Genomic DNA, 72,089 nt, shown 5'->3' on the forward strand with positions numbered 1-72,089 from the left:
CAGACAAACCCATCTAGAAATTGAAGAATGACACTGAATCAAGAAGAATGATGACAGGTGACAAAACAGCCAAACCCATGTAGAAAATGGAGAATGACACTGAATCAAGAAGAATGATGACAAGTGACACAACAGCCAAACCTATCTAAAAATGGAGAATGACACTGAATCAAGAAGTATGGTGACTGGTGACACAACAGCCAACCCATGTAGAAAATGGAGAATGACACTGAATCAAGAAGAATGATGACAGGTGACACAACAACCAAACCATCTAGAAAATGGAGAATGACACTGAATCAAGAAGAATGATGACAGGAATCACAACAGACAATCCCATCTAGAAAATGGAGAATGACCCTGAATCAAGAAGAATGATGACAGGTGACACATCAGCCAAACCCATCTAGAAAAAGGAGAATGACACTGAAACAAGAAGAATGATGACAGGTGACACAACAGCCAAACACATCTAGAAAATGGAGAAGGACACTGAATCAAGAAAAATGATGAAAGCTGACACAACAGCCAAACCCATCTAGAAAATGGAGAATGACACTGAATCAAGTAGAATGATGACAGGTGACACAACAGCCAAACCCATCTAGAAAATGGAGAATGACACTGAATCAAGAAGAAAGATGACAGGTGATTCAACAGCCAAACCCATGTAGAAAATGGAGAATGACACTGAATCAAGAAGAATGATGACAGGTGACACAACAGCCAAACCCATGTAGAAAATAGAGAATTACACTAAATCAAGAAGAATGACGACATGTGACACAACAGCCAAACCCATGTAGAAAATGGAGAATGACACTGAATAAAGAAGAATGATGACAGGTGACACAACAGCCAGACACATCTTGAAAGTGGAGAATGACACTGAATCAAGAAGAATGATGACAGAAGACACAACAGCCAAACCCATCTAGAAAATGGAGAATGACACTGAATCAAGTAGAATGACGACAGGTGACACAACAGCCAAACCCATCTAGAAAATGGAGAATGACACTGAATCAAGAAGAAAGATGACAGGTGATTCAACAGCCAAACCCATGTAGAAAATGGAGAATGACACAGAATCAAGAAGAATGATGACAGGTGACACAACAGCCAAACCCATGTAGAAAATGGAGAATTACACTAAATCAAGAAGAATGAAGACAGGTGACACAACAGCCAAACCCATGTAGAAAATGGAGAATGACACTGAATCAAGAAGAATGATGACAGGTGACACAACAGGCAAACCCATCTAGAAAATGGAGAATGACACTAAATCAACAAGAATGATGACAGGTGACACAACAGCCAAACCCATGTAGAAAATGGAGAATGACACTGAATCAAGAAGAATGATGACAGGTGACACAACAGCCAAACCCATCTAGAAAATGGAGAATGACACTGAATCAAGAAGAATGATGACAGGTGACACAACAGCCAAACCCATCTAGAAAATGGAGAATGACACTGAATCAAGAAGAATGATGACAGGTGACACAACAGCCAAACCCATCTAGAAAATGGAGAATGACACTGAATCAAGAAGAATGATGACAGGAGACACAACAGCCAAACCCATCTAAAAAATGGAGAATGACACTGAATCAAGAAGAATGATGACAGGAATCACAACAGACAATCCCATCTAGAAAATGGAGAATGATACTGAAACAAGAAGAATGATGACAGGTGACACAACAGCCAAACACATCTAGAAAATGGAGAAGGACACTGAATCAAGAAAAATGATGAAAGCTGACACAACAGCCAAACCCATCTAGAAAATGGAGAATGACACTGAGTCAAGATGAATGATGACAGGAGACACAACAGCCAAAACCATCTAGAAAATGGAGAATGACACTGAATCAAAAAGAATGGTGACAGATGACAAAACAGCCAAACCCATCTAAAAAATGGAGAATGACACTGAATCAAGAAGAATGATGACAGGTGACACAACAGCAAAAGCCATGTATAAAATGGAGAATGACACTGAAACAAGAAAAATTATGACAGGTGACACAAATGCCAAACCAATCTAGAAAAAGGAGAGTGACACTGAATAAAGAAGAATGATGACAGGTGACACAACAGCCAACCCCATCTAGAAAATGGAGAATGACACTAAATCAAGAAGAATGATGACAGGTGACACAACAGCCATACCCATCTAGAAAATGGAGAATGACACTGAATCAAGAAGAATGATTACAGGTGACACAACAGCCAAACCCATCTAGAAAATGGAAAATAACACTGAATCAAGAAGAATGGTGACAGGTGACATGACAGCCAAACCCATATAGAAAATGGAGAATGACAATGAATCAAGAAGAATGATGACAGGTGACACGACAGCCAAACCCATCTAGAAAATGGTGAATGGCACTGAATCAAGAAGAATGATGACAGGTGACACAACAGTCAAACCCATCTAGAAAATGGAGAATGACACTGAATCAAGAAGACTGATGGCAGGTGACACAACAACAAACCCATCTAGAAAATGGAGAATGACACTGAAACAAGAAGAGTGATGATAGGTGACACAACAGACAAACCCATCTAGAAAATGGATAATGACACTTAATCAAGAAGAATGATGACAGGTGACACAACAGCCAAAGCCATCTAGAAAATGGAGAATGACACTGAATCAAGAAGAATGATGACAGGTGACACAACACACAAACACATCTAGAAAATGGAGAATGACACTGAATCAAGAAGAATGATGACAGGTGACACAACAGCCAAACCCTTGTAGAAAATGGAGAATGACACTGTATCAAAAGGAATGATGACAGGTGACACAACAGCCAAACCCATCTAGAAAATGAAGAATGACACTGAATCAAGAAGAATGATGACAGGTGACACAACAGCCAAACCCATCTAGAACAAGGAGAATGACACTGAATCAAGAAGAATGACGACAGGTGACACAACAGCCAAACCCATGTAGAAAATGGAGAATGACACTGAATCAAGAAGAATGATGACAGGTGACACAACAGCCAAACACATCTAGAAAGTGGAAAAGGACACTGAATCAAGAAGAATGATGACAGGAGACACAACAGCCAAACCCATCTAGAAAATGGAGAATGACACTGAATCAAGTAGAAAGACGACAGGTGACACAACAGCCAAACCCATCTAAAAAATGGAGAATGACACTGAATCAAGAAGAATGATGACAGGTGACACAAGAGCCAACCCCATCTAGAAAAAGGAGAATGACACTGAATCAATAGATTGATGACAGACACAACAGACAAACCCGTCTAGAAATTGAAGAATGACACTGAATCAAGAAGGATGATGACAGGTGACAAAACAGCCAAACCTATGTAGAAAATGGAGAATGACACTGAATCAAGAAGAATGATGACAAGTGACACAACAGCCAAACCTATCTAAAAATGGAGAATGACACTGAATCAAGAAGTATGGTGACAGGTGACACAACAGCCAACCCATGTAGAAAATGGAGAATGACACTGAATCAAGAAGAATGATGACAGGTGACACAACAACCAAACCATCTAGAAAATGGAGAATGACACTGAATCAAGAAGAATGATGACAGGAATCACAACAGACAATCCCATCTAGAAAATGGAGAATGACCCTGAATCAAGAAGAATGATGACAGGTGACACATCAGCCAAACCCATCTAGAAAAAGGAGAATGACACTGAAACAAGAAGAATGATGACAGGTGACACAACAGCCAAACACATCTAGAAAATGGAGAAGGACACTGAATCAAGAAAAATGATGAAAGCTGACACAACAGCCAAACCCATCTAGAAAATGGAGAATGACACTGAATCAAGATGAATGATGACAGGAGACACAACAGCCAAAACCATCTAGAAAATGGAGAATGACACTGAATCAAAAAGAATGGTGACAGATGACAAAACAGCCAAATCCATCTAAAAAATGGAGAATGACACTGAATCAAGAAGAATGATGACAGGTGACACAACAGCAAAAGCCATGTATAAAATGGAGAATGACACTGAAACAAGAAAAATTATGACAGGTGACACAAATGCCAAACCAATCTAGAAAAAGGAGAGTGACACTGAATAAAGAAGAATGATGACAGGTGACACAACAGCAAACCCCATCTAGAAAATGGAGAATGACACTAAATCAAGAAGAATGATGACAGGTGACACAACAGCCATACCCATCTAGAAAATGGAGAATGACACTGAATCAAGAAGAATGATGACAGGTGACAAAACAGCCAAACCCATCTAGAAAATGGAGAATAACACTGAATCAAGAAGAATGGTGACAGGTGACATGACAGCCAAACCCATATAGAAAATGGAGAATGACAATGAATCAAGAAGAATGATGACAGGTGACACGACAGCCAAACCCATCTAGAAAATGGTGAATGGCACTGAATCAAGAAGAATGATGACAGGTGACACAACAGTCAAACCCATCTAGAAAATGGAGAATGACACTGAATCAAGAAGAATGATGACAGGTGACACAACAACAAACCCATCTAGAAAATGGAGAATGACACTGAAACAAGAAGAGTGATGATAGGTGACACAACAGACAAACCCATCTAGAAAATGGAGAATGACACTTAATCAAGAAGAATGATGACAGGTGACACAACAGCCAAACCCATCTAGAAAATGGAGAATGACACTGAATCAAGAAGAATGATGACAGGTGACACAACAGCCAAACCCATGTAGAAAAGGAAGAATGACACTGAATCAAGAAGAATGATGACAGGTGACACAACAGCCAAACCCATGTAGAAAATGGATAATGACACTGAATCAAGAGGAATGATGACAGGTGACACAACAGCCAAACCCATCTAGAAAATGAAGAATGACACTGAATCAAGAAGAATGATGACAGGTGACACAACAGCCAAACCCATCTAGAACAAGGAGAATGACACTGAATCAAGAAGAATGATGACAGGTGACACAACAGCCAAACCCATGTAGAAAATGGAGAATGACACTTAATCAAGAAGAATGATGACAGGTGACACAACAGCCAAACCCATGTAGAAAATGGAGAATGACACTTAATCAAGAAGAATGATGACAGGTGACACAACAACCAAACCCATCTAGAAAATGGAGAATGACACTGAATCAAGTAGAATGACGACAGGTGACACAACAGCCAAACCCATCTAAAAATGGAGAATGACACTGAATCAAGAAGAATGATGACAGGTGACACAAGAGCCAAACCCATCTAGAAAAAGGAGAATGACACTGAATCAATAGATTGATGACAGACACAACAGACAAACCCATCTAGAAATTGGAGAATGACACTGAATCAAGAAGAATGATGACAGGTGACAAAACAGCCAAATCCATGTAGAAAATGGAGAATGACACTGAATCAAGAAGAATGATGACAAGTGACACAACAGCCAAACCCATATAGAAAATCGAGAATGACACTGAATCAAAAAGAATGATGACAGGTGACACAACAGCCAAACCCATGTAGAAAATGGAGAAATGCACTGAATCAAGAAGACTGATGACAGGTGACCCAACAGACAAACTCATCTAGAAAATGGAGAATGACACTGAATCAAGAAGAATGATGACAAGTGACACAACAGCCAAACCCATCTCGTCAATGGAGAATGACACTGAATCAAGAAGAATGATGACAGGTGACACAACAGCCAAACCCATCTAGAAAATGGAGAATGACACTAAACCAAGAAGAATGAAGACAGGAGACACAACAGCCAAACCCATCTAGAAAATAGAGAATGACACTGAATCAAGAAGAATGATGACAGGTGACACAACAGCCAAAGCCATCTAGAAAATGGAGAATGACACTGAATTAAGAAGAGTGATGACAGGTGACAACACCAGCCAAACCCATCTAGTAAATTGAGAATGACACTGAATCAAGAAGAGTGGCGACAGGTGACACAGCAGCCAAACCCATCTAGAAAATGGAGAATGACACTGAATCAAGAAGAATGATGACAGGTGACACAACAGACAGACACATCTAGAAAATGGAGAATGACAGTGAATCAAGAAGAATGATGACAGGTGACACAACAGCCAAACCCATCTAGAAATTGGAGAATGACACTGAATCAAGAAGAATGATGACAGGTGACACAACAGCCAAACCCATCTAGAAAATGGAGAATGACACTGAATCAAGAAGAATGATGACAGGTGACACAACAGCCAAACCCATCTAGTAAATGGAGAATGACACTGAATCAAGAAGAATGATGACAGGTGACACAACAGCCAAAACTATCTAGAAAATGGAGAATGACACTGAATCAAGAAGAATGATGACAGGTGACAACACCAGCCAAACCCATCTAGTTAATTGAGAATGACACTGAATCAAGAAGAGTGACGACAGGTGACACAACAGCCAAACCCATCTAGAAAATGGAGAATGACACTGAATCAAGAAGAATGATGACAGGTGACACAACACACAAACACATCTAGAAAATGGAGAATGACACTGAATCAAGAAGATAGATGACAGGTGACACAACAGCCAAACCCATCTAGAAATTGGAGAATGACACTGAATCAAGAAGAATGATGACAGGTGACACAACAGCCAAACCCATGTAGAAAAGGAAGAATGACACTGAATCAAGAAGAATGATGACAGGTGACACAACAGCCAAACCCATGTAGAAAATGGAGAATGACACTGAATCAAGAGGAATGATGACAGGTGACACAACAGCCAAACCCATCTAGAAAATGAAGAATGAGACTGAATCAAGAAGAATGATGACAGGTGACACAACAGCCAAACCCATCTAGAACAAGGAGAATGACACTGAATCAAGAAGAATGACGACAGGTGACGCAACAGCCAAACCCATGTAGAAAATGGAGAATGACACTGAATCAAGAAGAATGATGACTGGTGACACAACAGCCAAACACATCTAGAAAGTGGAGAATGACACTGAATCAAGAAGAATGATGACAGGAGACACAACAGCCAAACCCATCTAGAAAATGGAGAATGACACTGAATCAAGTAGAATGATGACAGGTGACACGACAGCCAAACCCATCTAAAAATGGAGAATGACACTGAATCAAGAAGAATGATGACAGGTGACACAAGAGCCAAACCCATCTAGAAAAAGGAGAATGACACTGAATCAATAGATTGATGACAGACACAACAGACAAACCCATCTAGAAATTGGAGAATGGCACTGAATCAAGAAGAATGATGACAGGTGACAAAACAGCCAAACCCATGTAGAAAATGGAGAATGACACTGAATCAAGAAGAATGATGACAAGTGACACAACAGCCAAACCTATCTAAAAATGGAGAATGACACTGAATCAAGAAGCATGGTGACAGGTGACACAACAGCCAACCCATGTAGAAAATGGAGAATGACACTGAATCAAGAAGAATGATGACAGGTGACACAACAGCCAAACCCATATAGAAAATTGAGAATGACACTGAATCAAGAAGAATGATGACAGGTGACACAACAGCCAAACCCATGAAGAAAATGGAGAAACGCACTGAATCAAGAAGAATGATGACAGGTGACACAACAGCCAAACCAATGTAGAAAATGGAGAATGACACAGAATCAAGAAGACTGATGACAGGTGACACAACAGACAAACTCATCTAGAAAATGGAGAATGACACTGAATCAAGAAGAATGATGACAGGTGACACAACAGCCAAACCCATGTAGAAAATGGAGAATGACACTGAATCAAGAAGAATGATGACAAGTGACACAACAGCCAAACCCATCTAGTCAATGGAGAATGACACTGAATCAAGAAGAATGATGACAGTTGACACAACAGCCAAACCCATCTAGAAAATGGAGAATGACACTAAACCAAGAAGAATGATGACAGGAGACACAACATCCAAACCCATCTAGAAAATGGAGAATGACACTGAATCAAGAAGAATGATGACAGGTGACACAACAGCCAAACCCATCTAGTAAATGGAGACTGACACTGAATCAAGAAGAATGATGACAGGTGACACAACAGCCAAAGCCATCTAGAAAATGGAGAATGACACTGAATCAAGAAGAATGATGACAGGTGACAACACCAGCCAAACCCATCTAGTAAATTGAGAATGACACTGAATCAAGAAGAGTGACGACAGGTGACACAACAGCCAAACCCATCTAGAAAATGGAGAATGACACTGAATCAAGAAGAATGATGACAGGTGACACAACAGACAGACACATCTAGAAAATGGAGAATGACAGTGAATCAAGAAGAATGATGACAGGTGACACAGCAGCCAAACCCATCTAGAAATTGGAGAATGACACTGAATCAAGAAGAATGATGACAGGTGACACAACAGCCAAACCCATCTAGAAAATGGAGAATGACACTGAATCAAGAAGAATGATGACAGGTGACACAACAGCCAAACCCATCTAGTAAATGGAGAATGACACTGAATCAAGAAGAATGATGACAGGTGACACAACAGCCAAAACCATCTAGAAAATGGAGAATGACACTGAATCAAGAAGAATGATGACAGGTGACAACACCAGCCAAACCCATCTAGTTAATTGAGAATGACAATGAATCAAGAAGAGTGACGACAGGTGACACAACAGCCAAAGCCATCTAGAAAATGGAGAATGACACTGAATCAAGAAGAATGATGACAGGTGACACAACACACAAACACATCTAAAAAATGGAGAATGACACTGAATCAAGAAGATAGATGACAGGTGACACAGCAGCCAAACTCATCTAGAAATTGGAGAATGACACTGAATCAAGAAGAATGATGACAGGTGACACAACAGCCAATCCCATCTAGAAAATGGAGAATGACACTAAATCAAGAAGAATGATGACAGGTGACACAACAGCCAAACCCATCTAGAAAATGGAGAATGACACTGAATCAAGAAGAATGATGACAGGTGACACAACAGCTTAACCCATCTAGTAATGGAGAATGACATTGAATCAAGAAGAATGATGACAGGTGACACAACAGCCAAACCCGTCTAGAAAATGGAGAATGACACTAAATCAAGAAGAATGATGGCAGGTGACACAACAGCCAAACCCATCTAGAAATTGGAGAATGACACTGAATCAAGAAGAATGATGACAGGTTACACAACAGCCAAACCCATCTAGAAAATGGAGAATGACACTGAATCAAGAAGAATGATGACAGATGACACAACAGCCAAACCCATCTAAAAAATGGAGAATGACAGTAAATCAAGAAGAATGATGACAGGTGACACAACAGCCAACCCCATCTAGAAAATGGAGAATGACACTGAATCAAGAAGAATGATGACAGGTGACACAACAGCTTAACCCATCTAGTAATGGAGAATGACACTGAATCAAAAGAATGATGACAGTTGACACAGCAGCCAAACCCATCTAGTAATGGAGAATGACATTGAATCAAGAAGAATGATGACAGGTGACACAACAGCCAAACCCATCTAGAAAATGGAGAATGACACTAAATCATGAAGAATGATGGCAGGTGACACAGCAGCCAAACTCATCTAGAAATTGGAGAATGACACTGAATCAAGAAGAATGATGACAGGTGACACAACAGCCAATCCCATCTAGAAAATGGAGAATGACACTAAATCAAGAAGAATGATGACAGGTGACACAACAGCCAAACCCATCTAGAAAATGGAGAATGACACTGAATCAAGAAGAATGATGACAGGTGACACAACAGCTTAACCCATCTAGTAATGGAGAATGACATTGAATCAAGAAGAATGATGACAGGTGACACAACAGCCAAACCCGTCTAGAAAATGGAGAATGACACTAAATCAAGAAGAATGATGGCAGGTGACACAACAGCCAAACCCATCTAGAAATTGGAGAATGACACTGAATCAAGAAGAATGATGACAGGTTACACAACAGCCAAACCCATCTAGAAAATGGAGAATGACACTGAATCAAGAAGAATGATGACAGATGACACAACAGCCAAACCCATCTAAAAAATGGAGAATGACAGTAAATCAAGAAGAATGATGACAGGTGACACAACAGCCAACCCCATCTAAAAATGGAGAATGACACTGAATCAAGAAGCATGGTGACAGGTGACACAACAGCCAACCCATGTAGAAAATGGAGAATGACACTGAATCAAGAAGAATGATGACAGGTGACACAACAGCCAAACCCATATAGAAAATTGAGAATGACACTGAATCAAGAAGAATGATGACAGGTGACACAACAGCCAAACCCATGAAGAAAATGGAGAAACGCACTGAATCAAGAAGAATGATGACAGGTGACACAACAGCCAAACCAATGTAGAAAATGGAGAATGACACAGAATCAAGAAGACTGATGACAGGTGACACAACAGACAAACTCATCTAGAAAATGGAGAATGACACTGAATCAAGAAGAATGATGACAGGTGACACAACAGCCAAACCCATGTAGAAAATGGAGAATGACACTGAATCAAGAAGAATGATGACAAGTGACACAACAGCCAAACCCATCTAGTCAATGGAGAATGACACTGAATCAAGAAGAATGATGACAGTTGACACAACAGCCAAACCCATCTAGAAAATGGAGAATGACACTAAACCAAGAAGAATGATGACAGGAGACACAACATCCAAACCCATCTAGAAAATGGAGAATGACACTGAATCAAGAAGAATGATGACAGGTGACACAACAGCCAAACCCATCTAGTAAATGGAGACTGACACTGAATCAAGAAGAATGATGACAGGTGACACAACAGCCAAAGCCATCTAGAAAATGGAGAATGACACTGAATCAAGAAGAATGATGACAGGTGACAACACCAGCCAAACCCATCTAGTAAATTGAGAATGACACTGAATCAAGAAGAGTGACGACAGGTGACACAACAGCCAAACCCATCTAGAAAATGGAGAATGACACTGAATCAAGAAGAATGATGACAGGTGACACAACAGACAGACACATCTAGAAAATGGAGAATGACAGTGAATCAAGAAGAATGATGACAGGTGACACAGCAGCCAAACCCATCTAGAAATTGGAGAATGACACTGAATCAAGAAGAATGATGACAGGTGACACAACAGCCAAACCCATCTAGAAAATGGAGAATGACACTGAATCAAGAAGAATGATGACAGGTGACACAACAGCCAAACCCATCTAGTAAATGGAGAATGACACTGAATCAAGAAGAATGATGACAGGTGACACAACAGCCAAAACCATCTAGAAAATGGAGAATGACACTGAATCAAGAAGAATGATGACAGGTGACAACACCAGCCAAACCCATCTAGTTAATTGAGAATGACAATGAATCAAGAAGAGTGACGACAGGTGACACAACAGCCAAAGCCATCTAGAAAATGGAGAATGACACTGAATCAAGAAGAATGATGACAGGTGACACAACACACAAACACATCTAAAAAATGGAGAATGACACTGAATCAAGAAGATAGATGACAGGTGACACAGCAGCCAAACTCATCTAGAAATTGGAGAATGACACTGAATCAAGAAGAATGATGACAGGTGACACAACAGCCAATCCCATCTAGAAAATGGAGAATGACACTAAATCAAGAAGAATGATGACAGGTGACACAACAGCCAAACCCATCTAGAAAATGGAGAATGACACTGAATCAAGAAGAATGATGACAGGTGACACAACAGCTTAACCCATCTAGTAATGGAGAATGACATTGAATCAAGAAGAATGATGACAGGTGACACAACAGCCAAACCCGTCTAGAAAATGGAGAATGACACTAAATCAAGAAGAATGATGGCAGGTGACACAACAGCCAAACCCATCTAGAAATTGGAGAATGACACTGAATCAAGAAGAATGATGACAGGTTACACAACAGCCAAACCCATCTAGAAAATGGAGAATGACACTGAATCAAGAAGAATGATGACAGATGACACAACAGCCAAACCCATCTAAAAAATGGAGAATGACAGTAAATCAAGAAGAATGATGACAGGTGACACAACAGCCAACCCCATCTAGAAAATGGAGAATGACACTGAATCAAGAAGAATGATGACAGGTGACACAACAGCTTAACCCATCTAGTAATGGAGAATGACACTGAATCAAAAGAATGATGACAGTTGACACAGCAGCCAAACCCATCTAGTAATGGAGAATGACATTGAATCAAGAAGAATGATGACAGGTGACACAACAGCCAAACCCATCTAGAAAATGGAGAATGACACTAAATCATGAAGAATGATGGCAGGTGACACAACAGCCAAGCCCATGTAGAAAATAGAGAATGACACTGAATCAAAAGAATGATGACAGGTGACACAACGGCCAAACCCATGTAGAAAATGGGAAAAAGAGAATTGATGATGGTGATAATAAGGAATTTATAAACTTAATTAAAAGGTTACATAAAAATAATAATTATATGACCCAAATCAAATTAAGTAATTATTTTACAGAAAAAGGATTAAAACAAGGTTGCCCTTTGTCACCCATCTTATTTGTTCTTTGTAATGAACCTTTAGCAACAGTTATAAGACAAGAGTAGTATATTATAGCAATAACCCACGCCTGGGTGTGGGTAATGCTGGATTCACCCACGTTTGGTGTGGTTTTGTCACGAGGGCGAAGCCCGAGTGGCCAAACAAAGCCAACCGTGGGTAAATCCAGCATTACCCTCACCCAGAAGTGGGTTATTGCTATTATACAATGACATTATTTAAGAAAAAAATAATTACTTTTCTTAAATAATGGTATTGTATAATGCCTCCTTGCTGCCCTTCCACAGCTGTCTGATATTCTGCGGCAGTTCTGATGTACTGTGCATGCGTATGCCTACGCAGTACATCAGAGCTGTGGGCAAAAGCAACGGAGAAAGCAAGATCTCCATTGCTTTTTTACAAACTGTTTCACTTTGTTAAATGGGTTTAACATAGCGAAACAGCTTTAAAAAAAGCAACGGGGAATCTCTGTTGCTTTTTTTAAAGCTTTCTCACTATGTTAAACCCATTTAACAAAGCGAGACAGTTTTAAAAAAAAGCAACGGAGAAAGCAAGATCTCCGTTGCTTTTTAGAAACTGTCCCGCCATGTTAAACTTGTTTAACATAGCTAGACAGCTTTAAAAAAAGCAACAGAGAATCTCCGTTGTTTTTTTTAAAGCTGTCTCGCTATGTTAAACTCGTTTAACATAGCGAGACAGTGTGAAGTAACGGATATTTTGCGTTCTCTTTTGCTGTAAAAAATAGAGTTATAGTATTGGATAAAGTCTGGGCGACCGGACCTTTTTCCATTACTATAACTCTGATTTACAATGTGCACACTGACCAATCAGCGTGCACGTTTTTGAATATTAATGGGGGGGGGGTCATTGTATAATAATGGTATTACAGTAAAAAATACTATTTTTGAGTCTAAAATTTAGCTTTTTGCTAACGACCTGTTCTCAGTATAACAAACTTTACATCATCAGTTGCAAATATAAATGACCTAATTAAAGCCTTTATGAAAATTTCAGGAAGATAATTTAATATTAAAAACCAAAACAATAATTGCAGATAAAAACAGAAACTCTGATCCACCAGACCTGTGTAATATAAAATGATGATGGTATCTAAAAATCCCTACCAATCATATTAAAACCTACCTTAGAAGACATTGCAAACTCTAATTATGAGGAAAGTATTAACATTACTAAAAATTTATAAATAAATAGAATAACGTATTTTTAACATCTGAAGACAGATTATCCTGGGAATTCATTAACTCATTAACACTTATGTGCTGTGGAATGTCACACCTCTAGCAGCCTACACACATCTTGCATTCAAGAACATTTTCTAAAAAATAAAATTTAAAAAGCATAAAATAAACAAATGCAATTATTTTGTGAACAATAATAGCTATTAAAACTGCACAAATAGCAATGTATCAGTAAGAATTAAACTTTCCAGTGATAGCAGTCACTGCATTGTGTCTTTTCCATAAATACTATTATAATGCACACAGACCCCCAAATTATATTTTTTCTAAACTTTCACAAATGTTTATATCTTGAATACTATACAACCTAGGCATCTAATATTAGAGCATTTTTGTTAACCATACATAAGCTTTCACACAACAAGAAATTCCTCTATAAATGCATGTTTACTGAGATATTTACAGACATGAAAATGTATAAAAGTTGTAAATCCACAAACAATGTGCAATATTAAAGGTACATCAATATAAATATAAAACAACTCCATGCTCTAATAAACTACTATATCCTGTATAAAATGGAAGTAAAAATACATGTAATAAATATGTCTAAACTAAAATATGACTGTGAGATAATATAATGAACTAATATATGTAAATATGCTTGAAAAATGTATGTGTAAATAATATAAAACTGATAAATAATGTAATACCCTATCTATAAAAAGTATATCTAAATATGGAAACAATGATCTAACCTAAAAAAACTATTTGTGTACACATAAATACCCATTGCAAATCATTTATATACCATGTGGTATACTTAGCAGCACGTGGAAGCTTTCTGTGTGGGGAAGACTAATAGGCCATCACGTGATAGAATGGGAGAACACATGTATAACATCAGGAAGTGTCCTACCTTAAATGCCCTGTCTAAACATGTTATGGAACAAGGTACACATCACAGTTTTAGATTCAGAGTGATAGAAGCAATAAGACTGAGTATTAGGGAAGGAGATATTCGGACTTACACGGAATACAGAGAGATGTGTTGGATAATTACTTTAAGGGCAGATAGAGGCATGGGCTTAAATTAGAGGGCATCTATCAAGCCCGCTTTGAAAAAGAGAAGGCTTCAAAAATGATTGTTTTATATTTATATTGATGTACCTTTAATGCATAATTGGTAGTTAATTGATGCTGATTATTGTTGACTATAAATATGTGAATTTTCTGTGTATATTTTTGGTCTAAAGAAGCTCCCAAGTGAAAGCGCTTACCACTATAAAATAAACCGGTATTTTTAGATCTCTTGGATCGTTGACTTCGTTTTTTTGATGTATTGATGAGACTGTATCTGGACTTGTTTGCACAGATTTGGTATTTGTGACTTTTTATGCGCTGGCAGCCCCGTTGCACATTGTTTGTGGATTTACAACTTTTATTACTTTTAGTTTTTGTGCATTGGGGCTCTTATCCTCTGAGGTACCAGCGATTGTATTTGTCTTTATATGAAAACATATGCTTAATTGTATAATTAGTAATACAAATAATGCTGGATACCTCTCAGGATCTGCAACTTATAGTGCAAATATTTATTTATTTAACATTTGTTTATCAGGAAAGTGTGACTTGGAACAAAGTCAATTTTCAGCAGAGACCCAGGGAGAAATGCTCCAGACGCATGTCTTTGAAACGTGGGAGGAAATGGAGCACCCAGAGAAAACCCACACGAATGCAGGGAGGACATGTAGACTGCACAGAAGGCACACCAGCCAGGAATCAAACTGGAGAATCTCTTGCCATGAGGCGACAATGCTACAACTGCACCACTGCACTGTCCGTATTATTAAATACAGTTTTCTTCAACAGCATTTAAAATTTCACCTAATGTTATTCAACAGTTTGTAAGTCACTTGGTTTTTGCAGTACATAAGAAAATATTGCTTATTTCCATAATTACTAACAAACAACTAGCAGTATGTCCAGTATAGTGTGATATAAACCAGCATTTTCAGTGAATTGTCCTGTCTACCACATTACTGTTTCATACCATACACCTCAATAAAATGTAGGTTTCTCAGTTATGAAAATATAAACATAGAAATTTGACTAATAAGTGGCAAACAAAGATTAATTTCTCTACAGCAGAACATACTAGACTAACAATGTTAATGTTGTTTTGTTAATGACTTGTCCTTTTTCTAACACTGCCCATTATTAGATGGTTAAGTCATGGAGTTAAAGAAGCCAGACAAAAAGAAAAGTCCTGGGCATATGGATATGAACTGGAAGTATACAAAAAAGGTGTTTTAGGCTGGAGTGAGAGTGCCTAGTATCCACTTTATCCCATGATTTCCTTAAAGTTCCAAGCATGAGCTGTACAGCTTGTGATAGAAATGCCCTTCTACCATGATGTGCTCATTTGCAATTCATAAATATGCTAAGCTCAATGAGGGACGACCTCATTATCAGCTAATCAGCATGTTCCTGAACTGCAGTTATTACTGTGACATGCAGATCACGGCTGATCTGCCTATCATGATAGTAATCTGCTGCTTGTGTAGGCAGTGGCATCCCACCTCACCACCGTTATTTTCTCTCACATACAAGTACACACACCACAGTCTCAGTACCTGTCCCTACCTTATGTTCCCTCCTTTGGTTCCCCATCACCGAAATACTCTAGTGCCATTATGTCAGGTATGCGTTAGGTCCTGGTGGTCTAGTGTAACCACCCATCCCCTTCCCCAATACAATGTCAATGCTGGTATGGCACTTTTTTCCCTGGTGTCTTGTGTATCCTCTCCCCACCCTCCGATCTCCCTTATCATGTCTGTACCATTAGGACACTTCACATTATCCCTGGTGAGGAGAATAAGCAGGTGCAATGTATGAAAAGGTACTTGTTCATATTTACGGACATAGTCTGACCTGGGGTTGAGCAAGAACAGATAACCATCACTTTATGTTATAGACATACTTGCAGCAACCAGAACTTAGCATTGCTCCCACTTATAGGTTCATAGGTTCATACTAGGCTATCTGCCCTAGGGCATTTATAAGCCTAGCCAGAGTGTGTATGGCTTTTGCCACCCATTTTAAATTAATTTTGCTATGCCCTTTTTCGAGGTTAGTATACTGTGCCTCTGTCAAACAGTGACACAGAAGTGATACCCGGGGTAAACCTACGATCTCCCATCCACTCATCAAGATTCCTCTTGAAGAGAGTCAATGAGGGACTCTGCCTAACCTGGACTGGGATTTTATTCCACAGTGAAGGGAGCCTCTGGGTTATGAATCTGTCGCTCCAGCATGTCCTATTTATTTCAGTGCTGAGGTTCAAGTCCCTCGAGCGCGTAGCTCGATGGGATTTGGATTTTCTGAGGTGCAGCATGTCCATTAATTCCGGGTTGGACATGGCTTTATACGTCAGGCACAGATCGCCTCTGAGCAGGCGGTATGCCACTGAGTAGAGCTGGAGTTTCTTTAACCGGGCAGCATACGGCATATGTTTGAGCCCCTTGATCCTCTTGGTGAGGTACTTTTGGGGTCTTTCCAGTTGCTGCAGGTGTCTGGTAAGGTACATCCCAAAAGGGGCATTGTACTCAATTATGGGCCTGATGAGGGAAGAGTAAAGAGGCACGATGACCTCCCCTGATCTAGATGTGAATCCCTTCATGATTAGGTGGGCTATATAAAATGTTTTTCTAACCACTTTGGCCACGTGGTTGTCAAATGAGAGATTGCTATCAACTTGGGTCCCCAGGTCCCTAATTACTTCTTCTGTACTTAATGGATTACCACCTATGTGGTAATTTGTGGGCACTTTGTTTTGCCAAAGGGGATGACTATACACTTTTTGGCGTTTAGCTTGAGGCCATGGCTCTGGCACCAGTTGTCTGTTTCTATGAGGCCCTTTTGGAGGATGCTTGTGTCAGCTGGAGAGTCTATTATGGCGCCCAGTTTGCAGTCATCTGCGAACTTGGTCAGCCACAGTCCTTCCATGTTGGCCTGTACCTCAGAGAAATATATACCGAACAAGAGAGGTCCCAGGACTGAGCCTTGTGGGATGCCACTTGTAACTGGTTTGGAGTCTGACATGGCTTCAGCTATTCTAACTATGTGGGTTCTGTCCTTGAGCCAGTTTGCAACCCATCTAGTGACATAGGAGTTTATATTTAAGCTGGTGAGCTTATCTATAATGCCCGAGTGGGGTATTGTATCGAAGGCTTTTGCGAGGTCCAGGTAGGCTGTGTGGACCACCTTCCCCTTGTCAATGGCCTTGGTGACTGTTTCAAAGAAATCGACCAGGTTTAAGAGGCAGGATCTGCCCTTAACAAAGCCGAACTGCGTAGGATCCAGTGTCTGTAGGTCCCCAATATCTTTATTTATAAGGTCCATGATGATCCTTTCCATAGCTTTGCAGACCAAGCTAGTGAGACTTATGGGGCGATAGTTTCCAGGATCCATTGAGGCACCACCTTTGTGGAGAGGGACCACTGTTGCTGTACGCCACTCTTTGGGTACATATCCTGTAGTAAGGCTGAGAATGAACAGTAGTTTTAGGTTTGGGTTTAGCTCTTCTTGGAGTTCATGTAGGACGCAGCCTGGGACATCTTGTGCCAAGAACTTAGTCTTCTGCACCATGACAAATCCTGGAAAGATGCTGAAGTACTGAAATATCACACAAAAGCATTTCTCTCTATACCCTTTTCAGTTCCCCTCAACATCAGACAGGCATTCTGTAATGATTTTCCATACATCTCAGCAACTTTAAACACAACACAGTCATCACCTTTTATATACCCTGTGATGATAGCTGCCATATGCCTGGAAATGCAGTTTCATGCCTTAAATGTGATACAATATCTGAAATGCTTATGAATGGAGACATCATTGGTGACTTGGGTGCCACAATCAGCAGCAACTTTCTATCCACTCTGTATCTGTAATGATGTGATCTTGTCCAGCTAACTGTCACCCCTCAAATCAGATGGCAAGATCGTTGAGAGGAAAAGTCTGTTGCCTTGGATCCTGGCCTTCTACCAGTTTGTGGAGTTTCCTGGTCCACTGGTGTACTTGGAGATGGAATTAATATCAGTAAACTAATCCTCATGGTGAAATGCAGTAAATGGAAAGTATTGCATGGTTTTCCAGGAAGAACTGATTTGATAGGGAAGCTTACTTCCCCAACATTACTAACTGCAAGAAGAACTGAAGATATTGCAATGTTGAAATCTAAAGTTGTGACCTAGGAGTGATACCACAACAGACATTTAGAATCAGAAGTGGGTCTAGGAATCCAAACAGCCTGAGCCCAAGACTATGATATTATGGCATGATATTCCTGACAAGGAAATATACATAGTATGGAACACTGAAAACTGGAGCCATAGAAACAATTTCTGCCTTGCTGGTTTGCCTGAAGGACCACTGTGCTTCTTCCCCACAACCTGAACTGACCATCCTGCCAAAGGGAATTGAAAAAAAAATGTCACTGAGCCTAAACAGATGAAAACCAGCAAAGCAGGGAAAGGTATTAGCAGTACAGACAGAGAGAGATGAAAAGAAACTGCTTAGTTATCATAGCCAGAACTAAAGTGGTGAATATTATTGCGTGTGCTTTTCACATTCTAGTGTGTTTGTGAATGTCTGAATGAATATATTGAATATATTGTGACTTGACATGTCACTTCATTTCCAGCTTTTTGTTTTCTTTTGCAGGCCAGGGTACTAGGTCACTCAACTGCACAAGCTCAGTTCTTATATTGTACATTTGAAACCAGGAAGAAGGCTTCTGTTAAACACAAAATATAGTTTGGTGTATGTATGATTTTGTGTGAGTACACTGAATGTTTACATGCCTAAATGAAATGTGAAGTGGTCTGTGTTGTAGCATTGTGTAAAAGTAGATTTTGTATAGTTTGTAGAATCAGACCATTTTCTTTGACTATGCATGCTTTACAATGCTTGTATTTGGAAGTAAAAGGTAGGAATAGCTATATTTAAAAAAAAAATCTCTGTGTTGGAATGTATTAAAATCCTTGAGTACCACCACTTGGTTTTCTATAAATCTCCTGTAACAAAAGTATTAGCTCATTGGTTAAACCTTTGTAGTTCCATTGCACCCAGTCTAATACCTTTTTAGCATCTACAACTATTATTATCAACGGTTTTCCCTTTTTTCAGCCTCTTGATGCATTATATGAGTATTTAAAATGTTGCAAATGTCTGCCTGTCCTGAATGAAACCACAATGATCTTGGTTTATTAGTTTTGGGAGGATCTTTGCCATTTTCTAGCAAGTACAGCTGCAATGCTTTTATATTCTATTTAGCACTGAAATGGGGAGGAAATTATGTTAGTTTAATTGGACCCTTTCCTTCTTTGAGTATCACCATGATTACAGCCTTCCACCATGATCCTGGATATAATGTTGGTTTAACTGGACCCTTTCCTTTTTTGAGTATCACCATGATTACAGCCTTCCACCATGATCCTGGATATAATGTTGGTTTAACTGGACCCTTTCCTTCTTTGAGTATCACCATGATTACAGCCTTCCACCATGATCCTGGATATAATGTTGGTTTAACTGGACCCTTTCCTTCTTTGAGTATCACCATGATTACAGCCTTCCACCATGATCCTGGATATAATGTTGGTTTAACTGGACCCTTTCCTTCTTTGAGTATCACCATGATTACAGCCTTCCACCATGATCCTGGATATAATGTTGGTTTAACTGGACCCTTTCTTTCTTTGAGTATCACCATGATTACAGCCTTCCACCATGATCCTGGATATAATGTTGGTTTAACTGGACCCTTTCCTTCTTTGAGTATCACCATGATTACAGCCTTCCACCATGATCCTGGATATAATGTTGGTTTAACTGGACCCTTTCCTTCTTTGAGTATCACCATGATTACAGCCTTCCACCATGATCCTGGATATAATGTTGGTTTAACTGGACCCTTTCCTTCTTTGAGTATCACCATGATTACAGCCTTCCACCATGATCCTGGATATAATGTTGGTTTAACTGGACCCTTTCCTTCTTTGAGTATCATCATGATTACAGCCTTCCACCATGATCCTGGATATAATGTTGGTTTAACTGGACCCTTTCCTTCTTTGAGTATCACCATGATTACAGCCTTCCACCATGATCCTGGATATAATGTTGGTTTAACTGGACCCTTTCCTTCTTTGAGTATCACCATGATTACAGCCTTCCACCATGATCCTGGATATAATGTTGGTTTAACTGGACCCTTTCCTTCTTTGAGTATCACCATGATTACAGCCTTCCACCATGATCCTGGATATAATGTTAGTTTAACTGGACCCTTTCCTTCTTTGAGTATCACCATGATTACAGCCTTCCACCATGATCCTGGATATAATGTTGGTTTAACTGGACCCTTTCCTTCTTTGAGTATCACCATGATTACAGCCTTCCACCATGATCCTGGATATAATGTTGGTTTAACTGGACCCTTTCCTTCTTTGAGTATCACCATGATTACAGCCTTCCACCATGATCCTGGATATAATGTTGGTTTAACTGGACCCTTTCCTTTTTTGAGTATCACCATGATTACAGCCTTCCACCATGATCCTGGATATAATGTTGGTTTAACTGGACCCTTTCCTTCTTTGAGTATCACCATGATTACAGCCTTCCACCATGATCCTGGATATAATGTTGGTTTAACTGGACCCTTTCCTTCTTTGAGTATCACCATGATTACAGCCTTCCACCATGATCCTGGATATAATGTTGGTTTAACTGGACCCTTTCCTTCTTTGAGTATCACCATGATTACAGCCTTCCACCATGATCCTGGATATAATGTTGGTTTAACTGGACCCTTTCCTTCTTTGAGTATCACCATGATTACAGCCTTCCACCATGATCCTGGATATAATGTTGGTTTAACTGGACCCTTTCCTTCTTTGAGTATCACCATGATTACAGCCTTCCACCATGATCCTGGATATAATGTTGGTTTAACTGGACCCTTTCCTTCTTTGAGTATCACCATGATTACAGCCTTCCACCATGATCCAGGATATAATGTTGGTTTAACTGGACCCTTTCCTTCTTTGAGTATCACCATGATTACAGCCTTCCACCATGATCCTGGATATAATGTTGGTTTAACTGGACCCTTTCCTTCTTTGAGTATCAACATGATTACAGCCTTCCACCATGATCCTGGATATAATGTTGGTTTAACTGGACCCTTTCCTTCTTTGAGTATCACCATGATTACAGCCTTCCACCATGATCCTGGATATAATGTTGGTTTAACTGGACCCTTTCCTTCTTTGAGTATCACCATAATTACAGCCTTCCACCATGATCCTGGATATAATGTTGGTTTAACTGGACCCTTTCCTTCTTTGAGTATCACCATGATTACAGCCTTCCGCCATGATCCTGGTACCTTTTTACCTACCATGGTGTTGTTACATATCTTGTGCCACATTACTAATATTTTATCATGACTTGTTTTTAACTTAAAAATACATATTATAGGCACAGATGTCAGACCATCAAATTGTTACTTGCTTGTTCTCTTAACTTAATCACACATATAGCACATTTTTTGTATCATTACAGTTAACACCTACAGCGCCTTATTGCATCCTGAACTTTTTTTGTGTGTTGGTTCTTTAGCCAAGTGATTTACCAATTAATAATAGGCAGCATTAGAAAGGGCAATAATAATTTAAAAAAATTACACCAAGATTGTTAATCTAGGATGTCATGCAATAGAGAAATAAATCTCTGTTTGGCACTTATTATTCATATTTTCATATTTATGTTCATATTTTTATAACTATGTCTGGTTAACAAAAATGCTCCAACAATATATGTTTAGGTTGTGCATTTCCAAGATATGACAATTTATTTCTAAATGTTTAACAAAAAATGTAATTCTGGGTTTCTTTGGATTATAATACAGTATAATATGTATGTAAATACTATGACTAGACTGTTATCATTGTAAAGAACATTTCTTACTGATAGCATTACTATTTGTGCAGTTTTAATAGCTTATATTATTCACAAAATACTTACATTTCCTTATCTTATGCTTCTTAAGTTGATTTTTCAGAAAATGCTCTAGAATGCAAGGATGTTTGCAAGCAGCTAGAGGTGTGACATTCCATAACACATAAGTATTAATGAGTTAACAGTGTCCAGCTCATTGTAATTTTTGTAATTTTTACTGGCTCCCATTTCTGGGAATCTTGTTTGAAATTCTGAGCTTACATCTGCACACACATGCTGTTAAAAGAAGCACCCTTCATCTTTTTCTATGGATGCACCTAATTAAGCAATAAGATGTTCAAAGTTTCATTGGTTTCCACCACACTGATACTTCTTTGTTTTTTTAAAACAATATAGTGAATCTTAGTGACCATATCCTTTGTTGTTCTAGTGACCTACTGTTATATGAGTACATTTGACACTCACTGCATAACTGAATATTTTTATGCAGTTTGCAAAACAACGTTTTAACTATCTTGCAACATTAGTAACATGATAGAGTCACAGTTAACTCAGAGTGCTAAATCCTTTGAAGCAATTCAGTGATAATCACACAAGTTCATGGATCACCCATTAAATTTTGATGGCAGCACTTACCCAATAAAAAGACTTAGGAATGACAGATGTTTCTGGTTTAGTTCCTGACTTCTATAGGGCCATTCACCAGGGCATCCCACACCCTCCTTGGTTAACTTTTTTTAAAATAGGTCTGCTTATGCAGTATATTTTTTTTAATAAGAGGGAATGGTTTGGCTGGCCATCTCTCCTGGGTCTGCTTTTTCCCTCATTCCTTTTCTTCTGGTTATTCCCTGATGAGCAGTTGGAGAGTCTGATTAGTGATTATGGATGAAGCAATCCATTTCCAACAGGGCTGTTTCTGGGTATGAGAATGTTTTTATACCCAAGAACGAAAACTTTTGAGGTTTACTGGGTAAAGTAATTTGAATGTTAATCTTGCAATCTGATATGTAGTAAGAATGTACATTTTTTCAATGTTGTGACTGCTGAATAATTATGATCGACAAATATTCTTTTCCAGGTCAAAGGGCAACTCTTCCCTACCTTTTTCAGAGCAGATTCAGCAGTTGACCCTTCAGCCTTAAAGGGTCATTTGCATAAATCCCATATGGCTCTAATATAAGAGGTTTAAGGAATTGCACAGTGGAAACTAGCTTGGCTAGATTTTTCTTGAAGTTTTTACTGATTGGTTTGCATGTGTGACCTTTTAACTCACTGTTTACTTTGTTAGTTGAGCTATTTTTCAGACACCCTAATGGTTATGGACATCTGCTCAGTACAACAACGCTGTGTTTCTAAAGATTAGCCAGTCTACTTATGCTGTGCTGATGAAGCCATAAGAAAGCTAAAACAAGCATGTCCAGAGCTGGCGGTGTTTGGCCTTATTGGCCTGAATTTGTCCATAACAGACTTAAAAAGAAAAAAGTCATGGGCATTTTGAACTGCCATAGAGCTGAAACACCTGATGTCCTTAAAGGGTCATTTGCATATTTATCCCATGTGCCTCTTCTAATACAAGAGGTTTAAGGAATCACAAAGAAAAAACTCTAGTTTGACTATATTTTTCTTTTAGTTTTTATTGACAGGTTTGTCTGTGTGACCTTTTTACTCATTGTTTCTGATATTACATGAAATCAGTACTGTGTCTGGATGAGGACTTGACCTAGTCAAAATACTATGAAGAAGGCAAGTAATACAAACTTGTTTATGTTGGTGTGTTACTACAACAGTGAAGAGTTCCTCTGGGGTTGTTCTGATAATGACTAACAATGAGCTTGTCAACCACAGTATAAAATATCATTGGTAATATTCTGACAGGGAGAGTGAGAAAATGTGCCCTCAGTTTGGAAGAAAATTAGCTAAGAGAAAAGTTGCTTGATTTAATAGAGACAAATAGATATATTAAGATCAATGAATAAAATAGACTGCAGAAGGTTAATAAAACCCCAAAAGCCAGAAGTTTGCTAAAACAAATGAACATAGTAATTAGAACTGTCCATAATGATCCATGCGATATAACAGAAGTAAATAGAATACATTACTATACAGCCAAATTAATAACAGATAAAATTCTACCACAAGAACAAAGGGTAGTAAGGGAAATGAAGGGGATAAATCGAATAACATCATGGAAGTATCGAACGGAGAAAACTGTAACACAATTAAGACAAGAAATGTCACTGTTAGAAGAGTACAGAAGAGAGAACAGATCAACAGAAAGACACAAAGTCATAAAATATCAGGATTTGTAGGCAGAAATGAGAGCAACGTGGAATAAAGATACCCAGACAGTTCCAATAGTTGTTGTAGGAGCAATGGGTCTTACAAAAAGAATCTACAATTGTATAGAAGCTACCTAAGGTGAGGGTTATTGGGTGCTAGCCCTTTATTTTCCTTCATTAACCTACGGTGTTTGTGACAATCTGTTTTTGTACATTACACCTTAACTATTTTATTGATTGCTATAAAGGCCCGTACTTTCAATAGGGTTTTCCATTAGTTAAAGCTTTGCATTAACTTTATATGGACTTGTTGTTTTTATGCCCTAATGTCAGTTTAGTTTCTACACTATGACCTACTTTAACATTACTTATCCAACTCTCTACACAAGGGTTAAACCAAAAATAAATTCATCTTTTAGGTTGACCAGTGTGTCTAAGTACATGGTGTTTAGTCCGTTGTGCTACCTGGTTATATTCTCTCTTTTCTATTTTATTTTATGTTATTTCATTTTACTATTTTTGAATGAGTGATTTTCGGCATGTATATTGACATGTACTTACTTTGTTTTTAATACGAAGCTTATTACTCCTTTTTGTGCACTTGCACTTTAAATTTTAATTAATTGATACTAATCACTTGTTAGTGATCAGTTTTAAACAATGTGAGTTTGCGTTTTTGGTATGCTGATGAAGCTTCTGTGTAACAGGAGCGAAAACGTTGTGTTTATTTACTTTTAAATAAATTGCGTTACTTCCTTGCTGAACCTTGGCTTCGTTTGGGCACTCTTTTTTGGTCTTTAGTTTTGGCGTCTTCTTTAATTGTACAATTGTATTTAGATATGTTACCAAAACATGTAACTCTGTATGAATTGCAGAAGGAGTCATTACTGGGCACATTGCGGGTGCTGTGAAGAGAACTTCTGGCTGACATCAAAGACTGAAACAATACTATTTTCATGAACTTTAATTATACTTTGACTTAGGAATGGGGTCCATTCCTGTCATGGTATTAGAAACCCGAAAGATTTACAGATATTAAAAAAAAAGGAGAGCGAGAAAGAATGGCCTCTACAATAAACGTCCTGGAGATCAAATCACCAGGAAATCAATAGCAGGAGATTGTTCCCCAAAGGAAAAAGCTGTTCAAAGGCCTGTTATGATTGATCCACATGGCTATGAGGGGCCTACTGAGTTGCTTTCACACATTCTCCTTTACAAGAAGCTGTAGTTATACAGGAAGCCTTGTATCCAGACCACTGAGATGCTTTCTTTCTGAAACTACTTCCTGTTTTTAGAAATTATGAAATGAATAATGCATTTAGTTCACTTTGTACTGTGGTAAAGCAGTGTTTATGCAATGACATTTATATATGTACATAGGAATTCAGTCTTTGGAGAAGGAATCATGTGGGACTTGTCCAATTTACCTTGACTCCTAAAGTTTATAATAAGTTGAAGAAATGACCCTGGCATCTGTGGATGAGTCTAACATCAGGTCACAATTATCAATATATGGGAAAATACAGAGCTTTTTGCCCTGGTGTGAAAGATGACTGAAGCAACTGATTATCTTAATGCCATTGATAATCTTGACAAAGTAAAAGATGTAAAACTAAAATGAAAATGATGGAAACACACTTTAAAGCTGAATAAAATGTAATGGTGTGTCTAAAGAGGTCCATGTCTATAATCATTATACATTCTTGTTGTGGAAATAGGGAAATCAAGAGGAGATTGAAGTCATTCTGTATTCATTTACCACACCATATTGGTTTACAACTGAACCCTTTTTAGGAGAATGGTAAAGATTTTTAAATAAAATCACATCACATTCTAAGGCATAGAGACTTCTATTGCCTTTTATGTCATTAGTATCTGGGCATGCTCCCAGGCCATATTATGCAGTGGAGATGTTTCTGTAATGGTCTGTACTGTTAGAATTGAAGTAAAGTATATTGCATAACCTACAGGCTCTACCTCTGACACATCTGCCATTCAAAAATGATGCTCAGCTGATGGCAGATGAATATAATTTGTAATGCACAATGGCATTGTCTAGAAGCTTTTAGATTGAAAGGGTGATGATGGACCTGGACAATGTCAGGGACCTTTATCACTTTATTAAGTAAAATAACTCCTAAGAAGTAACAGCCTCTTCTGGTTTTAAGATGCTTTCATGTATTGCTGAAAGAAGAGGTTTTTGGAAGCTGGAAAGTTTTCGAAAATCTAATTTTAGTCATATTTGGTCTTTTCTTTGTCTTCCAACTCAAACAATAAGCTTCATGCCTGCTTCTCAAATGCAGTTTTAGGATTCAGAGCGGAATTTTTATTTATTTATTTATTTTAATTTACATTTGTTGACTGGGCTAGTCCAACTGGATACATGTCCATTTTCAGTAGCGGCCCGGGGAGATAAGCTCCAATTACACTATTAATTCAAGAAAATAAAAAATGTAATACATTGTCAATAGAGATTAACATCAAGAACTTGAGTACAAGGTTTACAAAAACAATACAGTATTACTAGAAACATATTTACATAGGAAAGGGTTTGACAATTATATAAAGGACAAGGAAAAAAGAACAGATACAAACTAAGTATGGTAGTTTTGAAAAGTAATGCTCAAAGTGAAAAAAAAACACAAAACAAGTTAGTATATATACAAAGTGGAAACACATGCAGTCACAGCAAGTTGATTATTGCAGAATACATATTCTGTGGTAGTTATCCGAAGAGGCGAGCCTAGATATCAGAGTAAGGAAGCTTACTATCCCACGTTAAGGGTACTGGGAGGGAGGAAAGCAGTAAGGCTGTACAGGGGGAGTGAAGCTTACTATCCCATGTTAAGGGTACTGGGAGGGAGGAAAGCAGTAAGGCTGTACAGGGGGAGTGAAGCTTACTATCCCACGTTAAGGGTACTGGGAGGGAGGAAAGCAGTAAGGCTGTACAGGGGGAGTGAAGCTTATTATCCCACGTTAAGGGTACTGGGACGGAGGAAAGCAGTAAGGCTGTACAGGGGGAGTGAAGCTTATTATCCCACGTTAAGGGTATTGGGAGGGAGGAAAGCAGTAAGGCTGTACAGGGGGAGTGAAGCTTACTATCCCACGTTAAGGGTACTGGGAGGGAGGAAAGCAGTAAGGCTGTACAGGGGGAGTGAAGCTTACTATCCCACTTTAAGGGTACTGGGAGGGAGGAAAGCAGTAAGGCTGTACAGGGGGAGTGAAGCTTACTATCCCACGTTAAGGGTACTGGGAGGGAGGAAAGCAGTAAGGCTGTAAAGGGGGAGTGAAGCTTACTATCCCATGTTAAGGGTATTGGGAGGGAGGAAAGCAGTAAGGCTGTACAGGGGGAGTGAAGCTTACTATCCCACTTTAAGGGTACTGGGGGGAAGGAAAGCAGTAAGGCTGTACAGGGGGAGTGAAGCTTACTATCCCACGTTAAGGGTACTGGGAGGGAGGAAAGCAGTAAGGCTGTATGGGGGAGTGATGCTTACTATCCCACATTGAGGGTACTGGGAGGGAGGAAAGCAGTAAGGCTGTAAAGGGGGAGTGAAGCTTACTATCCCACGTTAAGGGTACTGGGAGGGAGGAAAGCAGTAAGGCTGTACAGGGGGAGTGAAGCTTACTATCCCACGTTAAGGGTACTGGGAGGGAGAAAAGCAGTAAGGCTGTACGGGGGAGTGAAGCTTACTATCCCACATTAAGGGTACTGGGAGGGAGGAAAGCAGTAAGGCTGTAAAGGGGGAGTGAAGCTTACTATCCCACGTTAAGGGTACTGGGAGGGAGGAAAGCAGTAAGGCTGTACAGGGGGAGTGAAGCTTACTATCCCACGTTAAGGGTACTGGGAGGAAGGAAAGCAGTAAGGCTGTACAGGGGGAGTGAAGCTTACTATCCCACGTTAAGGGTACTGGGAGGGAGGAAAGCAGTAAGGCTGTATGGGGGAGTGATGCTTACTATCCCACGTTGAGGGTACTGGGAGGGAGGAAAGCAGTAAGGCTGTAAAGGGGGAGTGAAGCTTACTATCCCATGTTAAGGGTACTGGGAGAGAGGAAAGCAGTAAGGCTGTACAGGGGGCGTGAAGCTTACTATCCCACGTTAAGGGTACTGGGAGGGAGGAAAGCAGTAAGGCTGTACGGGGGAGTGAAGCTTACTATCCCACGTTAAGGGTACTGGGAGGGAGGAAAACAGTAAGGCTGTACAGGGGGAGTGAAGCTTACTATCCCACGTTAAGGGTACTGGGAGGGAGGAAAGCAGTAAGGCTGTACGGGGGAGTGAAGCTTACTATCCCACGTTAAGGGTACTGGGAGGGAGGAAAGCAGTAAGGCTGTACAGGGGGAGTGAAACTTACTATCCCACGTTAAGGGTACTGGGAGGGAGGAAAGCAGTAAGGCTGTAAAGGGGGAGTGAAGCTTACTATCCCACGTTAAGGGTACTGGGAGGGAGGAAAGCAGTAAGGCTGTACAGGGGGAGTGAAGCTTACTATCCCACGTTAAGGGTACTGGGAGGGAGGAAAGCAGTAAGGCTGTACAGGGGGAGTGAAGCTTACTATCCCACGTTAAGGTTACTGGGAGGGAGGAAAGCAGTAAGGCTGTACAGGGGGAGTGAAGCTTACTATCCCACTTTAAGGGTATTGGGAGGGAGGAAAGCAGTAAGGCTGTACAGGGGGAGTGAAGCTTACTATCCCACATTAAGGGTACTGGGAGGGAGGAAAGCAGTAAGGCTGTACAGGGGGAGTGAAGCTTACTATCCCACTTTAAGGGTACTGGGAGGGAGGAAAGCAGTAAGGCTGTACAGGGGGAGTGAAGCTTACTATCCCACGTTAAGGGTACTGGGAGGGAGGAAAGCAGTAAGGCTGTACAGGGGGAGTGAAGCTTACTATCCCACGTTAAGGGTATTGGGAGGGAGGAAAGCAGTAAGGCTGTACAGGGGGAGTGAAGCTTACTATCCCACTTTAAGGGTACTGGGAGGGAGGAAAGCAGTAAGGCTGTACAGGGGGAGTGAAGCTTACTATCCCACGTTAAGGGTACTGGGAGGGAGGAAAGCAGTAAGGCTGTACAGGGGGAGTGAAGCTTACTATCCCACGTTAAGGGTACTGGGAGGAAGGAAAGCAGTAAGGCTGTACAGGGGGAGTGAAGCTTACTATCCCACGTTAAGGGTACTGGGAGGGAGGAAAGCAGTAAGGCTGTATGGGGTAGTGATGCTTACTATCCCACGTTAAGGGTACTGGGAGGGAGGAAAGCAGTAAGGCTGTAAAGGGGGAGTGAAGCTTACTATCCCACGTTAAGGGTACTGGGAGGGAGGAAAGCAGTAAGGCTGTATAGGGGGAGTGAAGCTTACTATCCCACGTTAAGGGTACTGGGAGGGAGGAAAGCAGTAAGGCTGTACGGGGGAGTGAAGCTTACTATCCCACATTAAGGGTACTGGGAGGGAGGAAAGCAGTAAGGCTGTACAGGGGGAGTGAAACTTACTATCCCACGTTAAGGGTACTGGGAGGGAGGAAAGCAGTAAGGCTGTAAAGGGGGAGTGAAGCTTACTATCCCACGTTAAGGGTACTGGGAGGGAGGAAAGCAGTAAGGCTGTAAAGGGGGAGTGAAGCTTACTGTCCCACCTTAAGGGTACTGGGAGGGAGGAAAGCAGTAAGGCTGTACAGGGGGAGTGAAGCTTACTATCCCACGTTAAGGGTACTGGGAGGGAGGAAAGCAGTAAGGCTGTACAGGGGGAGTGAAGCTTACTATCCCACGTTAAGGGTACTGGGAGGGAGGAAAGCAGTAAGGCTGTACAGGGGGAGTGAAGCTTACTATCCCATGTTAAGGGTTCTGGGAGGGAGGAAAGCAGTAAGGCTGTACAGGGGGAGTGAAGCTTACTATGCCACTTTAAGGGTACTGGGAGGGAGGAAAGCAGTAAGGCTGTACGGGGGAGTGAAGCTTACTATCCCACATTAAGGGTACTGGGAGGGAGGAAAGCAGTAAGGCTGTACGGGGGAGTGAAGCTTACTATCCCACGTTAAGGGTACTGGGAGGGAGGAAAGCAGTAAGGCTGTACAGGGGGAGTGAAGCTTACTATCCCATGTTAAGGGTACTGGGAGGGAGGAAAGCAGTAAGGCTGTACAGGGGGAGTGAAGCTTTCTATCCCACGTTAAGGGTACTGGGAGGGAGGAAAGCAGTAAGGCTGTACAGGGGAAGTGAAGCTTACTATCCCACGTTAAAGGTACTGGGAGGGAGGAAAGCAGTAAGGCTGTACGGGGGAGAGAAGCTTACTATCCCACATTAAGGGTACTGGGAGGGAGGAAAGCAGTAAGGCTGTACAGGGGGAGTGAAGCTTACTATCCCACATTAAGGGTACTGGGAGGGAGGAAAGCAGTAAGGCTGTACAGGGGGAGTGAAGCTTACTATCCCACGTTAAGGGTACTGGGAGGGAGGAAAGCAGTAAGGCTGTACAGGGGGAGTGAAGCTTACTATCCCACGTTAAAGGTACTGGGAGGGAGGAAAGCAGTAAGGCTGTACAGGGGGAGTGAAGCTTACTATCCCACGTTAAGGGTACTGGGAGGGAGGAAAGCAGTAAGGCTGTAAAGGGGGAGTGAAGCTTACTATCCCACGTTAAGGGTACTGGGAGGGAGGAAAGCAGTAAGGCTGTACAGGGGGAGTGAAGCTTACTATCCCACGTTAAGGGTACTGGGAGGGAGAAAAGCAGTAAGGCTGTACAGGGGAGTGAAGCTTACTATCCCACGTTAAGGGTACTGGGAGGGAGGAAAGCAGTAAGGCTGTACCGGGGAGTGAAGCTTACTATCCCACATTAAGGGTACTGGGAGGGAGGAAAGCAGTAAGGCTGAACAGGGGGAGTGAAGCTTACTATCCCACATTAAGGGTACTTGGAGGGAGGAAAGCAGTAAGGCTGTATAGGGGGAGTGAAGCTTACTATCCCACGTTAAGGGTACTGGGAGGGAGGAAAGCTGTAAGGCTGTACAGGGGGAATGAAGCTTACTATCCCACGTTAAGGGTACTGGGAGGGAGGAAAGCAGTAAGGCTGTACAGGGGGAGTGAAGCTTACTATCCCACGTTAAGGGTACTGGGAGGGAGGAAAGCAGTAAGGCTGTATAGGGGGAGTGAAGCTTACTATCCCACGTTAAGGGTACTGGGAGGGAGGAAAGCTGTAAGGCTGTACAGGGGGAGTGAAGCTTACTATCCCATGTTAAGGGTACTGGGAGGGGGGAAAGCAGTAAGGCTGTACGGGGGAGTGAAGCTTACTATCCCACGTTAAGGGTACTGGGAGGGAGGAAAGCAGTAAGGCTGTACAGGGGGAGTGAAGCTTACTATCCCACTTTAAGGGTACTGGGATGGAGGAAAGCAGTAAGGCTGTACAGGGGGAGTGAAGCTTACTATCCCACGTTAAGGGTACTGGGAGGGAGGAAAGCAGTAAGGCTGTACAGGGGGAGTGAAGCTTACTATCCAACTTTAAGGGTACTGGGAGGGAGGAAAGCAGTAAGGCTGTATGGGGGAGTGAAGCTTACTATCCCACGTTAAGGGTACTGGGAGGGAGGAAAGCAGTAAGGCTGTACAGGGGGAGTGAAGCTTACTATCCCATGTTAAGGGTACTGGGAGAGAGGAAAGCAGTAAGGCTGTACGGGGGAGTGAAGCTTACTATCCCACGTTAAGGGTACTGGTAGGGAGGAAAGCAGTAAGGCTGTACGGGGGAGTGAAGCTTACTATCCCACGTTAAGGGTATTGGGAGGGAGGAAAGCAGTAAGGCTGTATAGGGGGAGTGAAGCTTACTATCCCACGTTAAGGGTACTGGGAGGGAGGAAAGCAATAAGGCTGTGTGGGGGAGTGAAGCTTACTATCCCACGTTAAGGGTACTGGGATGGAGGAAAGCAGTAAGGCTGTACGGGGGAGTGAAGCTTACTATCCCATGTTAAGGGTACTGGGAGGAAGGAAAGCAGTAAGGCTGTAAAGGGGGATTGAAGCTTACTATCCCACGTTAAATGTACTGGGAGGGAGGAAAGCAGTAAGGCTGTACAGGGGGAGTGAAGCTTACTATCCCACGTTAAGGGTACTGGGAGGGAGGAAAGCAGTAAGGCTGTACAGGGGGAGTGAAGCTTACTATCCCACTTTAAGGGTACTGGGAGGGAGGAAAGCATTAAGGCTGTACAGGGGGAGTGAAGCTTACTATCCCACGTTAAGGGTACTGGGAGGGAGGAAAGCAGTAAGGCTGTACAGGGGGAGTGAAGCTTACTATCCCACGTTAAGGGTACTGGGAGGGAGGAAAGCAGTAAGGCTGTACAGGGGGAGTGAAGTTTACTATCCCACGTTAAGGGTACTGGGAGGGAGGAAAGCAGTAAGGCTGTATAGGGGGAGTGTTAGTCTGGATTAGTAGATGGGCATAGCCATTGTGATTTAAGGAGTATTTTTAGTTGTCTTTTGAAGAGTGGTAATGATGTAAGTGATGCTAGTTTGCTGGGAAGCCTATTCCAGGTTTTCCCCACAGAATTAGAGAAGCGAGAATCACCTGCTTTGTTGTAGGACTTCTGGATGGTTACTAGTAATTTATCTGCTGAGCGAAGGGTAGTAAGATTTTTGTAGGGGGAGATGAGGCTACAGAGAATAGGAGTATTACTGGGATGATACGAAATCTTATGGGTGATAGTAAGTTGTTGAAATTGTAGCTGGTTTTGCAGTTCTAGCCATCCTAGCTGTGGGTTCGAAATGGGGAGCCAGTGGCAAATCTGGCAATGTTGTTATAGGAGGTTGCCAGTTTGTTAAGGTTGCTTTTGGAAAGATTAGTATAAATGGGGGAGGCATAGAGGAGGGTAGAGATCAGATGGGTATGGGTAATGGTAGTTCTTGCTTCTGGGGTAAGGAAAGGTTTTATCCTGTAAAGGGAACCAAGTTTTCTGTTTACAGTTTTAATAGCTGAGTTAATATGGGAGTCAAAGTTCAGGATGTAGTCAATTTTTACACCTAAGAGGTTCTTGGTTGGATCAGGTGATATGACAGTACCATTGTTGGATGTAACTGCGAGGTCTATTGCGGAGGATTTTAGTGTTGGAGTAAATAATAAAAAAAATTATTTATTTGGCATTTAGGAGGAGACACCATTGAAGGAACCAGTTTTCTACTAGGTTAAATACAGTTTGGGTTATGGATTGGAGTATGGATGAAGATGAGGCAGCATAAATAAGTGTAGACTCGTCTGCATACTGTATGCAGGTAGGTTGAGGAAGATTTATATTTAGATCGTTAATGAAAATAAAGAAAAGGAGTGGTCCCAGGATTAAGCCTTGAGGGACACCAAGGGTAATAGGGAAATATGTCGATAAGTTATTGTCCCAAAGGACAGCTTGCTGTCTATTTTCTAGGTAGGACTTGAACCATTGAAGTGCCTGTGTGTCAAGTGAGAGTAATTTGAGTATGTTTAGAAGTATCTGATGGTTAACCATATCAAAGGCTTTAGAGAGGTGAATAAAGAGTGCAGAGGAAAGCATGTTGTTATTATGATGTTTGTTAATGCAGTCAGAGAAGGATGAGAGAGCAGTGGTGGTACTATGGCAGGGCCTAAAACCATGCTGGCAGTCAGCTAGTAGGTTATTTTGGAGAAGGTGATCAAGTAGTTGCTGGTGGATGCATTTTTCCATAATTTTAGCTAAAGAAGAGAGTACGGCTATGGGGTGAAAATTAGAGAGTTTGGTTGAGTTACCACCCTTGTGAAGTGGGATAATGTCAGAGATTTTCCAGAGAGATAGGATGGAGCCTTCAGTAATGGTTCTATTAATTAGGATGGAAATGGGATAGGAAAGTACTTTTGCTGCAGTTTGCAGGTATTCAGCTGGTAGGAGATCAGCTGAGGGGGTACATGGTTTATGTTTGTGGAGTAGGGTGTAGATAAGGGATGTAGTGACTGGTTTTAAATGAAAGGTACGGGGTATCCTAGGTAATGGGGATGGGAGAGTTGAGCTAATAGTTGGTAAGGAGTTTGCTAGAGATTGTACAGTTTCAGTAAAAAAGGTATTGAAAACATCAGCAATCTGGCTGGGACTGTTAAGGGAGAGACTTGATGGGGTTGGTGTCTTGGAATGGCCTGGGTGTCGAAGTCCTATTTATACCTAACCAGAAAATTTGTGGTTTTTGTTCATGCTTTTCCTGGAGTTTAAAGTAGATTTTTTTTTTTTATCAATAAGTATTGATTTTTTAGTGGCATTTCTCAGCTCTTTAAATTTTTTGATGATCTGTTGGGTTTTTAGAGTTTCTCCATTTAGGTCAGATTTTATTTCTCAGTATAAGATTTTCTGCCTAGTGTATTTAGTGAGCCATGGAGCAGCTTTACTTCTAGTTCTTATAGAGCGAGTAGGGGCATGGTATTCCAGGATCTGTAAAATAGGTTACTGCTTCCTCAAGAGAGAATTGTTTTAAGGGTGACCAGTCACAGGCTTGAAGATCTGCTTGGAAGCTTGCTGATTTGAAATCTTTTTTGTTTCGGGCAGTTTTAAAGATAGTTTGGTTGGGAATAAAGTTTTTTTTGCCTGATTATGTAAGTAAGGGAGTGGTCACTAATATAATCAGGAAGGGTACCTGCTTTATAAGAGAGGGGGTGGCTATTTACTAAGATCCAGTCTAAGATACTTTCTTTGCTACTGGGTTTATGGATTCTGGTTGGGGTGCTAATTGTTTGGGAGAAGCCATAGAGGTTAATATGGGTTGCAGGTTTGGATGAAGTACAGCTATGCCAATCTATATTAAGATCACCAAGTACAATGGTTTCTTGTGGGAAGGATCTAGAAAGCCAGCAGAGGATATTTTCTAGGATGTTAATGTTATTGCCTGGAGGTAGGTAGGAGCATATAATGTATATAGATTTACTAGCATTGATTTGAAGTTTAGAGATAAGGATTTAAGCATTACTATCTAAAGGTAGTTGTACATCTAAAGAAATAACATGTAACTTAGATTTGTACAGAATTGCTACACCTCCACCCTTTTTGGTTGTACTGTCTAATCTTAAGATGTTATAACCAGGTGGGATAATTTCATTGTCCTTTGTTACTGGTTTGAGCCAAGTCTCTGTTAAACACAGGATATCAAATTAATGTATGTCTAGCAGAGAGTGTAGTTGGCTAATTTTATTGTTTAAGCTCTGTATGTTGAGATGTGCTATGATCAGAGAATTAGGAGTGCTAGTGGGGGTGAATGGGGTGTTGGATTGAGGTAGGTGGGGGGATTTTGGGGTATTGTTGTTTGGTCCTGGGTTGGAATGAATGTCACCATGAAGTAGAGGGTGTTGTTTCAGACTGTGTGTAAACCTCAGGAGTTTACAGAAAATGTTTTGTGACTTCCTGGCTTGTAGGTAAGTAATATGGGCTACCCTGTGAAACTATGGTAAAAGGTAGGTTGAGGTAGATGTTATGTTAGAATGACTTTGGAAGTGTAGCTGACTTAGTAGTAATGTCTGCTTTAAGGGATGGTGGGACTCAGTATAGTGTAGGTTTTCATATAAGGTAAGGATATAGGGTACAGATAGAATGGCTAGTAGGAGAAGTAAGAGAGGCAGGGTAATACGTTTTGGTTTATAGGTTAAAGGCATAATAGTGGTGAAGATAGAATCTGAAATAACACCTTGAAGTTACACTAGGATCTAACATAGGCAAGGCATCTTATCAAAACTGCAGATGCTGCTGATCTCAGTGAGGCATCTGTACAATCCCAGCTGTTCATGCTGATACAGACTCCAAACGCATCTGCTTTGTCAGTTTGTCATTAGTGTCACCTTCTGAAAACAAGTAATGATCTCTTCTATCTCGACCAACATTTCCTTCCCCTTAAGAGACATTTACATGAACTTTGTTGCTAGACCATTATGATATTTATATGTTCTGGATAATTAAGGAAAAAAACAACATGTTGAATGAAAAGTATATATTCTTCCCATACCTGTTAAAGAACCTAGAATCCTTGCCTCATAGGAGGAGGTACATCGAGAAAAAGCCATCAGAGCCACCATACTAGGGCCTACACTATAGACCTTGTATCATACTGGGTAATAGGACCTACACTATGGACCTTATATCATATTGGGTGATAGGACCTACATTATGGGCCTTATATCATACTGGGTGATTCTCTAATGACCTGTAAAGCTTACGTCAGTGATTAGAAGGTGAAGCCAATGTCTCTACGGTTGGTGTTCTCAGTAATATAGTTCACCTGAGGAAGAAAGGGAGGTTAATGTTTGAGCCAATCCTCACTGAAGAGCATCTGCACTTGGATGAAGATACCTGCATATTCCATGTTTATTTAATTTTATTCAACATTTGTTTGCCAGGATAGTCTGACTGGAAAACAAGTGTCCATTTTCAGTGGTGTCCTGGGGGGGGACAAACTCGATAAGTTTACAGACAGAAGAAACATTTACAAAAGAGACATTACAGAGTAGTAGCATACAGATTGTAGACTTTACAGCAGTTATATACAATAAGAGGATACTACCCCTTTTAGTTGAAAATACAAGTGTACAAAATATACAATGAGAGTAGATAAGAACCTGGTAGAGCATTGCATGATATTTCACAATTGAATAAAAGTATATAAATGTTTAAGTTTCCATATATACATTCAAGCAAATACACATGTAAGAGTGTACATATATATATATATATATATATATATATATATATATATATATATGCACACACACACACACACACACACACACACACACACACACACATATACATACACACACACATACATACACTCATATATAGGTTATTGCTCACACATGGATAGGTATAGTTAGAGTGTATTGTTTGGTTGTCCAGGACAGATGGGGTGTAGAAATAGTGAGTGGATGAGGCTTCAGGAGGTCAGTTACAGTTGCAAAGATGATTGGTGAAGAGGTATATTTTACAGGAGTTGTTTTTGCATGTGATGGCTTTGTTGGAGGACCGAAGTTGTCTATTTGAATTGTAGAGATTCAGTATGCCAGTCAGGTCAGGGTTTTTCTCGGGATAGTACAGAATCAGATAAGCTAGGCTGACTTAATGGTACCTTAATAGGTTCGGAAATCCAAGCCAGTGCAGGGCTTGTAGGGAAAGGCAGTAGTGGGATCGTGATTTGGCACTGGTAGCGATTCTAGCGATTTTGTTGTAACAGATGGAAAGTTTATTAAGGTCAGTTTTGTAAAGATTAGTTAGAATTGGGGATGCATAAAGTAGAGTAGATATGAGGTGGGTCCTGATTATTGCAATTCGAGATTAGGTGGTTAGATAACTTTTACAGCAATAGAGGGAACCTAGCGTTTTGTGGACTTTAGTGATGGTTGTTGATATGTGCTTTGTGAATTTGAGTTGCTGGTCAGTGGTAACTCCTAGGAGTTTAGCCTCAGTGACGGGTGATTCGGGTTTTGGTGGCAGAGAGTATAGAGAAGGTAAGGATCCTCGTTTTAGTCGAGTGGAATAGCATTCGTTGTGTTTTCTTGGGATTTAGTATGAGCTGTGAGTTGTTAAGCCAGTTCTCTATTTCAGAGAAGGCTTCTTGGGCTTTTTGTTGGAGAAGTTGGATGTTGGGTGCAGAGCATATGAGAGCTGTGTCGTCAGCGTATTGGACTATGTCGGCTTTAGAGGTAGCTGAGTGGAGTTGGTTTGTGAAGATATTAAAAAGAAAGGGTCCTAGGTTTGATCCTTGCAGCATGCCTAAGGATGCTTATGTTGTACCATTGCTTTATCAAGTTTACTGTTTCCAAGAATGTAATATCCACAAGTAGTAAAAGTGATAGAAACAAAAAGAAATCCTCGTTTTCTAAGTAGTATAACAAGGGAGACTGCATTAGAACTAAAAACAAAGAGCCTGTGCTGAATCCAAATGCTTGAAATTACGGACACAATGAATTAGCGCTTTCATTCACATTTATTTTTTCGTGAACTTCTTCAGAAATGTTAAACCATCCACTCACATACAATATATACATATTGAAAAAATCACATGTTCAATGATGTCATCAATTAAAAAATTCTTTAAAGATATATAAAATGATTAATAAATATTCTTATATTAGATGTATATTCAGTAAAAAATACATACTTGTATTATAAACTTAAACTACTGTACTTGTGTATAATCTCTAATATATGTATTTTTAGATACAAAAAACATTATTAATGTTGACCCGAAATCAAAAAACACTTCATATTAATAGACTCATTTAAACCAGGGGCAAAATCAGCTCCCAGATGTAACTGCCAAAGAGACTCTTTGCATTCTAGGAGAACTTTGATGTCACCCATAAAAGCCTCTGCAGAAATAAAATCTAAAACTGAAAATGTGATTTTTTTAAAATTAGTACAAACTAAGGAATGTTTAGCTAATGCATTGGCTAAATCTTTCTTCTTTATTGCTAAAAGGTGCTCACTAATTCTTATATGGAAACATCTTGTAGTCATACCTATGTAGAAACTAAAACAAGTAGAACACTGGGCTGTATAAACCACTTTTTCAGTACTGCATGTGAAATAACTGTTAGACCAATAAGTTTTCTTCATGTGTGGAAAATAAATAGAAGAAGAATTACTTAAATATCTACACTGTCTACAATTTTGACATGCATAAGTACCCTTTGCTTTAATACTAACGTCTTTAATACTTCTACATGAATTTGTCATCCATTCTAATATATTTTTAATATTTCTTATCCTTTTATAAATAAATTTTGGCTTATCACCTATAATTTTAATCAAATCTTGGTTTCCTAAAAGTACCTTCCAATTGTCAACAATAATCTGTTTAATACACCACATTTAATTCGTAATTGGCAAAACAAAAGCACATGAAAAATTGTTCTCGGATTCACCAAATAGTCTATTAGTTGTATTATTATTAATATTATTATTGCTTTCCACAGAAGATCTGGACTGACTTGTTAATATAGGTTAAGCTTTACCTTTTCTAAGTACCAGCACTTCCTGGACAATATTTTTTATCCAAAAGGAATCATATCCCCTAGCTATGAAAAAGGATGTCAGCAAATCTATCTCTTGACAAAAATTAGTATCTTGCGATGTTAACCTACTAAGTCTAATCATTTGTCCCCTCACTACTCCCTTTTTCATATGATTGGGGTGTAAACTATTCCTGTGTAAATACTGGTTAGCAAATGTTGCTTTTCTATAAATTCCACTATTGAATTCTCTAGAAGTGATGTCATAAGATAAATGCAAGTCTAGGAAATTTAAACTCTCTCCAAATTCTCCAGAGGAAAACCGTAAAAAACTAGTGGTGGTGTTCAAAAAATCAACAAATTTCTCAAATTCTTCTAGAGTGCCATGCCAAAGAAAAAACAAATCATCTATGTATCGACGATAGAACAATATGTTATTTTTAAATGTATTGTTATCAATAAATTTGCTTTCCCAATTGGCCATTACAATATTAGCATATGCTGGTGCTACCTTAGCACCCATTGCAACTCCAGCAATTTGCTTATATATTGCCTTATTGAATGAAAATAAATTGTTGTCAAGTATTAATTCCATCAAACTACACATAGTGTTAATTTTGGTGTTATTAAAACTGTTTGTGGAAAATAAATATTCCCTCATGTATTCAACACCTGTAGCTTGGTCAATAAAAGTGTATAGGGACACTACATCTAAGGAGGCAAAATAAAATTCCTTTCCTGAACTATCAAAATCTCGAAGCAATTCTAATAAATGCCAAGAATCTCTAAGATAATACTTAGAAGCTTGCATAACAGGGTTCAGGTAAAAATCCAACCATTTGGAAAGAGGTTCAGTTTTTGAATTTGGTGCAGAAATAATAGGTCTAAATGGAGGATTAATACTGTCTTTTTGTATTTTCGGAATACCAAACATATGTGCCATTTTTGGGTGTTCAACCAATAAATAAGTATAAGTTTGATAATCAAGTTCACCTTGACTGAACATATCAAAAAGACTAGTATCTAACCTAATAAAACTTTGTGAAACATAATTAACTTCCACTTTTTTATAAGTTTTATCATCTTTCAACATGTTTTGAATAGACAAATTGTAAATTTCAGTGTCCATTAAAACTATTTTACCTCCTTTGTCTGCCTTCATTAATCTTACATCTCTATTATTACTTAGAGTTTTAAGAGCTTCTACCTCTGATTCTTCCAAATTCCAAACATTTGTATTGTGTTTTAATGATCTAAATCCTGCCTCACATAAATTCTGAAATACTTGCAGTGTACCTAAAAATGGTGGATTGTAGACACTAGGTTTTTTTGGACCTGTTGTAGGAACCTGAGAAGAAATATCATTTAAAATATATCTTAGATTAAGTTTCCTTAAGGTAAGTCTCTTAGTCTCTCTCTTTCTCCTTTCAGTAGGAGCCAACAAACAAACCTCATTTTCACTGGTAGCCAAAATTACTTCTGTGCAATTAACTAGATATCAGCAAAATCCTGTGGCAGAAGACAACAGTAGTAATCCAAACGGCTTCATTATAATCCAAAAATGTTTAATGCAAGTGCTTTCGTAAAGTTACACATTACTTCATCAGACAAACATAACATCCCCGACATCAACTTATATACTAAGTAATTACTACAATTTACCAATCCCAGCTCAGTAAATTCCCTCCAAAACATCCAATGAATTACAAACCAATTAGAAACTAGTAATTACAAAAACCCACTTACAAGTAATATTCCTATAGCAACCAGCTTCATTCAGTGAACCATAAAAACATGAATTAAAAAGCATACATTAGCTTAAAAACATATTAAACCCATCAATATTTTTTTCTTAATTTCCTAGCTTTTAAAACAGGTTTCAAAGGGCCACAATCATTCAGACCAGGCCCCCGATGTGCCCCTAATCTCAAGATCCACTGAAGCTCAGCATTTTCAGTGTGATTTATTACATCACTCAATCTGTTGCTGTTTGGAGTTCTTTCTATTCTTAAAACTATACTATACTTAGTAGGAAGTAAACCTAGGTATAGTTTTAAGAATAGAAAGAACCTCACACAGCAACTCTGCTACACCAGATCTTTTGATAGTATGAGTACATTGGAAGTAGGGACACGGAAGTGTAGAGCATGTTCCTACTGTGCACATGGTGATGAATCCAGGTTCTTTAGGCATCCAGACAGTGGGCATTTATGGCATTTAAAGGTGGGAGCTAACTGTAATACACAGAACATTGTGTACATTGCACGTTGTGTCTGTTGTGTTTTATATAGGTAAGACCAACAGACATCTCAGGGAAAGAATTAGGGATCATTTATATTGCTATAAGAGGGGGCATGATTACAGTGCAATAGCAAAGCATAATTTGACTGAGGGGGGAGTCACATACCTTTTTATTCCAGGTGTTCCTTTTGCAAATGGAGAAAAGGAGATTGAGTGATGTAGTTAGTGACACTGGAAATGCTGAGCTTCAGTAGATCTTGAGATTAGGGGCACATCGGGGTCTGTTCTGAATGATTGTGTTTTAAAAGCTATGAAATTAAGAAAATAATATGAATGGGTTTAATATGTTTTCAAATTAATGTACTCTTTTTAATTCATGTATTTATGGTTCACTGAATGAAGCTGGTTGCTATAGGAATGTTACTTGTAAGTGGGTTTTTATAATTACTAGTTTCCAATTGGTTTGTAATTCATTGGATGTTTTGGAGGGAATTTGCTGAGCTGGGACTGATAAATTGTAGTAATTACTTAGTATATAAGTTGATGTTGGGGATGTTATGTTTGTCTGATGAAGTAATGTGTAACATTACGAAAGCGCTTACATTAAACATTTTTGGATTATACTGAAGACATTTGGATTACTACTGTTGGCTTCTGCCACATGGTTTTGCTGTTGTTGGATTATTGGAATTGCTCTCTGTTCCTTTGGGTTTTTATTCTTCAATTATCTAGATATATTTATGAGTCATAGAATCAACAGGGGCCTTAGTTTTCTCATTTTGCCCTTTTTGTTTAAATTTCGTCTTTTTCGAATATTTTGATATCTTCTCATTTGAGTTTTCAAATAATAGTACTCTGCTGGGATAAATAAGAATATCAGCTTTTTGTAATGCATTTGTGCCTGCAGCACCTTTTAGTTACATTAATGTTTGATGCAAGCATCTGCTTATGATGTCATGATATTAACTGGAGCTGTAACAAGGGTGTAGCTAGGCATACTCAGTGTACTAAAATGAATAATTTTTTTCTCAGCATCTCTTGGAAACTTCAACACTCAAAACGGACATAATGTTTAGAACTGTGCAAACTAATATTTGTATTATAGAGGCATACAAAGAATGCTTGTGTGAAAGGAATACACCTCTAAAACAGCTTTTTTATGTGTATAAATGGTAACAGTTGAAAATAAAGTGCCACCTTCCTATATGTACTAGCAATAGCATTTTAAGGGTTCAGTACATTTTTAAAATGATAGGTGGGTGGTGGGGGGCAACAACATTAGGTGTGAGTACAAAATGTAGATTTCTGCCTACACCCCTGAGCTGTAACATTAATGTTTGATGTCAGCAGCTGCTTATGATGTCATCACATTATTTGGAGCTGTGATATTAATGTTTGACACCAGCAGCTTCTTATGATATCATGACATTACTTGGAGCTGTAACATTAATGGTTGATGCCAGCAGCTGCTTATGATGTCATGACATTAAATAGAGCTGTAACATTAATGTTTGACACCATCAGCTGCTTATGATGTCATAACATTGTTTTCTTGTAGGAGGTATCTTCCTTAAATGACTGAGTTACAACTTAGGAAAAATGTGAAAGGGCAGACTGTGAAAAAATAGATAGCCTAACACTGTTTGTCTAGGATGCACTGCAATGAAGTTAGTAATTATTATATGTTTTCATTTCTAAGTTACAAATTACTGAGGGGTATGGTATGAAATACCATAGTGGAAGACACAAAAGTACATTGTGACTCTCAAGCAGAATGCACTTCACTTAAAATTATTCTAGCTGTGTCATCCTGAAGATGTGCAATGTTTTCTTATTCTCTTAATACAGACAAAATCAAGTGACTTAGAAGCTATTGTGTGGTCAGCTGAAATCAGATAACACTGCAGAAAAATGGCACTGCTGCCTGCACTGCAACAACAATGACCAGTGAAACCCTCCTCCCTCCCTACCTCAGCTACTACCACTACTGCTCAACTATATCACGTGTGTGTGTGTGTACACGTGTGTGTATCATTTCTCCTTCCGAAACTTCACTCTCTTGCCTCTTAATCTATTTCTCAATCTGCCTTATGACTCTTTCTCCTTTATACTCCTTACTGGAATTTCATGAGCCATTTGTTTTCACTGCATCTTCACTTATACACTTCATAAGTATATGTTACATTGTATATATGCACTATTTCACACACTGTATTGATTGTTTATCTATATGGTGTTGCAAACCTAGGCTGAACCTAAAAAAGAACATTCTAAAAAAGAATTCCTGAAGTTCACATACCATTTTGACCCTAGTGGGATTGCTTACTTGGATTTATTCATCAGTCATTCAGATGTTGGGTTTTTTTCCCGTATTCACAGGAAGGAGACCTTTTCGAATGACTACTTACAATATAGGAGCAATCACCCTAGACATGTGTTTAAAAATGTATTCAAGGGCCAATGTATAAGGGCAGCACGCATGTCTTCCCAAAAGGATCTTATGTGTAGGGAGCTTGAATTCATTAAATCCTTATTTCTTGACAGGGGATACCCGAATTCACTTTTGGAGGATATTACTCAATATGTTAAAGGTGAATGGGGAGTCAAATACCCCCCAATTTTGGGTGTCGGTTGCCTACACAGTAACAATCATTCATCTAATTTTGGAAATAGGCAAAAAGTGTGTGTGTTGACCCACTCTCCCTTTGCTCATCTGATTAAAAATATTATCAGTGAGCACTGGAGGTCTATTTGTATTGACAAGGACTTGGAGGTCATTCTTGGAATGAGACCAGATTTTGTGTTTAAGACAGGACCTAACATCAAAAATATTCTTGAGACCAGGACTTGTATAAAACCCATATGGGGTGGGACTAGGAAATGTGGACGTTGTAGGCAATGTGACGCCATTAGGGAAAGCACAGGTGTGAGGTTAGCTGATGGTAATAGGACATATGTGAAAGGCATGGTTGGGAATTGTAACACCTCTAAGGTAGTGTACATTGCATTATGTACAGTATGTCCCGCCTTCTACATAGGGAAAACAGAGAGGCAACTGAAAAAACGTATTTACGAACACCTTTACAAGATCAAAATAGGAGACCCCAAGAATGCACTTTCAAGACACATTTCTGCCCACGGGAGTACACATATGTTCAAATTTTCTATCATTGACAAAGTGGAGGCTTCACCCTTTGGGGGCAATTGGAAAGTATTTCTTGCCATGAAGGAAGCCAGGTGGCAGATTTTAACGGACGCCACCCGTTTCCCTGGCATCAATGATTTTATCAGTATCAAACCCTTCCTCCAGTGGGCTTGTGGTTAGATTTATTAATTTACTTATTAATCCATACCAATTTATATTTATTTATATTTATTTATTCATTTATTTATTCATACATTTTTTCATACATTTTTACACTTTTATACATTTATTTCCCGTTCATATATTTATATGATGGTTTTTTATTATTTTTTATTATACTGTATTCATTTTGATGTATATACATATTCACCGGTATTTTACTGGTATTCATTTATACATAGAAATTATTTATTTTATTTCATTAGATAGTACACAATTCATGTGATGTAGGATATGTTTGGTACGTAATGGAACTTTTTGCAAACTAACGCTTTTTTACGTTTAAAAACTTTTGTGATTTCTGCAACTTTTTGCAATATGGTACTTAGAGCACTAGGAATATTTTATTGGATGTGTTGCTTTAAATTGTGTCCTTCAATGTATTTTTATTTTCATATTTAATTAACTAAATTTTGGCGCCAAAAAGGCTTTTTAAATGATGGACTAATTGTTGTTCGGGGTTCTGAAGAAGTCTGTGCTGCAGATGAAAGCGCTTAACCCTGATACTTTGTTTACTTTGTTTCGTTTTAATAAACTTGTGGTTATCCTGTACAAGCTGTCGATCCTTTGCACTGTCCGTGTTGTTTTCATCGTTGGGTTTCTCTCATTTTGGATTACTGAACCTAAAAAAGATCCATTTGGGATCACACCTCTAGCCCATTAACAATTAGAAATGTATGTATCCATACATACATGCGTGCAGACATACATAAATAAAGCCCTCTGCATAGTAATGTACTATACTTGCTAACAACAATAAAAAAGCCATTTCAAGAAGCAAGTTGAATGCTTTGTCTTCAATTAATGTCTACTCAATGTCTATTCATGTAACTGGTTTTCAATGGGCTGACATGAACTTTTTACTATTAATTATGTATCTAGTTAAAATTGTCAACTGTCTTAAAACATTTTAAGATCAAACACTCAAAAGCTATTGCTTGGAGTCATATAAAAGTGCAAATCTGGCTGAACAAAAAAGTTGCTGATAACTCTGTGTCAGGTTTATACTGTTTCCAAGGTATGGAATATTGGTCTAGATTCCAAAGGACTTGCCCTTGGTGTAAGTGACTTACTCCAGTACATACCTCTCAATCTGGAAACATCAAAAATCTGGACACAGGCTCATGAAAACTAGGTACAACTGGCCAGAAATCGGGATGACGATTAACTTAAAATTTACATACAGAATCATGTAATCCCGCCCACTCCATTGGGATTGTGGGATACCAACATGAAGATTGAAGTCACTAAATAATAATAAATAATGGCAGAAAAAGCCCATGGCTGTAAAATGTATGTAGGTTGCCAAAGTTGTAACTTTTCAAAGTTGCAGAATTTGAGTAGTAAGATGAGCCAGATGTTTGAGTATCAGACAATTTCTATTTACAGTGGTGTATTACAAGGATAACAGAACATGTTTTTAATTAGCACAATTTGGCTTTTAGCTTGATTATGCTATTGACAGCCTCTGTGTAATAACACATTTTTGAGACAGTGTGCTGAAACATTGGCATTTCCATTGATAACTAGGGGCTAATGAAATCACTGAACCTAGTACATCAAAGATCCCACTACCAAAATGGCACTCTTAATCTCAGATGAGCAGATAATGACAAAAAAGTGCAAACAAATCCTGCACAGTACATATGTACTTGTCCATTCTGGGATTGTGTCAGTAATAAGTGCTTCATTGACTTAAAACAAGGAGGCTTTTTTTCATTGGTACTCTTACCAAATACATTTTACAAACAGTGAAAATGGCTGAGAAGAAAAGCAAACTGATCTATTCAAAAGCAGGAATAGCAACCGCATTTTGTGTGTTTAACAAAAAGGCATATCACGTATTGAAACACACACATACTTTTATTGTGAAATGTTTGTGAGCTAGATGCATGCAGCTTGCCACTGATGAGCTTAAATAAATTACAAGGTACTGTTTGTCATTGTTAGCAGTTGGATGAAGCACTGCTTGTGGCAATGAAGGAGACATGAAAAACACAAACCTTGGTTCATCAATTTTCCTTGAGTATCCCATACACATCTCTTTCATATTTAATACCTTAATTTAAATACTTCATTGAGCAGCTGCCAGAGGCTTGTGATCTTTTACATTGGCATTGCCATTATGTCCTGATTATTGATGTTTTTGTATAAAACTGCACATAGTCTGTGCTGGTGACATTATATCAGATGTAAATGGGGAAAAGGACTTTTTCCATTTGTTTAAATGATACAGTAATATGTAGTTCTTTTCAAGGTGAGAGGTCATTTATATGTTTATTTTAACAGTATCCAGTTTCCAGTGCCATGTAGCATACATGTTCAAAGCTAAATATCTGAACTCACAAAGACCAAGCCAAATTAGAGCACTTTTTTCAGATTACTTAGAAACTCAGACTGTGCTCTTATGATTGTATATTCCATATACACAGTACCTTTGTAACTCTTGAAATACTTTACTCTGCCATAACAAGTACACTTGACTGTACTCCAACATTTCAATTACTAATCCCTGCTAACTCAAATCATTTGAAATTTCACATCTTTCCCACACTGAGGGCTGGCCTTAACTCTAATAACACCCTAGTTGAAGGGCTCCATGGTGCCTGCTACTACCACTGTACCCCTCCCTGCGCACATTCCTCCAGTGCCCCCACCATTCCCCAACATCTTGGCTTACTCACACCACCCATATTACTTTTGTTTATCATATTCTTCACTTTTTCCTGCATCCTTTCAACACCTGTTAATGGGCCAAGACTACACTATGACAACTGTAGAGGAAATAACGGAATCAAGTCAGGGGGTCTGGAAGCTGCTAGAGCTGCAAACGCCATAGGGATCTCAATGCACCGGGGTTCATCTTAAACTTTTTTTCACTTTTTTTGACCCAGTGATGGCATGGGGATCTCAATGCACTGGGGTTCATCTTAAAGTTTTTTTCACTTTTTTTGACCCAATGATGGCATGAACAAGAATCATAACTGAGGAAATAAATTCAGTCTTAACTCTTCAGCTTTAATTTTTTTCTGCATCCTTTCAACACAGCATAACTGGCCAAGACTGTATTGCTATAACTGTGGAGGAAATAGATTAAGATGAGGGTCTGGGAGCTGCTAGATCCCCAGAAATCACAGGATTATAGATGCTCTGATATGATTTTTTGAACTTTTTTCCAATGGTGTGATCTAGTGATGTCCTGAATAAAAGCAATGAGTACAGAAAGAAATTCAATTTTATTTTTCCTTCCATTGCTTAATGCTCAAAGCTGAAAAGATAGCAGTTTGCAATAAAGTGAGAAGATAAATGTTTGCAAAGATACATAAATTATAACTGGGATTAGTGTCTGGCTACCCTACCCTTAAAAAAAAACAGTTGCCTTCTGATATCCCTCTTGATTCTAGATTACGATGAAAGTGAAAGGACAAAAGGCCACGGTCATATATTTCAAGTATCTGTTGTCATACATATGTACAGAATGTCCCCTCACCCCTGTCCCCCCAAAAAACAGTCACCTTCCCATTATCGCAGACTGGGTGAAACTGAAAGAATAAGTAAAATACAGTATCATGCATGTTGCTGATATACTGATATACACAGAAACATAGATTGACCTTTTGATGTCAAACTTATATTAACAGCATGCCTCACTATCCCTACCCCTAAAAGATAGCCACCTGTATCTGTATATACATCTCATGTTTGAGTGAGAAAAGTGAAAAACAACGATCATAGTAAATGTATTTCAGCTTGTTGTTCCTAATCAATATTCTGTCCCTAGATAAGCTTTAATGACCATCCCTGTCCATTTTCAAGTGCAACTTAGATCTAAGGGTGGGAAACAAAAAAATATCTCAGGACTTTCCCTGTATTACTAATGGACAGAAGCAGTTCCTAAATGCTTTACCCCATGTGTGGGTACCCTAAAATTATCTAAGGTATGATCTCAGTTATTCTCATTATGAGTAATATATATATATATATATATATATATATATATATATATATATATATATATATATATATATATATATGTATCAAACATCTTCACCCAAATAGGATAGGTTATTTTAAACACAAAAAGGGAAACTGACTAGGCTTAAAATGGCCCACAAAGGCAACTAGCCTAGCACTTACCTATGAACCTGTTTGTGCCCACCTCTGAGGATTCTGATGAAAAATAAGGAAATAATGATCACACTGTCCCCAGCCCCAGCATATGATACAATGACCTTCTGTGCACAGCTTGTTTGTAAGGAAAGTTAATGAAAACTAGGTCCCCAGAAGCTCTGTGGGATTGGATGTTCTGTGATACATTTATGCCTTATTTATTAAAGATGACTTGATAGCTGTTTTTTTTATTTTTATTTTAACTGCTACCCACAAGAGTTATACATGTGTATGGCAATACTGTGTATGCCCATTGATAAAAATCACTGATATTATTTATTCCATTTATTGGCACTTATAACCATACACAAACTGCATGTTTACCTAAAGGCAAATTAGAGGAACACTGATTCAACTACAGCATGTCTTTGGGATATTGAAGGAAACCAGAACACATGTACAATCCCAGACAGAGAAAGGGAGGCCATGCAGACTCCACACAGAAGAGGCCACAGCCAAAACCTGAACCAGAGCTAAGTGTTCTGAGAGGCCTATGCTACTGACTGTGCTACTATGTCAATGGGCAGCAGCTCTCACATACATCCTTTCCTGCCAGACCGCCAAAGACATCCACTTATCAGGTACAGTGCTGAAGTCTGAGATCTGTGTTTAAGATTATAGCCTTTTAAATACACTATAACATTCCTCCTCCACCCACACTCCTGCCACACACACAGGTACAAGCCATAGCAATAATAGTTTCACACTGATTTCAGCAAATACTGCACATTGTGTGACAATGCTTCTGCCACACTAGACCAGTGACTGCTTGTTTAACAGTGATCAAACAGTAAGGGTAAGTTTTATCCACAGATGGCCTCCATATCCATAACTTGTAGCTAACTTACTTACTGTGTATACCACAGATGTTTGATTATCGCTAAAAACACAGTAAATACAGTAGTGTTCCATTTTATTTCACGTATACATTAGTTCTGCAAAGCCAATTTAGTGACCATTTAAAATGAGCAAATGACAGGAGGAACACTTACTTTCATTGAAAGACAGCCCCATCCCAGCCCCACTCAGAAGTTATACTCGCTTCTGTGTACACTTCAGGCATCTGATTGTGATAAAAATGAGAACCATGTAATGTATGTTGGCTTTCTTCCACACAAACACTAGCAACACATCAAAGTATTCCAGATTGCTTTAAGCATATCACCTTAGTCCTGCAAAGCCAGAATAATGAGCAAACAGCTGACAAATCATAGGTTCATTCTACCCTGTTGATGCAGTGGGCCATCTCTAGCCTAACTAACAATCTCACAAAAGAAAGTCCAAAACATATACTCTGAAGCAGTAGGAAACACTTTCAGTCAGCCAAACTCTTTAGTCCAAGCTGTTTTTATTCTTCCAACATACAAAGACACAGATTGAGTGCTTTCATCCCCCAAACTGGGGACTTCATCAGAATCTAACTGCACTCCAAAGCACAGCCTTTAAATACTGTTAAAAATGAGTGATGTCATCACCCTTCACAATCCTTTAAAGATACAACTACCTTAATGCTCAAATTAAATGCACTACAAACACCTTTTAACACAAGAACATTTTAACAAACATCATTTGTAAAAAAGCACTTTTCAAATTCCAAGGCATTCATCAAATGTAAACTTAAAATTGTTTAAGATAAAAAAGTCAACCACATTTTATCCATTGACTTGCTTTAAAACATATATATACTGTGTAGTTGACCCCCCCCCCCACACACACACACACAGACTAAGATACACAGTACTTATGAGGTAGCTTTCCTCACTAATATTGGTTTTAAGGATACCATTTAATTAAGACCTGTTGCATGGGTCACAGCTAGTTTTATTTGCCACTTAATTTCCATTTTCTCTATATAATTCCTGTAATCTCCCCCTCTAGGATTTGGTCTTACTCGCTCCACAATACCAAATAAAAACTGAACAAAATTTGAGCATACTAATGAATGTTTAGGGCATTGTTTATATTTCTTGTAGCAATCTGGTATTGGTGCTCTTATATTCTGTCCCTAAGATGGCTTTCTGTCTTGTCTATGTAGTAAGCTGGACAGGTTTTACAAACTGCCAGATATATCACCCCTGATGTTTGACAATTACCTTTTTCAAAGAAAACCTTAAACTTCAAAATGTTTTGCAGGGTTACCATATTCTTAGTTTGTATAAACTTGCATTGTGCACAAGCACCACATCTTGTTGTACCACTAATACCCACTACCTGACTTTTATTAGCAATTCAAATGCCCCCTTTTAAATTGAGCCCTGTTTTGTATACAAAAGTGGGTTCCTTCCCAATAACTGAAAATATTCTAGGGTTATTTTTAAGAATGGACCAATTGTTCTCAAAAATCTTTTTCACTTGTTTGACTTGTCCACAAAAAGGAATAACCATAGCCCTATGAAATTGTTTCTCCTCTTCCAAATTTTCTTTTTCCTGTAGTAATTCACCTTACAGTGATTTAAATTTTTTACCCCACTCACTTTTAACATATTCCACATTTTTCTCCACTATGTTAGCTGGATAATCTTTTGTAACTCTCTATCTACGTCTCTCATCAGAAGTCATACGGGCAACTCTAACTAGTTGACCTTTGGCTATATTATTTTTTTGATGGTGGGGGTGATTACTAGTATACTCTAAATAGGAATTACTAAATGTGGGTTTTCTATAAACACTGGACTTAAATCCTTTACTGATTTTTTTGTATAAATGTATCCAAATAGTTAATACTTTCTACACTACTGGTGTATGTGAATTTCAAAAAAACTAGATGAATTTTTCATAAATTCCACAAATTCTCTCTTATTTTCTTCCGTTCCTGTCCACAAAATGAATACATCATCCAAAGAACGCACATACATTTTAATATATCTAAACCACTCACTAGGAAAATTTGTAGTTTCTTCCCATTCTAAAAGCACCATATTAGCATAAATGAGGGTGCATGATGCCCCATCGCTACACCCTTATTCTGTTTAAAATATTCTCCCTCATAGTAAACGTAATTATAATCTAATACAAGTTTCATAAATTCAGAAATCAAACTTATTTTATCATCAGAAAAAATCCATATGTTTTTTCATACTTTCTAAAAAGAGCTCTTTCCCCTTCTCTTTTTGGAATAAATGTATATAAGTCTCCTATATCCACCATAAGAAAATAAATGTTTTCTTCCCAGAGATTATATTTTAGCCTACACGGGAAGTCCCAAGAATCTTTCAAAAGGTGGTCTACCGTGCTGAAAACATGTTTAAGTCACTTGTCTATTACCACCCCAAAAGGGTAGGTTTTAGAACCTTGTCCTGCCACTATGGGCCTAAACTTAAGATGTTCCAAACCTTTATGAGTTTTGGGAATCCCAAAAATAGTGGCTATCACTGGATGTCTAACTTTCAAAAAATTATAAGTCTCTGGTGAAATTCTTTCATCTATTAAATATTCTTCCAAAAAATAGTCAATGCTGCGATGTGCTGTATTTATTTCATTAAGGGAGGCATTAGAATATGTTTCTGTATCATAAAGCATCTCAAATATTTTCTGAGAATATTGCAATGCCCCATATAACACAGTCTCCCTTCCCTTATCTGGCTTCATGACTGATAGAATGATAATTTTCATCTGTTCTAATATTTCTTGTTCTTTTTCGGTCAAATTATTCTACATACTCTGTCTTTTTTCTTTACTTTTCATTGCATATATATCATCTGTAATAGCTTTTTCTAGTACACTTAAAGTAAGTTGTAATGGCGGGTTAAAGGTACTTCTCATCTTGACTTCCTTTTCCTTTCTTCCATTTGTATTTTGGTTCTGAAAAATATATGCTAAATTGAGTTTCTTCATAAATATTTTTAACTCTAAAATAACATCAGTATAATTAAACTTTCTTCTTGGAACATATTTTAAAACTTTCATAAAAAGGGAAAAGTGCTCTTTAGTGAGCATGGTATCAGTATAATTAGAAATATGGTATTTTTTATAAATGTTTACTATCTCTTCTTGGTGCAGCTCATCTAAAACGTCAGGGTGGTTCATCTTTACCAATGTTCTCTGTCCCTGATTCTCCACTGCTCTTGAGGCCTCTCTCCCTCTATCTTGTTTAAACAAACTACGTATAGGAAGAATTTTTTAAGGAATCAGTGGAGGGAAGGGGAAATAGGAGAGCAGATTTTTGCGGTTGCGAAATTGGCACACTTGGATTGAGACGACTGCATCTCATTCTTAAAATGGGTGTTCAAAGTATAGACTGCTGTCAGAGTGCACTGGTTAAGCACCAGGAGCTGGAACAAACAACAAATTTCTCTTCCAGTTTTGCATGTAGTACAGATGCATGAATGAAAGAGCATGGCTGCAATCATACAAAGGAATGTAAAGTTATATAACAGTAACTGAGTGATTGTCAAGAGAGTTATTAGATAGTAAGTGAACACAGACACAGAAAAGGTATTACTTCTAAGGTTTTTATTTTCCATAATGTGTTAATCACCCATTAAAGGAAGCATTGTAATGCGAAAGTATGTCTAACTGATGCATTTGAATTGTGAAGGAGGCAGGTTTCCAGGTTGACACGTTCTAGTTTAGCGGTCATGCTCATTCCTTCTTTACTGCTTTGTTAATGTTGACAGCTCATTCCCTGGTTGTGTTCACAGATGCATCTTCACAGGAGGAAAGAACTATGCTTTTTATGTAAAGTAAAAGTAGCACACACTTGCAGGACACAAACGCACTTCTGAATGAACTTTGATAACATTTTTTTTTTGCCACAAGAAACGAACGTGCAGCACCTGGTCATTAAATGACAGTAATGGCTGCGATAATCATAATAGCACAGATGCATCTGTGCAAGGGAACAAAATACTATGTTTTTTAAATAAAAGTAAAGGCAACACATATTTGTGGGACATGCACAGATTATACGATGCACTTTGACTACATTTGCTGACACAATAAATGACTATGAAGCAACCGCTATTCAGCTGACAAATCTGGTTGCGATAATACGTAAGTACCCAACATACAAATGGAAGAAAGGAAAAGGAAGTTAAGATGAGAAGTACCTTTAACCCACCATTACAACTTACTTTAAGTGTACTAGAAAAAGCTATTACAGATGATATATATGCAATGAAAAGTAAAGAAAAAAGACAGAGTATGTAGAATAATTTGACCGAAAAAGAACAAGAATTATTAGAACAGATGAGAAATTATCATTCTATCAGTCATGAAGCCAGATAAGGGAGGGGAGACTGTGTTATATGGGGCATTGCAATATTCTCAGAAAATATTTGAGATGCTTTATGACACAGAAACATATTCTAGTGCCTCCCTTAATGAAATAAATACAGCACATCGCCACATTGACTATTTTTGGAAGAATATTTAATAGATGAAAGAATTTCACCAGAGACTTATAATTTTTTGAAAGTTAGACATCCACTGATAGCCACTATTTTTGGGATTCCCAAAACTCATAAAGGTTTGGAACATCTTAAGTTTAGGCCCATAGTGGCAAGACAAGGTTCTACAACTTACCCTTTTGGGGTGGTAATAGACAAGTGACTTAAACATGTTTTCAGCAAGGTAGACCACCTTTTGAAAGATTCTTGGAACTTCCTGGGTAGGCTAAAAAATAATCTCTGGGAAGAAAACATTTATTTTCTTACGGTGGATATAGTGGACTTATATACATCTATTCCAAAAAGTGAAGGGATAGAGCTCTTTTTAGAATGTATGAAAAAAATACAGATTTTTCTGATGATAAAATAAGTTTGATTTCTGAATTTATGGCAGTTGTATTATAGCAATAACCCACGCCTGGGTGTGGGTAATGCTGGATTTACCCACGGTTGGCGTGGTTTGGTCCCGAGGGCGAAGCCCGAGGGACCAAACAAAGACAACCGTGGGTAAATCCAGCATTACCCACACCCAGAAGTGGTTATTATATTAATGCCATTATTTAAGAAAAGAAATAATTACTTTTCTTAAATAATGGCATTGTATAATGCCTCTTTGCTGCCCTTCCGCACCTGTCTGGTGTTCCGCGGCAGTTCTGATGTACTGCGCATGCCTACGCAGTACATCAGAGCTTTGGGCAAAAGCAACGGAGAACGCAAGTTCTCCGTTGCTTTATCTCGCTATGTTAAATGGGTTTAACATAGCGAGACAGCTTTAAAATAAGCAACGGAGATCTCCGTTGCTTATTTTAAAGCTGTCTCGCTATGTTAAACTCATTTAACATAGCGAGACAGGTTTAAAAAAAAGCAACGGAGATCGCAAGATCTCCGTTGCTTCCACTGTGTCGCTATGTTAAAGGAGTTTAACATAGCGAGACAGCTTTAAAAAAAGCAACAGAGATCTCCGTTGCTTTTTTTAAATCTGTGTCGCTATGTTAAACTCTTTTAACATAGCGAGACAGTGTTTTATACTAACGGTAAAAGTCCGGGCGACCGGACCTTTTTCCGTTAGTATATTGAGGGATTTACCACGGGCACGCTGGTTGGGCTGGCCAATCAGCGTGCACGTTTTTAGGGTAGGCATTGTATAATAGATTATAATTACATTTACTATGAGGTAGAATATTTTAAACAGAATAAAGGTGTAGTGACGGGGGCATCATGTGCCCCCATTTATGCTAATATGGTGCGTTTAGCATGGGACGAAACTACAAATTTCCCTAGTGAGTGGTTTAGATATATTAAAATGTATGTGCGTTTTTTGGATGATGTATTCATTTTGTGGACAGGAACGGAAGAAAATAAAAGAGAATTTGTGGTATTTTTGAATAATTCATCTAGTTTTTTGAAATTCACATACACCAGTAGTGTAGAAAGCATTAACTGTTTGGATACATTTATACAAAAAATCAGTAAAGGATTTAAGTCCAGTGTTTATAGAAAACCCACATTTAGTAATTCCTATTTAGAGTATACTAGTAATCACCCCCACCATCAAAAAAATAATATAGCCAAAGGTCAACTAGTTAGAGTTGCCCGTATGACTTCTGATGAGAGACGTAGATAAAAAGTTGCAGAAGAGTATCCAGCTAACATAGTAGAGAAAAATGTAGAATATGTTAAAAGTGAGTGGGGTAAAAAATTTAAACCACTGTTAGGTGATGTACTACAGGAAAAAGAAAATTTGGAAGAGGAGAAACAATTTCATAGGGCTATGGTTATTCCTTTTTGTGGACAAGTCAAACAAGTGAAAAAGATTTTTGAGAACAATTGGTCCATTCTTAAAAATAACCCTAGAATATTTTCAGTTGTTGGGAAGGAACCCACTTTTGTATACAAAAAAGGGCTCAATTTAAAAGGGGCATTTGAACTTACTAGTAAAAGTCAGGTAGTGGGTAATAGTGGTACAACAAGATGTGGTGCTTGTGCACAATGCAAGTTTATACAAACTAAGAATATGGTAACCCTGCAAAACATTTTGAAGTCTAAGGTTTTCTTTGAAAAAGGAAACTGTCAAACATCAGGGGTGATATATCGGGCAGCTTGTAAAACCTGTCCAGCTTACTACATAGGCAAGACAGAATGGCATCTTAGGGACAGAATATACGAGCACCAGTACCAGATTGCTACAAGAAAAATAAACAATGCCCTATATAAAACTTCATTAGTATGTTCAAATTTTATTTAGTTTTTATTTGGTATTGTGGAGCGAGTAAGACTAAATCCTAGATGAGGAGATTTCAGGAATTATATAGGGGAAAGGGAAATTAAGTGGCAATAAAACTAGCTGTGACCCATGCACCAGGTCTTAATGAAATGGTATGCTTAAAACCAATATTAGTGAGGAAACCTACCTCATAAGTACTGTGTATCTTAGTCTGTGTGTGTTTGTGCGTGTGTGTGTGTGTGTGTGGAGGGGGGGTTCAACTACACAGTATATATATATATATATATATATATATATATATATATATATATTTATATATATATGTTTTAAAGCAAGTCAATGGATAAAATGTGGTTGATTTTTTTATCTTAAACAATTTTTAAGTTCACATTTGATGAATGTCTTGGAATTTAAAAAGTGCTTTTTTACAAATGATGTTTGTTAATGTGTTCTTGTGTTAAAAGGTGTTTGTAGTGCATTTCATTTGAGCATTAAAGTAGTTGTATCTTTAAAGGATTGTGAAGGGTGATGACATCACTCATTTTTAACGGTATTTAAAGGCTGTAAAAATCAACTACCAATCATTAGCAGACTGGAGTTCCGTTGTGGCGACCCCTAACCGGGAAAAGCCGAAAGACACAACAACAACAACAACAACTATGGAGTGCAGTTAGATTCTGATGAAGTCCCCAGTTAAGGGGATAAAAGCACTCAACCTGTGTCTTTGTATGTTGGAAGAATAAAAACAGCTTGGACTGAAGAGTTTGGCTGACTGAAAGTGTTTCCTACTGCTTCAGTGTATGTTTTGGACTTTCTTTAGTTATATTTTACACTGTGGTTACTTTTGTTTTTTTTATTTGTAACAATCTCACAAATTTATTTTATTTATTTAACATTTATTTACCAGAAAGGTCTAACTGGGACAGAGCCTATTTTTAGTGGAGGAGTGGGAAGAAATGCTCCAGATGCATGTCTTTGGAATTACAAGACATGAATTAATATCAGACCATGGCTTAGTTTTAAGCGCTTTCATTTAGGGCTAGAGGAGCCTGACTGGGTGCTTGCCCATCCGGACATCCAGTTTATGCTTAAAAAATGCCACAGACCTAGTCTGCTTTACAATAAAAGGGAGTCTACTCCACAAAAAGAAGCTTTCTCTGTGAAAAAATATCTATCTCACCAACAGGTCTTATTTATGTTTTGATAGTAATTTAAACCTTGAGTGGGTGTTTAGGATGGTATTATTTGTGTGGATGTGTATGAGGACCAGAGGAGAGGTCTGAGGAAAGACAAATGGCCACAGCAGAGTCACCCATCAGTGGCAGAGGCAAACCTGGAATTGGCCTGATGTCTAAAGACTCCTTAGTGAAGCCTAGGAGTGCATGTCAAATATGTGAAGAGCAGCCTGAAAGTAGAGTCACGTAAAATCTTACCATAACAGTAGATTCACTGTTACAGTATTCTTTACATAAGGATTTCCCTTCCAAGGGTAATCCAGCATCGGGCCAGTATACCAAAACATTAGGAATTTATAGAAGTGGTACTCACATGTATGCTCCCACTCAAGGTGTGGGGCATAAAGGTGACATACAGATATGCATACCTCAGAAATAAATAGCCCCAGGAAAAACAATCATTCCCAGGATCTAGGAGGAATATGTACACCCAGAAGGAGAAAAAAGGAAAGAATTCTACGCTAGGAAGTCAGAAGGAATATGGCAGACCAAAAAAGGGGCAGGAGGGAGGGAGTGCATATTTTAACAGTGAAGAGAAGGACATCTACTGTTTTAGTAAGATTTTACACAACTGTATTATGCTCTTCCATATTAATGTTGTAGTATTCTATACATAATGGACAGTACAAAAGCTCAAGAAGAAACTTGGGAGGAGGAAGGCACAGAAGAGCCCTCTAAAAACCCATGCAGGATAGCTCTGGCAAAGCCAGCTCTTGACCTGTAAACAACATCCAACTTGAAATGTTTAGTCAAAGTATGGGTAGAAGTCCAAGTAGCAGCCTCAAAGATGGAATTGGGATCCAATCCTTTGAAAAAGGCACCAAAGGAGGCAACAGCTCGAGTAGAATGAGACTTTACAGAGGTAGAAAGACATTTACCATGGAAGGAATAAAAAAAAGTAATGACCTTAGAAATCCAGGAGGATAAAGTTTGCTTAGAAACAACCAAACTCAGAGATCTGGGATGAACATAAACAAAAAGTTGCTAAGATTTGAAAATGGCCTTAGCCTTATCTAAATAATATCTAAGCTATCTATGCAAACCCCAGGTGTGAAGAACCTTCTCATTAGCATACTGCAGAGAAGGAAAAATGAGGGCAAATTAATAGACTGATTAAGAGCCAACTCATTAACCATCTTGGGCATAAAAGGAGGATTAGTATGAAGAGACACCCGTCCTTATGGAAAAGTAAGAAAGGAGAAACAGCCATAAGAGCCTGAGGTTCAAGGACTCTTTTAGCTGAAGTAAGGGCCAAAAGAAGAACAGTCTTCCAAGTACAATGTTGCAAGGAAGCTGAAGCTGCAGGCTTAAAAGGAGCCTGAGTCAATTTTTCAAGCACAAAATTGAAGTCCCAGGAAGGTGGAATGGGCTTCTTGGGAGGCCTGATATGAAGGACACCTTTAATAAATTGTTTGACCTCAAACCTAGAGGCAACAGGAGGAGTCAAGGGGAGACGAGCAGAAAAAGCTGAAAGGTGAGCTTTAACTGAAGAATATGACAACCCAGCATGGAGCAATTCACAGAAATTAGAAAGAACTACAGATGTCCACTGAAAAGAGATCTTGGTTATAAGAAAGGCACCAGACAGAAAATCTCTTCCATTTGTACAAACATGATTTCCTGGTAGTGGGTTTCCTGACATCCTGCAGAACCTTAAACAAGTTCTCAAAAAAGATGTGCCTCAAAGGGATCAAAGCCCTATCTCCCACAACATCAGTTGAAGAGTGGACAAGTGAGGATGGATCAGAGACCTGTTGTCTTGTGTGAGAAGGTCGATCCTGTGAGGTAACTTGTGGTGATTCCCCCTGGCTAAGTAAAGAAAAAACAGAACCAATGATACTTGGGCTAATGTGGTGTCACAAGCAAGATTTCGGTGGAGTCTTGCTTGATCTTGAGCAAGACCTCAGAAACAGAGGAAGGAGAGGGACGGCACAGAGAAACACTCCCTTCCAAGGAAAAGATAGTGTGTCCACCTTCCAAGCCAGATGATTTAGGACTCTGGGACAAAAAAGAGAAAGTGGCCTGGTCAAAGGGGAGGCAAAAATATCTACTTGCGGAGTACCCCACCTATGGACAATGTCCAAAAACACATATCTGTTAAGCATCCATTTTGTGAGCCTATGTGCTGGATGTGCTCAAAGAGTCCTGTGCTATATTTTGCTCCTTCGGATTGTAGAGAGTCTGAAGAGTCACTTGATACTGGACATCTAGATGCTAGACTGGACAGCTAGATGCCAGACCTGCAGGGCATGTCTGCAAAAATGTAGGACCATGATTCCACTTGTTTGTTGATAATACCACATCATTGTGATATTGTCTGTGAAGACTCTGAGTGGCCCTGAAAGAAAGAGGAAATGAAAAGCCAGAAGAGCTAAAAGGAAAGGTCTCACCTCCTTTATGTAGATGTGGTCTGACCTCTGATGAGGAGGCCAGGGGTCCTGAACCTTGAAGAAACCGAAGGAAGCTCCCCACCCAGATCCGAGGCATCCAGAAAAATTCCTGAGATGGAACTGGAGGCTGAAAAGCAAGTTTTGGGTTGAGAGAAAGCTGAAAAATCCACCACTGAAGCTTAAGTTTGAGACATGGAAGAATTAGGAAATCCAGTGGATGATAGTGTTGAAGCCACACTGACTTAAGGACAAAACTGTAGTCCTTTGACCCACTGCAGTTTGCCTACCGGGGAAACAGATCAACTGCTGATGCTATTTCGGTGGCACTTCACCTCACATTGTAACATCTTGAAGAGAACAACTATGCTAGGCTGTTGATCATAGATTTCAGCTTGGCATTCAATATGGTGATTCCACTGCAATGTATAGAAAAGCTAATCAACCTTGGCATAAATAAAAGGGCTGTGCAAATGGATCATTGATTTCCTGACTGGAAGACAACAAAGGACCTGTGCTGGTAACAACACTTCAGGGAGTATTACAATCAACACCAGAGTACCACAGGTTGTGTGCCTAGTCCTCTGCTGTTCACAATCCTAACCCATCACTGCTCTGTGAAAACTAGCAACAGCTACATCATCAAATTCACAGATGACACCAGAGTGGTGGGACTCATAAGTGGTGATGACAAGAGTGGGTATAAGAAGGAGGTCAACTCCCTAATTGAATGGTACAATAACAACAATTTGGATCTAAATGTCAATAAAACAAAATAAATCATTATTGACTTCAGAAAGAGCTCTGCCATGCACCTGGCCCTCAAGATCAATAGTGAAGTGGAGAGAGTCCAAACTACAAAGTTCTTGGGGGTACATATATCAGAGGCTATTTCTTGGAGTACAAACACAGGCCAGCTAATTATAAAAAGCCCACCAGCTACTACATTTCCAAAGAAGGCTTAAATAAACAAAGCTCTCTATGAATGCTCTAAATACTTTCTACAGAGGAGTCATTGAGATTATTATCACCAGCAACTGCACTGTATGGTTCAGTAACAGCATGATGGCCATCCGTAATTGACATCTTCTGGGAGCACTTTATGCATTTTTTTGAGACCCGAAGGTTTGTGGTCTTTAGACTCTTTAGACATGTTGAACTAAGTCTAACTTTTGCTTTAGCTATATAATACAGCAGGTACACCACAAGCACAACGAGGAGTAGGTCCTCTAATTTAAATGGGCCTAGCCCTAAAAAGCACACCCACACACACACACACACACACACACACACACACACACACACACACACACACACACACACACGCGCAAAAGGGAGTAAAGAGGACTAGGTCCTCTAACTTAAACAGGCCTAGCCCTGTGGAAAAGGAAATATGGTAGAGGACTAGGTCCTCTAACTTAAACGGACCTAGCTAAGTAGGCTAAGTCTTAGGAATGAATGATTTACCGAAACCGGTACAACCATGTTGGTGTGCGGTTATGTTATGTTGCTGTCTTGAATTTGGACATTAACTGAAGATTGCCTGATTCCAGGAGTTTAGTGCTGGCTTTTCTTTTTTAACTTAAGTCATAGGAAAGCCAGGAAATTAGTAGCAGGTAAAGTATAGAGCAAACAACACTGCACGCTAGCTATACATTTCTAGAAACTAAAGCCCTAATATAAATGCGGGCCCACAGAGAAAAAGGCTCAAAAAACACTGCACACATAATATATATATATATATATATATATATATATATATATATATATATATATAAAACGGCCAACAAGATCTCAATCACTAACTAATTTAAAGAGTAAAAAACACTTTTAAACACTTTTAAACACTACTAACACTACTAAACACTATCTAATAATAAGATAACTAGCTATATAATTGGTTAAGTGATAATAAAAAAAAAATTAACTTAGCCACGGCCAAGCAAGACTGAACTTGTAGACACGGCAAATGAGATCTAGGGATTGCACTAGTGCACTATGGGATACCTACCTAGCCACAAGCCAACTAAGAGACTTTAAGCTTTGTAATAGGCCAAGTTGGAGCTGAAGATCGGCTCTGAACCCATATGTAAGAATGAAGGCGAGATAGGACTACAGAACATTTCAATTTCTGACAGGGTTTTAAAGCAGATTTTGTGTAGCTTATTGTAATACCTAGACTCGAACAGGTTTGTAATGTAGTGTCTCTGGACTGTAGTAGTTGATGCGTGGTCGGGGCAGTTATGAGCCAGTCATCTAGATATGGAAACACCCGGAATCCTTGTCTTCTCAGGTGATCTGCCACTACTGCAATGCTTTTGATGAACACTCTGAGGGCTGTAGTGAAACCAAAGGACAGAGCTTGAAACTGATAATGACTGACTTCTAGCCAGAAGCACAAATGCCTCCTCAACCATCTGTCTATTCTTATGTGATAGAACAAGTCTTGGAAGTCTAAAGAGCACATCCAATTGTCTTTTCCAGAAATGGAAGTATCGCCTGCAGTGTAACCATCCAGAACTTCCTCTTCATTACTGATTGTTTAATTTGCGGAGATCCAACATTAGTCTCCAGTCTCCCATTTTCTTTGAAACTAAAAAGAATCTTGAGTATGTTCCGGATCATCTCTGGTCTGCAGGTTATTCTTGGATGACTCTTTTGTTTAGCAACTTTGAAACTTCTAAGGCTGCTTGTTCCATTTGACTGGGTGGAGCATCTGGAACTCTTCTATTTTCGAGAACTGGAAAGGAAAAGGGGATAATTTAACCTCTGGATATTATTATTTGCACACAATTGTTGTTTGTTATATCTAGCCAGGCTTGAAGGTGCAGAGATAATTGCCCCAGATTGCCTCCAGAGATGGACAATCAGGCCTCCCTTCACGAGTGCTGAAGGGGCTTTCCAAAGAAAGTTTCTTTAGATTCATGATTTTGCAGGCCTCCTCTGCCATGTGGATGGCATTTTCCACTGTTCTTCCCCCCTCTGCCTCTGGGGGAACTTTCACCCTGTTTGCTGAGAAAGATCTTTGAAATTTCCTGAACATCATCTTTCCACTACCTCCCTGTCCTTTGGGAAAGGGTCTAGTAGGAGTGGGAAAACGTACTCCAATGGCAGATAAAGTTTTGCCCTCTTGTTCACACATGTTGAGTGTTTCTTTTACTTTGGGCCCAAACAAAGAAGAGCCATCAAATGGGGCATTAACGAAGGAAGACTTGAAGGGCTTCACAAAATCACAAAGGTGCATTCAAGCCTGCCTCCTAAGATAAATACCTGAAACTGCTGTCCTACTCTTTCCATCTGTTACATAAGAAATCAGCCACATGGACCAGTTTGTCACAGAGTTTCAGATAGAGAGCTGTGAGGCTACCTTATCTGTGGCCTCAGCAACTACTGCTCCTTAAATGATATCTGACAGTTCTTTTAAGAGATCCCTCTGCAGTTTCATAAAATGGCATAGCTAGTTCAGTGACAGAAGAGTAATGGTTGCTGAAGAGAAGACACACTTCCCGTATCTATCCATGGTCCTAGAATTTTTATTAGGAGGATGGATAGAGGAATTTGTTTCATAGAATTCCTTTATAGTGGCCACCACCATGACCATAGCATATACAGCTACATCTTTGGATAGAAAAGCTTTGTCTTTTGGGTAAGTAATGTACTTATTTGGCCTCCTAGGAGGGGAGTTTATGGTATCAATCAAAACAAATGATTAAACACACCTTCGCTAAACAACCAATATGGCTATCTGACACACCCAATAAAACTGTCTAAATTAGACACCCCCCCAGCACGAAGTCTGTGTTTAAAACAACTTCTCCTAATAAAATGAAAACTAACCAATAGGAAAACAACTTTAAAGTTTTGGAGTATAAACATGATATACATATATAAAACCAAAGCATCACCTAGAGAGGGCTTTAAGTTTTAACAGACATAAAACTGAAGCAGCTTCATTTAAGCCTGGCCAGCAATGAGCCGTTAATCGCAATTGCCAAGAAAGCTCTGCTTTCTCAAGAAGCAGTGACCATGCTCCCCCTCTATCAGACTCAATTAAAGTTTGCAAAACAATGAATTTGAAGGAATGATCACTATGGGCATTAATATGTCTAAAAAGGGCATTAGTGGTTTTATTTGTTCGAATGTCGGAAAGATGTTCAGCAATCCAGTATTTAAACTTCCTCTTGGTCTTGCCCACATAGAAACAGGTGCAGACTGAGCAGATAGCACAATAAACCACCCTCCAGGTGTTACACCTAGGTTTATCATAAACTTGAATGGTTTGGTGGTTGATCCCAAATTGACTCGCTTCTAGTATGTGCATGTAAAAAACGCAACCACCACACTTCCTCATATGCCCTTTGATATTCATGGATTTAGAATGTTTGAATATACACTTCAAATCGGTGCCTTTTTTAAAAACTACTGTAGGTTTCCCACCAATTCTTTCCCTCACAATGAGCTCATTAACCATGACATTCCAATTTTTAATTAAAATTTCTTTAATGACATAACTTTCTTCACTAAAGTTCTTGTTGGCCTCCCCATATTTTTCTTTTTGTGATCTGTATGTCAGAAACCAGGATGATATTTTTATTTTATGGTCGGGAGACATTAATTTGATTGATCCATTTATTTCTCACATTAATAGTACCACTAGTTTTCTTAAATTCACACATGATTTGGATGTTGTACAAATTCCCTATCTAGGTGTTTTAGTGATTATAGATGATGTTAATTGTAGGCTGATGGCCAAGATTTATTGCAAGCCTACTTATTCTAACTCATTTTTACACTTCCACAGCAACCATCCCTTATTGCAAAAATGGGCCATTGTGAAAGGTCAGCTAGTTAGAGCTGCCCATATGGTTACTGATTGGTGTCATTTTTTGGAGTCGTGTGAGCTATTAAAAACAATGTTTTTGAATAGGAGTTATCCTGAATGGCTCATTAATGAGCTTTTTTTTGAAGTGAAAGATAAAAAGAGCTAATGGCCATTTTCAACCCCTTTTGAATAGCCAATTAGCATACAGCAATTTAGAGTATCCATTTGTTATGACTCATGTCACTTCTAATTTTGAGATTGCTTCCATTACATCCTTGCAAGTTCCCGGCACCAATTTTAATTCTGAAGTGGGATCTTTTACTAATATTTTTACTAATGCTTTCGTCACTTCTTTTAGTGAAGACAGTTATGTCATTAAAGAAATTTTAATTAAAAATTGGAATGTACTGGCTAATGAACTCAGTGTGAGGGAAAGAATTGGTGAAAAATCTACAGTAGTTTTTAAAAAAGGCACCAATTTGAAGTGTATATTTGAGCATTCTAAATCTATGAATATCAAAGGGCATATAAGGAAGTGTAGTGCTTACATTTTTTGCAAGCACATACTAGAAGCGATTCAAGCTGATATCAACCACCAGACCATTCAAATTTATGGTAAACCTAGTTGTAACACTAGGATGAGGTTTATTGTGCTATCTGCTTGGTCTGCCCCTGTTTCTATGTGGCCAAGACTGAAAGGAAGTTTAAAAAATGGATTGCTGAACATCTTTCTGACATTCGAACGAATAAAAACACTTATGCCCTTTTTAGGCATATTAATGCCCATAGTGATCATTCCTTCAAATTCATTGTTTTGCAAACTTTAATTGAGTTTGATAGAAGGGGAGCATGACCACTGCTTTTTGAGAAAGTGGAGCTTTCTTGCCAATTGCGATTAGTGGCTCATTGATGGCCAGGCTTAAATGAAGCTGCTTCAGTTTTTTTGTCTGTTAAAACTTAAAGCCCTGTCTAGGTGATACTTTGGTTTTATATATGTATATAATCTTTATATTCCAATACTTTAAAGTTGTTTTCCTATTGGTTAGTTTTCATTTTATTAGGAGAAGTTGTTTTAAACATGGACTTTGTGCTGGGGGTGTGTCTAATTTAGACAGTCTTATTGGATATGTCAGATAGCCCTATTGGTTGTTTAGCAAAGGTGTGTCTAATCATTTGTTTTGATTGGATAGTCACTATTTTAAGTGTTTTTGTACATTGTAGCAATGTTATCTGATGAAGTTCCATTTTTTAGCGGGACAAAATCCAGTTTCTGTTTTAATTAAAAGGATTATCTATTTTAAGGTGGACTACGACTGGCTTGAGTTCATTTTGCTGGATTATTACTGGAATTACATCTTAGTGTGACTCCATTCTTCTCTGCACTTTTGTGGTTTTGTAGTTTACTCAGTTTTTTACGTGGAGTTTGGTTTTCCATGGTGTAGTCATGGAGTTTCCTTCTTCAGCTACGCCGTTGTGTTTGGAAACCTCCATTAGCAAACTGACTACTTTAATTCAACAACTTAATTGGAGAATGGATAAACTTGAACAACTTCCTGTTTTTTCACAAGCCTCACAAGCTTCGCATTTGTCATAACTTTCTACTTATAACATCCCTTGCACATCATCTCAGGCTATAAGTAATTCTTCCACTCAGCCAGGGAGTGAACTTTCTCAGCTTTTAATTTCAGGCAATGGTACTGGCACTAGGGCAAGGACAGATGATCACCACACCTATCCCAATCACAATATGCATCAGACTGCTGCTCCATCTTTAGAACTTGGCAAGTTAAAAGATTGTTTAAAATGTTCTACTATATTTAATCAAGAATCTGCCATTGTGAATAAGAGGTTGTGTGACAAGCTTTCTGAGTTTGATCATTGTCTGCTTAAAATCAGAAAGCAACAGATGGAGTATTTCAGAGAGTGCATTAAAAGACACATAGTACCAAAAGGCCTGTGCTTATGGCGCTTTCCTACCGGCCTGCTTGAGAATTCATCTTTTCATAAAGAACTCATTCAACTCTTTGACAAACATGGGTTTGTGTATATGGACTTAGTCATCAAGTTTAATAACAACACCATTGAAGACATTATTAAAGACATTATGGTGCTTGACAAATCCATTACTAAGGATGTTGCTTTTGCGGACAACATGTTTGAGTATGCCTGCATCTTACGGTCTATAGAAGAACTTGGAGGTTAAAGAAGCTTACTACAGACACTGAGGCATGCAATAATAATAATGCAGCTTATCCTACTCCCCCTAGTTCACAGACATGGAATAATAGAGCTAATGGTGGGTCCAATGATACTGACAATAACCAGTTTGTCAATGACTGGTCAGATCTAATCTTTGGTGAAACCAACAATGATAATGGAGAAGATTTTTTAGAGAATCCACATGCTCCCCTTCCAAGGCGGTCAGAGCATCTGATGAACCAGAATATTCAGAGCAATGCGGACCCAGGTTATTCTCAGATGGGTCTGCAGTCAACCAGAGGGTCTTGGAAAAACTGCTGAGAACATGGACGTCAGAATTGGAAAGGGAAGAGCCGAACTTATTAAATATAGATGTGGATGTTTCTATAGCATTTTGCCTGCATTATGTATTTCTACTAATACAAGGGGTGACTTTAAAGTTTATAATTTTTCATCTTTAGATGTTTCCACTGAGATGTGTGACTTTTTTTTCTAAAGGGTGGACGTTTGTCCCCTCTAGAAGAGTGAACTCTGTTCAAACATTGATGGATTTGAAATTATATGTTTGCAAATTGAATTTACAATTGCTATTTCTAAATGAAGTCTATGTTGATAGTCCATTGAGAATAGCTAGTACGTATAACCCTCCCCTTAATCCATCTCTTATTTTATTTCAAAATATGTGTGAACTTAACCTTAGAGCAGTATCTAACAATAGGAATAAATGTTTTCAGGACTATTTGAATGAAAGTGAAAGGGTTGTCTTGGAGGTTTTGAAAAGTAAACCTTTTGTTCATTTCATTAAACCTGATAAGGGTGGGGGGCTTGTTGCACTCGATCAATGTGACCATGTCAGGAAAATGAAATCTCTTCTTAACACAGCAACCTACCAAAAAAGTTCTATTAATGAAATTAATGTGTCATATGGTAGGATTCGAAGTTTTATTTATGATTACTTTTTAGAAGGATCAATTGATATCTGTCAATATAATTTTCTCAGTATTGATTTTCCTAGAACACCTACCATCTTTGGTTTGCCTAATTTTCACAAAGATGTGCATCAACCCCCTATGCGTCCCATTTTCGACGCTAGGGGCTCCATCACACACCCACTGGCTAAATTTTGGATTCAGAATTGAAAAGTATTATGTATGCTGAACCATATGTATGCATTGATTCCTGGGACTTTCTCAAACAAGTGAATGCACTCACCTTTAAAAAAGATTGAGTGTTTCTTACAATTGACATTAAAGAATTATACACCGTTATTCCCCATTCCTTAGGGGAAGAATGGTTTTATGAGTATCTGTCTAACAAAGGCTTTCCACAAAACATTATTAATAGATATGAACTGCTGGATTTAGTTTTGAAATCCAATTTTATTTTGTTTGAGAAAGAATTATATCTCCAGAAGGATGGCATTGCTGTGGGTTCTGCATGCGGGAGTTTGTATGCCAACATCATTATGCTGATGTGTGAACAAAAGTTCTTGTTGACTTCCCCATATTTTTCTTTTTGTGATCTGTACGTCAGATACCAGGATGACATATTTATTTTATGGTCGGGAGACATTAATTTGATTGATCCGTTTATTTCTTACATTAATAGTACTAGTTTTCTTAAATTCACACATGATTTGGATGTTGTACAAATGACCTATCTTGATGTTTTAATGATTAAAGATGATGTTACTTGTAGGATGATGGCCAAGATATATCACAAGCCTACTTATTCTAACTCATTTTTACACTTCCACAGCAACCATCCCTTATTCCAAAAACGGGCCATTGTGAAAGGTCAGCTAGTTAGAGCTGTCAGTATGGTTACTGATAGGTGTCATTTTTTGGAAGAGTGTGAACTATTAAAAAGAATGTTTTCGAATAGGAGCTATACTGAATGGCTCATTAATGAGCTTTTTGTTGAAGTGAAAGAAAAAAGAACTAATGGTCATTTTCAACCCTTTTTGCATAACCAATTAGCATACAGTAATTCAGAGTGTCCATTTGTTATGACTCATGTTACCTCTAATTTTGAGATTGATTCCAATACATCCTTGCAAGTTCCTGGCACCAGTTTTAATTCTGAAGTGAGATCTTTTGCTAATACTTTTACTAAAGCTTTAATCAATTCTTTTAATAAAGACAGTTATGTCATTAAAGAAATTTTAATTAAAAATTGGAATGTCCTGGCTAAAGAACTCAGTGTAAGGGAAGGAATGGGTGATAAACGTACAGTAGTTTTTAAAAAAGGTACCAATTTGAAGTGTATATTCGAGCATTCTAAATCTATGAGTATCAAAGGGCATATGAGGAAGTGTGGTGCTAGTGTTTTTTGCAAGCACATGCTAGAAGCGAATCAAGTTGAGATCAACCACCAAACCATTCAAATTTATGGTAAACCTAGTTGTAACACCAGGAGGGTTGTTTATTGTGCTATCTGCTCGGTCTGCCCCTGTTTCTGTGTGGGCAAGACCGAGCGGCAGTTTAAAAATGGATTGCTGAATATCTTTCTGACATTCGAACAAATAAAACCACTAATGCCCGTTTTAGGCATATCAATGCCCATAGTGATCATTCCTTCAAATTCATTGTTTTGCAAACTTTAATTGAGTCTGACAGAGGGGGAGCATGGCCACTACTTCTTGAGAAAGAGGAGCTTTCCTGGCAATTGCGATTAGTGGCTCATTGCTGGCTAGGTATAAATGAAGCTGCTTCAGTTTTATGTTTGTTAAAACTTAACGCACTGCATAGGTGATGCTTTGGTTTTATATAAGTATATAACGTTTATATTCCAAAACTTTAAAGTTGTTTTCCTATTGGTTAGTTTCCATTTTATTAAGAGAATCTGTTTTAAACGTGGACTTTGTGTTGGGAATGTGTCTAATTCAGACAGTCTTATTGGGTGTGTCAGATAGCCCTATTGGTTGTTTAGCGAAGGTGTGTCTAATCATTTGTTTTGATTGGATAGTGACTATTCTCAGTGTCTTTGTACATTGTAGCAATGTTATCTGATTAAGTTCCGGTTTTGTAGTGGGACAAAATCCTGTTTATGTTTTAATTAAAAGTATTATCTATTTTAAGGCGGCTTCAACTGGATTGAGTTCATTTTGCTGGATTTTTACCAGCATTACATCTTAGTGTGACTCCGTTCTTCTCTGCAGTTTTGTGGTTTTGTAATATACACATTGACAAATACATAACAGTCATAGACACATTTGAGAGACCTGGGTTTATCAGTGCTAACTACCTTGTCAGTGAGTCCATTCTGTTACAGATAATTTGCACACAGCACATGCATCATTGGGATGGATAGTGTAATCAGTTACCTGTATGGCTGATGGTGACAGTGGTCCCCATACAGTACACCTTGGGACATGTACTGGGGGTACCATGGTGTAAAGACAGTATACCCAGTGCCCACATCCCACATTGGATATTTTACTCACTGAAACCCATGATAATACTCTGAGATACCCACAATCACACATTGACCAGGACTGCAATACAACCCCTTGTCTATCTCAAGAGTGCTACTACAGGGATATGCATCTATTGCACATGCCACAGGGATAGTAGGATGATGGTTTGTCATGGCTCTCCTACGGTCAGCAGCATCACTATCCCTTATACTGTATGGCAATGTGTATTGTATTAGGAGAATGTGGCCTCAGAATGCTGTATCCTACAAATATTCACACTTGCACACATACACACACTTGCCAGGACTCAGAGGATAACCCATGCCTATCTACCCATTTGTACAACAATGTTGTGCTAGTACTGCAAGCTCCAGGTAACCCATAGGGTGAAGAGTGTAACAATGTACATGTAATGTCCATTACAGCAGCAGCCATTTCTAACTATGGCAGTGGGGGGTGTAGTGGGTGAGAAGGGTCTCAGGGTATTATCAACTACAGGTTTACAAACACACAGACACTGTTATTCTAAGTAATGCACACTGACACATTTGTCAGTACTGGGGTCCATAGGTGCAGGTGTTCCTAGGTGTGTACC

The sequence above is a fragment of the Protopterus annectens genome, chromosome 7.part0 (assembly GCF_019279795.1).
Source record: "Protopterus annectens isolate FY-2018-M chromosome 7.part0, PAN1.0, whole genome shotgun sequence".
Classification (NCBI taxonomy): Eukaryota; Metazoa; Chordata; order Ceratodontiformes; family Protopteridae; genus Protopterus; species Protopterus annectens.